This window comes from Temnothorax nylanderi, unplaced genomic scaffold, assembly GCF_030848795.1.
Source record: "Temnothorax nylanderi isolate EJ_2023f unplaced genomic scaffold, tnyl_v1.0 TNYL_tig0317_pilon, whole genome shotgun sequence".
In the NCBI taxonomy this organism is placed as follows: Eukaryota; Metazoa; Arthropoda; class Insecta; order Hymenoptera; family Formicidae; genus Temnothorax; species Temnothorax nylanderi.
In genome coordinates, this window is record NW_027249379.1 from 140,391 (window position 1) to 212,479 (window position 72,089).

Below are 72,089 nucleotides of genomic sequence, written 5' to 3' on the forward strand. Positions count from 1 at the left end.
CCCGCATTATCACGAGTCGCATCGCGTACTTAATATCTCAATCTGGACCGTTCTCTCTGCCTGCGTATCAAAGTACGCAACCATAGATCATCGAGGCGAGGGGGAGTGACGTTATGGGATATCGAAGTACCCTTTGGAACGGTTATCATCTACATCGTCAGATAGGTCACCGTGTATCCCGTTTCTATATTTTCATCCTATTTCCTTTCTCGTCCATTTCTCTCCTTTCTCTTTCTCTTTCAGCTCCGATCCCCTTTCGGTCTCGCGCTTTTCACCCCGCGCAAAACTGCTAATGAATATCGGCCCTAAATATCAGTCTACGGGGATTCGGCGAGGGGTTCGTCGATGCTCCTCGTCCGTCGGTGCATATGTCCGTATATTACGGGGGTTTACACACCCCGGTTCCCCTCGTGGTAACTCCGCCACGGCCGATCCCTCTCGCCCGTACGTGTACATGGTCACGCTCGTTTGTCCCGCGTTAATTCTTCGTCTTTCTCGGGGCTAGCTTGTAACTCTCATACAGCTCTCTCGTTCCGTTTGTCACCCCTCCCCTCGCCTCGTATTCCTACCCTCTCGATGAAAACTCACCGCGCGACACCATATGTCCGCTCCCATCAGCCCGGAGTCAAGACGCGCGGGCGCACGACATCCCCTCGCATGAAAATCTAATCGCGAATCCGGCGGAAACTCCCGGCTCCTACTGCAAATCCTTCCGGGAGTTGACGTCGACGGTTCACGAAAATTACGCGCGCGACACTGCTCGCAAGCACGAAAGGAACAGCCGTGGACACGTTCGTTCCGGTATGTCAGACATTTCGCGCAAGAGTTTTCTATTTCTCGTATAAGATACCTATGCAATAATTTTAATGTAAAATAAAACATTTCGCAATCTATATTTAATCTTTATTGTATAAATAGTTATTATTTTGAATTTTAAATATTTGACGGAATTTTTTTAAAAACGCTTTTATATCCTTAATTCTGCGAGCCATATGATTTTCTGTAATATCGAAGAGTGTGGCAAACGAAAATTTCCGCCCGGATACTGTAATCCGGATTGATGATAACATCGCAATTGTTTATGCGATACAGTGACCTAATGAGCCGATAATCGCAACGAGAGAGAGAGAGAGAGAGAGAGAGGAGAAGGGGGAGTAATATTCGGATGCATGACTCGGCGAAGCTTTGTTTCTGTCGCGAACACACAAAAGCAGCCAGAATTGTTTTCGTACGGTGAACTCAACCGCAGTCTTGCCATGATCAATGACAGGCGGAGGCTTAATCGATCCGGCACGCTATTGTTGGCCAGAATTTCTAGCGCGAAGAGATCCTTCCATCGATCTTCGCGGATTTAAATCGCGTACACCGATGACGATCACGTGGACGATTAGATAAACGATTCAGGGAAGGCTCCGTTAATGCCAGCGCGTTAGCGCGTTGTTGTTGTTGTTTATTGTCATTTCGAAATCCATCGCGATGTGTGTCGAAATCATCTTACGACGACTGCATTTTTTTATTATTCTTTATTTCAAAATTCTTTTTTAATCGTTTGTCGCAATATGGATTATTGTAGTCTGTTGTGACTATTGAGATACGTAATACAATTGATACAATATAATAGTATGATACAGTTTAACACAGACGACAGCGTTGCTTTTATATAAATGTTGGTGTAAAGATAAAAATTCAACCTTTTATTACGTATAATATACTATATACTATCAATATTTAATAAATTTAACAAGTTTTTTACTATATTTTACTTTTAACTGCTCTATATAATATATTAATCTGTTATATAATATATTCACAATCAATGAGGGCAGAAAATTATATGAAAAACATTTCGAGGTCTGAAGTGACTTTCTTGATCGAATCACCGATCTGCCGATACTCGCGCCGGGATTCTTCCTCTGTGGATCCGGATTAATCGGTTTAAATTGGAACAATTTCTGCCAATTACGTTGCCAGTTTCCAGATAGCGCATGCTTACGGTAGAACGATCGTTCGTCTACCCGCAGGGGTCCATCTGCGTCCCGGCGCCGTGTAAGAGCCGCGATCATGCCCACATGCGTGCACACTCGCGCATGGCACACGCACGGTAAATTGTACGCGTCGCTTCACGATACGTTTTTTTTTTACACGTATCGCTCTCCGCCGGGCGATAACCATCACCCACATATTCCCAATTGGTAAAGACAATCGCTAATATGTTTCTCTCCTTGATTGAGAGTGAGTCACGCTGTGTACGCCGCGCGGCGCGGCGTCTCCGTCCGCTCGACGTGAAAAAGACAGGCAGAAGGAGAGAAAGAGAGAAAGAGAGAAAGAGAGAAAGAGGAGGGACACCCGCGGCCTCTTCTCTCACATTTACCACCGGCGAAACAATTGTTCGACGGGACAATCAAGTAGTAAATTTGTGGCGCCAGCCGGCTGCCCGCCGTATATCCGGCGTTGTTGAACTAGTTTGCCAAGGTAGTAGCCAGCTCGTATACACGTGGGCTCGTATACACGTTCGTTGCAATAACACGTGGAATCGACCCACGATTAAATACAGATCGGCGAAGTGACGTTATATTTCGCGTTCCAATCAGAATACTGGTGATTTCTCATACGGCGAACAATGCTAGTTCAAGTTAGTAACGATCGAGCGAAAAATATCGTCACAACTTTTTTCTGGAAGAATAATTTTCTGGTAAAAATGAAAGATTATCTGATGCTGGAGGTTTGCACAACATAATCGTCAAAATACACTGGTACAAACTAAATATATTTAATATTTGTTGAAGTTTTAAATGTCCATTTTTTGTTCTATGACAAATATGACTATCCTTCGGCTTGTAAATTACATCTATGTATATTTACTTACGCAATCAAACATAAATATACGAACAGATTCGGGTCGACGCCGATAATGAAGCTATAAATCGAGAGATGTCAAAAACCGACAAGATATCTTAAATCTTTCTAAAAACGCTTTTTTTAGAAAATCAATATACCTAAGTTGATTACGTGTTTCGTTATTCTGAAATTAGTCTTTATTTAATATTAAAGAAATATGCACTTTATGTTTATAATAATGTTCTTTCTTTTTGCATTACCTACAATTACCGAAATTCAAACAATCTATTAAGAAGCAAAATGCATAAGTTTTTCAGATACTACAATTTACGGGCGTGTAAAAACTTCTTGATAAATAATTATGTTTAATAAACAAAAATAACAAAACTCAACCATTATCTATCACTTAATTAAAATATCTATTTTTTGCATGAAACAATCCTTACGCAGTCGATTTCATCTTCATGACCTCGTAATTTCACCGTCATACTCTTATTCTTGTATCCTCCTGCTTCCCTCGACCGTCATTTTTTTCGTTTTCTCTTTTTTTTTCGCAGGTCGGGGATGTCGTACAGCTTTTCGCACGCTCGCGTCGCGTCGCCGCAGAGACCCGTATTCGTAGAGTATGAGAGTAAGCAATTTTCTTCCGAAGATGGAGCGGCCCTGGGACATCGTCGGTGCTCCAGGGAGAACGTACGACGATGCGAGCGAGCGAGTGAGTGAGTATGATTGATGCGGTTTGTCGGTCTCGCCTGACGTCCAACATCTCGTCTCGCGTCATGCTCGTGGATACTTACGCCCCGACGACGACGACGACGACGACGACGACGACGACGACGACGACGACGAGGACGGCGACGAAGACGGCGACGAAGACGGCGACAACGACGATGATCATGACGACGACACTCGCGGTGTTACAGCCGGCTACACTCCGCGCATTCAGTCGCGGGACTGAACTTACGTTGAACCGCTGCGTCTCGATTTCTCAGCGTACGCGCGGAGAATGATACGGAGTATCATCTTCTCAAGAAACTTAGTTGAGTTTTTCTTAGCGAGAGAGAGAGAGAGAGAGAGAGAGAGAGAGAGAGAGAGAGAGAGAGTTTTTGCGAAAAGAGAAGAGGATACCGTATTACCCTGAGAATCTAATCTAACAAATGTATTGTCTATGCAGCGATATTTATCATCTTGCGATCATTTATACAAATGGCCACATTTCACAAAGAGGAAATAGTTCATACTTGACAGCTGCGCGATTTAGTAATCGTATCGCGTTTTTAAGTTCATCGAACAATTGAATGTCAGAAGCATAGCGAAATGCCGTTGAAATTACGCGCCGTTTTTTTTCGCGGCAAATTATATAACAGTATTGAAATGCGGCGAAGTTGACATCGCAATTTATTCCTTGCAATCTAAGTATTACGACTTGAGTGATTACATTGTTAACTCCTTTATTGGTCATTACACTTTCGTGGAATTAAATTACAAAAGTTGTCCCCGAGATGTAGACGTTACCAAAATTTTTGAGAAATGTTGTCAACATGTTATTATCGTGGATCAAATATGCTTCTTAGAATGCAGCTTTAATAAGCTGATGCCTGTTAAATTCTGTTATGTTTGACTTTCGCATCTGATTCGTTTCGCCGCAATACCGCGTTTGCAGAGGCGAGTAGGCATGTAGCATGATAATTAAATTGTGCCATGAATCATATTAATTTATGGATGTAACCATACTCCGGCCACTCGGAAAAGATCTACGAACATTTATTCACTTTTGTTTTAAAATTCCATACTTTCAAACTGCATTTATAACTTTAACGTTCGTTCTAATAACTGCTAAAAATAATCGGTATTAAAAATATATATTTAATTTTGCACAGATTTAATAGTTACTAAACTTATTTACACAAACATCTTGCGATAATTTCGCAATCGTTATCATGATAAATAAGCGCACGAAAAACGAACGCATAATCTCGTCTCTTATCGAGTCGAAAGAGCGCGGCTGAGAAAAATGCGATGAATTAATGCATCGATTATCAATGCAGCTGAAGGATTTTTTTTGATGCGTTTTATTTTTTATATGCGCGATTATTAAACGTAGACAGGTGACAGACACAAATAACGTCGCATATATTTCTGGTAACAAAAAGTTAAGCCTATTGCACACAGTGTGTACCTTATCGAAATATGTGCGAAGTATCGTTGCACCGAAAATTCTGGATTATCAGAAGTCACGCCAGATCGGAAAACACCGTCGTCGTTTCGGCAAGCGATTAAACGGTTAAAACTGTTTGATGCTTGATAAACTTTATTGCTGCCCGATATCGTATTGGATTTATCCCTTCAGAGCGTATCATAAAAGATTTTCAACGTTCCTATCGGGGATACGAGCGCGCTCGATTTTATGAAAGCCAAGATTAAAGTAAATTCTTGTCTGAGCTAACACACGAAAAATCTGTTATGAGATTTTTAGTTAAAAAATCTAATACATATTTCTTTAAATTTTAATATTTCCAAACACACAATTTTTCAAATTCTTCAAATTTATCGTTATACGGTCATTTATCAAATCATAAAGTCACTTATAATTTCTTGCTTTTCTACAAATATTGTTAATTTCAATCGAATCGTACATGTAATCGTACATTAATCCTATTTAAAGTTTACGTAATTTTCGATACTCGGAAATTCTAAACTACTTTCTTCAAACGGATATCATCTAAGTATACAATCCCCTTGAAAGAGCGATGGACGTGATCTAGAAACTTCTCAACCAACCACGAAGATTTCATCTCCTTCGAAATCTCATCTTGTAGGAAAAATCGAAGCTCACCCTTGCGGCCATAAAAGCCCGAGCTCCTCTTTCTCACCTTCGGCCCCGTTGCCTAAATTTTCTAAGTTCGCTCCTCGCGCCCAGCAGCATCCACCATCGTGATGGGTGTTGAAGGACGTGCGCCGCGAGCCGGCGTACGTGCATGTACGTTCAAGTGTGCGAGGGCAGCGCGCAAATATCAATCAGTGGAGTCAAGAGTGGAATCAGGGTGGCCGAGTGGTTCCACATAATGCTGCAACCAGGAGGTGAGAGAGCGTAGCGCGCAACGTGTATCTCGTATTCGCTGGCCGGTGCAGTTCAGACATACGCGCACACACACAGACGTGAATCCACCGCATACACGTATCGGAGGCACATACGCATACAGGCGCGAAACCCCATCAGCAACCCCACACGCGGTACCGGAGCAACGACGCCCGGTAGCGTTCGGAAGCGTCGTCGGCCCCACTCCCCTTCACGGAACGACGATCGTCCACGTGTTGGTTTATGCGTGCACCACCACGTACACCCGGGAACAAGCCGGTGTGTGTGTGGGTGGAGTGGAACTGAGAAGGCGTGCCCGGGAGGCGGGACCCGGGACCAAAATCTTGGTGTGCATCGGACTTCTATGTGGGTGTTCTCCCTCTCCGTACAAGCGCCGACGGTGTGTGCGTCGTTCGTGTGATTCTCTCGGTCTCGCTCCTTCGCTCACGTCCGTCGCTCTCGCGGCCGTCATCGCATGGGAGTCTCTCCACTATCAGACCCGTTAACAGCAGTCGGCGTCGAGGCACCCGCTCTAACAGCTAACGTCTCTCCACATCCCCGGGCTTGAGCCGGTGTTCCGCCGTTTCCGATCCGTGTCCTGTCCGGCCGATGGACCGCACGGAAATCAGTGTCGCTGACAACCGGAAGCCCAGTCTCTTGCGCGACACATATTCATTATCGCAAAACAGACAGAAGCTGTCCTACGGGGGTCCGTCTACGTGTTGACAAACAGCTTCGAGTGCCTTGACTGTGCCGGCGAAAGAATCCCCAGTGCTTGTGCGCTATCACGAGAGAACGATGTTGACAACTCTCGAAAGGATGAAGTCCGCGAACAGGTAGTCCTGAGAAAAGATTTCATAGAACACCCTTGGGGTACATTGCTGATTAAAAAGAGACATCTCTTTCTTAATGAGGCATCCAACAAACAGTCTCGATAATTGTTGAAAAATCGTTGTTTCTGAAGACACAAGTCGCCGAAGATTAAAAAAATCCCCCACAGACATCTTTGCCAAAACATCCTTGAAAGGACATTCTGGACATATTTTCATTGGAAATCAGGTTAGGAAGGACTGTGTATATTTATTTATTGCTGAAGAAACACTTAAAGAGATTGCAAGCGTGTTGGGAGAGGAGATGCGAATGTCGTGTGTAGTGACGCGAAAGTTGTAAAACGGTGAACGGACTCGAGGTCCAGGATGATGGAAGTGCAGCAGCAACACTCGCCTGTCGGGGTGGGTCCACTAGACTTTTCGAGACGAGGGGTTGCCGAGGCGTCAGCGTTTCGCGTTGTCAAGCCCAAACAACCGGCCTCGTCGCTCGTGCATCAGCAACCGCTGCCGCCGGAAACCAACAACAACGAGAATCTTCAGGAGAACCCGCAGATTCCCATCGACGAAGGTAAGAATTCTTGACTGGTCTGTCGAGGTTGAATTGTCACTGCAACAGTTAGTGACACAGAATATTATTTTTTAGTAATCTTAAGTATTAACCCGAATATTCTTTTAAACGTATTTTTAAAGCAAATTTTGATGATAATATTGTTATAATAAAGAATAAGTTAAACAATACCTCTTCTATTCGCATTAACAACGTATAATAAAAAAACAGCAAAATATAAAATATGCGATATTTGTACAATATATAAAAATGATTTGAGATAAAAAATTGTATACAAAGTATATAATCTTCCCTAATTTTGAGTTATAGATAAAATGTTTTGAGAAAGACCTTTGTAAATATAATATAAATTTACTATTATTTATTACATAATAATTGTTAAAAGTTTTTAATCAGAGAGAAATTGAGTATGTCTATTTAATGTGAATTCTTCAGGTATATAAAAATATACAATAGCACAATTACAAATTTCTCAAACTTCAGTATATTAAATATCTACTTTCTGTCAATTGTATTCGCGTATTTATGGACGATATGTACATTATCGCGATTGAAAACTCAATATGCCGTCAATTATTTTGACTGAGACACCCACGCGAGTCGATCAAACCCTAAATACGCACCGACGATACACTCTCCGCGGAGGAAACCCCCATATTCCAGATAATAAACATATCGCGTCCACAAGCCTTTGACATTTCCAACCGTATGCCGTTCGCTGACGTAGCTGCCCTCCGACACTCTCACCCCGTGTCCATCTCTCGCCTGTCATCATCCTGTCTATATTACCTGCCTATTACCTCTGCAACGTGACATTTACGCGGGTAGCTCCTGCAGCTCGCGTCAACACCTGAGCTTGTCCGCACCCACACGCGCGAGGATCGCGGGTGGTCCCGAAGCACAAGCGGGACACGGGATGCTCACGCACGAATACGCACACGCGCGTGCAGGTGCGTAGGGGGTTGTGCCGTCATCGTGCACAACACAGTCTGTTCAACAGGTGAGAGGGGATGGTTGGCATTAGACGGCTGCCTATATACTAATACCCCGCTACTAATCGCGGTAACAGGCTAAACGCAATAATATCGAGCTACAGGCGTTGAGCTAAGCGGTTTAAGCGATAATTGCCAGGTGATGGGCAGCTCATCGAGGGGGTTGACTCGGCTGTTCTTCGGCTGCTTGTACCCCGCCGAGATACTCAGAAGCCTTTGTTTGACAAGAGGCTTAAAAGCACGCGGACACGTCTACTTGTTACGGAATTGCCGACAGTCCGATCCTTGTTGATCGAAAGGAAAAGAAATATATTTATATCTCTTGCGACATTTAAGTACTTCTTTTTCTAACAGTAAGCTTAGAAAAATACGAAAACTTAATTATTCAAAGGGAATTCAATCTGAATCTAATGAATGTAAACGTGTTTGGATTTCTTCTCGTTTAAGTATCTCGATCTTTCGTTATCTTGCATACTGATTTTTTTTAGAATTCAATTGTGCAACGTATATTTTTATCTAATGTATACGATATTGTATCTATCTCTTTTCTCCCCTCGTTTGGAAAAATCTTGCGACCCAACGCCTTCAGGGCGAGACAATTTTCTTAGTCCTAAACAGACCGATCTCTTCTCTGAATTCTTTGAATTCTCCGGATCTGCCGATCGGCCGCGGTTGTTTTTGTCGGTGATTTCCACGGCAAATCACGTTGGCCTTACCGTTTTATAGATTTATGACGGACCGATAGCGCGAAACGTACGCGCGGGACTACGCCAGGATAAGACTCTCGCGCGAGCAAACGGCCCGATATCGCCGCGATTCTCCGCTAGCTAACAAACACGCGTTACCTGCATTGTGTGTACACACGTATCGATGTGTTACGCCAGACCGCCTTATCTCAAGCGCGCGGTACGTCCGCTATATAGGAAAATATGATTTATTTCTGATAATCCTGGCGAGAATGAGACAGCCTTTGCGGCGCGGCGCGGAGTGTCTAATCTCTTCGTGCTATCTCCAGGTTATCCCAGTCGGTCCTCTATATTGCCCGGATTACAGATTTCTCTCGCTTTTTTTGTCGATTCTCGGTATAGCCGATGTCCCGTTATCGATCGATTAATCTTTATAGCGATTACCGAAAGTTACAGAAATGATGCATCATATCGGATATAATAATAAATTTATTTTTCTGTAACTAAGAATACAGAAATAATGTATTGCCAAATTTTTATTATTAACATTTCTTTTCTTCTCTTGAATTATTAATTTCAATTATTATTTACTGAAGAACATGTTTTTATTAATTATTGATATATTTCATTTCTAACATGGTTTTTCTTAAGATCACATTAAATTTAATATAATCGTAATTTAAACACATTTAGTCTTAATTTATTTAATAAAATATATGCACATTTTTTATAGATGCAATTAAAGTGTATTTATTATTCTACCTCGAAATAGAAAGTTCTGGCAGATGTTATATTTTGTCTTATGTTAATAATCTTATTTTATATATACTTATACTGTTAATAAAATTTTATTCTGATTCATTCCTGATTAGATGTTTGTAGATTTTTGCTTTTATTCAACATAAAATCAAGAGACCGAATGACGCGTATATATATGATATCGACGTAGACAAAGCTAGATCTGATTTAGCTTGATCGAATTGAACGATTAGATAGGTTCTGGATTACGCTCGTCATCGTAAAACTCGGATTTGATATTTTTATCATACCTGTGTAAGAATAAGATGGAAGAAAACTAACATGGATTTATAACACGATCGTATGTCGGTCGAACTGCAGCTTGGTAATCGTGATTAATTTCCCATTGCCGCATAGTTGCGGACTTCTTTGTTTCTACGTTGCTGCGATATCGGAAATTGTTAATCTTTAGATTATTGAGCAATGAAATAAATACTTTTGTATGTTTTTATCTATATTTACAACTGAAGGCTTCATGACGTCATACGGATTTTATAAAATGTGTGATACACATTAAATTATCAATTTTATCAATTATAATTGTTTTATATTCAATTTTTTACTTGTTGTTGATCTGTGAAAAGATGGTTAAACAAGTTGTCATCTTTCTATAAATTCATTAATTATAGGCATTGTAATCGTGCCAATATTAATTCGATATACCGTAATTCGGTATAACTTTTGGCATTCCATGCACTGCACTGAGCGAAAGACAAGACTTTCACTTATTTGATTAATCATCGGGATGGCAAATTGGCGTGAAGTTTTCGAACTTTGATCCTCCACCGGAACGATCAAAAGAAACCAACCAGGATGGATGGCGGATGTTCGGGGATAGGAATGCAGGTTTCAGGGAGAAAGAGAGCGAGTAATGGCCGAGGCAAGGTTGATAAATAGAGGAGGGTTTCTCCTCCTTTCTAATAAAGACGCTCTTGTCGAGGGGTTGATCTTTCCTACGAACTAGGAATACTAAATTTGTCAGGACTTGAGATGTCATTGCAGCGCTGGTGGCTGGCGGGGTAACGATGTATAAACGATCGAGAAGAATGCCCGATCGTTTTGCCGTTTGCATCACTATCTTTTTATATCGGATTTCGCGTACACTGTCTTTCAACAATCGGTCAATCGTAATAGATCTAAATGGCGGATATATTTGTTCGATAATGATCGTATAATTTTTAATATTTCTTATGTACTTTAACACAAAATAAAATGAGACTATAAATTTTTTAAAAATATATTTAATATAAAAATCTTTGCTATTATAAATCAGTAAGAATTTATGTTTTGTTTTAACATATTACTATTGTATATATACCTAATTAAAATTTTAATATAATAAATATAATATATTATGTTTATTTAACGATTTTAATGTAATAATATTATTTTTTTAGGAGGATGCAATGTTCGTTTAATGTTCCCGAGACTGTGGGCACCTTTCGGGAATGCCACGGAAGTTACGAGCCTGCCACCTTTACCAAAAAGTCACTCAGGTATGTGCATAAAGAGCCAGTAATCCGTTTTGTCGACAAGTTCGTATATTCAATCGAATTATGTCACAATACAGTGAAAGAATCTCTCAATGTCGAACTTAGGTGCACCTTGACTTTTCGCACTTTGACATATCGGAGAGAGAAAAAAGTAATTCTGATATTTCGCTATCATATATTTCATATCACTTTCACATCTCGTTCAAAACTAAAAACTAATATAGAAATAAAAGTGTAGAAATAATTCTGATTTTATTCTAAAAATACTGCTTTTTATCGACAAAGAAATATTTTATCAAAATTGAAAATTTCACTGTTATGATGTGTCAGATTAAAACGTATCGAGTATTAAATCGTATATATTATTTTGCGCATGTTTACTCGTTACTGATTATTGTTGTTTGCTATACCTCACACTGTTTGCTAGAGATTTATTACAGATACTATGTATATTTTAAATATCATTTAATTCTACTTACATTAAATATTCAAAGAAACTGCGCTTGCGGCGCTTCAGATACACACAACTGTCGCTGCACATACTTCCATTCGTCATTCGTCGTTGCTTCTTACTTTCTCTTCGAAAGGTGTAGACGGGTGGGTGTAGCGCCGACCTTTCGCCCCGGTTGTGACGATGGCTTCCTCCTCGGCCCGGATGACGGCAGGTTTTTATTTGCCGATCATTAAGAACGAGACCGGTCGTCGTCGACGATTGGGATAAATGGTAGCACGCGTCATACCACGCACGGACATGGGCCTTTCTAGCTCCTGCCGGCCCAATTGGAGCGGATTAGAGGCGCTGGCACAGGGATTCGGTCCGTCGGCTCCTTTGTGCTTGTACCTACCCTGAATTAGTAACATCTTGTCATGTTAAACGCCCATGCATATTCTCTTCCTACTTCTCCCGCGCGCGCGGGCGCGGGCGTGCACGTGGCCATTCATCTGCTGCCCCGTTCATTCTCAGACATGATAAGATCAACCGCGTTACTTTTATCGTCGCGTTTACGTCGCCGCCGCCGCTCTGCCAAGATTTGCGTCGCGCAAACATGGCGCTGGTTGAGCAGTATCATATTATTATTTATATAGACTATCACTGCTATCTTTATTGTAGAAGATGCTGATTCATAGAAGCTATTTCAAGACGAGAAAGCGGAAATGTTTTGTGATTTGTCATTATTAGAATATTGTGTTGATGGAGTAAAAATCTCTTCAACGATCTCGACAATCTGTCTCGACAGTAAACAAGTATTTCAACATTTATGTGATAAACGTCAATATTGTCATCGATTTATTTAGGATTTTTAAATGAGTGATTTGAGAATACAAATATTATATATCAATAATGAAGATAAGTTTACAATTTTGAAATAGTGTACATGACATTTGAATGTTAAGAAAACAATCTTTGGAATGGAATTTATATAATACTTCACTTCCGAGTATACACAGGAAGCAAAATTTTGATTTACATCTTTGATTGATATGCGAGATATCTTTAATGAGTAAACTCGATCGGCGATTTCGGTGTATCCAAACGTTTCTTGCTGCGAATCGATAAGAGGACTCGTGACAAGGGGATGACGTTACTGAAAATGGTTGTGGACGTGGATTAATAAAGGAAGGCCAAGCCGGGGGGAACAATTAGATCGAGTTAACGGCCAACTTTAATCTTCTGTCGTCCGTCAGTCGTTTACTGCGTAGCGATCTGCCGCTATATAGAACCGTTATACACTTCAAACCCCTTCCGTGATGTCGGTTCATGGAAAGGAATACGCGTGACCTTTGCCGCGCAGTCGGCGTCAATAGAGCCGAGTGACAGGGCGATGTGGGTTTTCAAAAACGGATTTTTCATCCGGCCGTCAGTGGCTATTTAAAGTTAATCCCTCAATAATTACGAGAAATGATATCAGGGTGTACTCACGAAAAAAAAAATCGGAATTAAGGAGAAAGGATTTAAATTTGAATTGATTTAGATTGAAGATGATAGATTATGATTTATTTTACTAGTAAATGTATGTGAATTAAAAATATTTTTAATAATACACTTTTCCTTTATTTATTTAAGATTTACTTTTTATTTGGAAATATATTTAGAGATATCTGCAATTGTATAATTTTAATTTCTCCTTAAAACATCTTATTTAACTTGCTTCGTAACGATAATATAAGCAGAATTATTTTATTTTCGGTACGATAACTTGAGTAACGTAATATTTAATAAACAAGTTGACATGTTCTTACTTTGGCTCGTTTCGCTACCGGGTTTGCACGGCATGCAGCTACACTCTGGAAACTTTGTCGTTGCTCGTCCCGATAAGCAACTCCGAGCACTCTACGCGAACATGGCGGATGCGCATCAGTGGCGGAACCGTCGTAACAAAAACGATCGCGTAGTCGATTCAAGAAGTTTCATTCACCGTATCGGGGGACTGAAAACTACGCTTACAGGGCCACGTGACACGCATCTCGATGCAGTGTCAGAGATGCACGTGTGCGTAAACTGCACGTCTAGGCATGCGGAGATCCCGTCGAACCCGGACCAAAGTTTAAACCCATCTGCCGGACGGTCGCCGACCGTTTTTCTCTCGTTGCGGTTTGCACCGTCAGTTTTTAGCGCATTCCAGTCGACCCAGACGCAGCATTTGCGTAAGCAGTTCTTCCTATCGTGCCGCGGGACACATCTGTCCGAACTTCCTCCTTTTTTTTGCTCATTCTCGTCTCGCTTTTCTGGTACCTTCCTGACAATGAAGCGCGAGCGACGAAATAGAATTGTTTTCGTTCAATTGTCACAAAATTCAAGTTCCTAGTTGACTTTATTTTTCTTCAAAGTATTTATATTTAGCGTCCACAAGATTAAATTATCCACTTAAGATTAAATTCACGAAGCGTATCTCTCTGAGAACGTTTTAATTAGGAATTAACAAAAATATTTGCTATTAACATGTGTTTGAAATTTATCAGTTCACGATTTGTTAAATTTATTTCCAAAATTGAGAATCTTTTAATTTGATCAGTTCAGTAATGTTAATCAAATAATACCCAAGTAATCATGCAAATGTATAATTTCTAAATTTATTAGGATAACGTGTTGCTTGGAATATATGTCGTCGTAGTCGTCGTAGAAGCAGGAAAAAAATTCGGATGTAATATTAGCAATTTCATTAGCTCCTTTTTGCGTTTTTCCTTTGTGCTTTTGACCGGTGTGCAATAAAGTACCTATCTGTCTCCTCGGACAGATCCCCGCAGGCGCGCGCGAGGCGCGTTTCTCATTACATTAGGCCACTCTGACTCGAGTCGTATTTTGATTCGATTGCAAAGCCACCAGGAGACATGATAATAATCGACCCCAACGACGGGGCTCGCGGAGAGCTTTAAATGCGATTAGCCGACACCGCGGTGCATCATACAGGCCCGGCACGTGACCGCGTGTCGCGCGCACGGATTATAAATATAATATACCGGGTGTGTGCGAGAGGCGCAATATGAGTGGTCCGAAATTGCCGGGCGATCGAAAGGGGGGCTGCAAGATAGATTCGAGGTCCGCCCTTCTTTCTCGCGTGGCGAGACGCGGTGCACACGTATACGCGTGCCCGATTTCCGATTCATCCGATGCCGTAAATCACGACGGTCGAAGCGAACTCTGATTATTAGACAAGCCGCGCATAGTTTCTGGACATAATTCAACCTCAAATTGTAACGGTTTTGACGTTAGAATCTCTCCGCATTGTCTTTTTCTATTTGAAGCAAGGATTTTGCAAGCAAAATCCATTTCTTCTTTGTTAGTTTTAGAAAACATATTTGAAATTATTTATGATTTTGTTACTGCAATCTATTTTTAATTGTTAGAAATTTACCAACATTGATTGTAACTATTTAATTTACAGTGCAACGATGATATTTTTCGAGGATATTTGAAATATATAAATGATTACCCAAAACAATGCAATAAATGAATTTGCCCATCTCCGCGTTAATCATATCTTGAAATCAAATCTAGATTTTTCCGAAAATACTCGTTAAATGATAATAACGAAATAAATACATGCTTCACGTTTAATCGAACAAATACATCAAAAATATTCACGATTGAATCATATTTCGTTTGAGGCAGTCAACAGATAAAATGACGCGACGTACAAATCAAAGCTGCGTCGGAAATCATCGATTTGATAATCAGAGAATACAGTAAATTCCGATTGACAAGTGATACCGAAATTGCGATCCGATATGTAATTTGCAACTGTCATCGTGAAAATATTAATTTAATATTTCAATAATGATAAAAGTTTAATCTCCTCGTTGTATATTAACCAGCCATGGGATATTAGAGCCGTAATTACGTGACATATTATCTAATAGAAATAAATAGATAATCACATTAATTATTAACAAAAGGACATTAACGCATAATAGATTTTTGTACTACTTCACAACTATAATATTACACAAAGGTGCAGTTAGAATATTGAAATTTCTATTAGCCATCAAATATTTTCTTATCACACACAAGGATGATTCCTTTTCACGCCGTCACACGAGAGTTAATCACGACTTATGGCACTGCGTCGGATGAAATATTCCGAAAGGGTGGCGCGAGGGATTTCATTAAGGACACTGCTTCACACGAAAACGTCGCGGAAATACATTTCGCTCTCGGCACCTCACTATTCGGCTCTCTCCTCGCGATACCTCGTTAGCGCAACATGAGACCCTGTCACGACCTCTCGTGCCCTGTCCGTCCGTTAAACACCCTCGCGCCAGCACGCTAGGAAAAAAAGGCCCAGTACGTGACTCAAATCTCATTCCGGCCGGGTCCTCTCGCCAGAAGAAACTGTATTTATACGTGGCCTTCCTTTTTCGGATTCCTCTGCACCTAGCGTACTCTCATACGTGACGTAGCCGCTGTTCCATCCAATCATTGGCCATCATGCTCTTGTGACTGGTGTATATAAACTCTGGTTTATCGATTACGAAATGTCTATCTGCTTGATGGTGCAAAATCTATGCAGGATGATCACCGCGATTTCTTTTTGCACGATCAACGGTTGAACTTGAATTTTTTGACTTATGATAAAAATCTGATTGATAAAAATCGATCATCTATCCAATTAGGAATAATCAAATGCGATATGAAATTTAATTATCATATTGAACGATATATTGCAGAACGGCTATCTTTCGGAGTCGGTCGTCTGGTGGGTTCGCCGGCCACGAGGAGTCCCTCGCCGTCTCAGTCTCCTTGCCCGGACTCCCCTCCGCCCGAGGGCCGGGATGCCGAAGTGGACGTCGACGTCGGTGAGGAAGAGGTCGACGTGGACGTCGAGGAGGTCGGCGACGAGGACGATCACGATGGCACCTCGAGCCCGCCGCGATCGTCGTCAACGCCGTCGCCGTCGCCAGTCAGCGTCGCGACGTCGCCCGTATCGCATCCGCCGAAGAAATCCGGCGACAGTTTCAGCGTCTCGGCGCTCCTCAGGCCGGACCCACCGTCCGCACACCTGCAGAACGCGTCGCCGCATCGAGAATCCGCTTCCATGGGCGCCCATCCGCCGCCGCCCGGCTCGTCGATCCTGTACCCGCCGCTGCACCTTCAGGGCGGCCTCCTGCCGCCCCATCCGCATCACCCTCTCTCGTACCTGCACCCCCAGCTGCTGCCGCATCATCTTCTGCCGCCGCACTTGCACCCGTTGTTGCGCGGCGTTCATCCGGCTCACCCGGGGCTACACTCGACCCACACGGCGCACGGGTTACACCATCCTCATCCGCTCGGCGATGTCTACAGCTGCGTCAAGTGCGACAAGATGTTCAGCACGCCGCATGGGCTCGAGGTACATATGCACGGTCGACGCGCACTTTTTTCCGGATTTAGTTGTTTTGATTCATTTCTGATTTGCTGCTGGCGCTGACGTTCTCATCCGCGTTCGTTCTGACAACTTGATCGTCACGATAATTAATTTTTATGTTGCAATAATTTTAATGAAAATAACGTCTCTTTATTGTTACATCCGCGTTAGAGTCGTAAAATAATTCTTGTATTATTTTAAATACGTGCATATTATACTAAGAGAAGTTATCTCGCACGTACTCATGAAAAAATAATTTTAAGTTTGACGCATGTAATTTTTTTTATCAATGAGACACTTATCTGTCGTGCCGCAGATTGTTTTGAATTTCGTACATCGGATTATCTTGAAATAACAAGATATTGTTTTGCGCAGGTTCACGCGAGGCGGTCACACAACGGTAAACGGCCATTCGCCTGCGAGTTGTGCAACAAAACCTTCGGCCACGAAATCAGTCTCACGCAGCACAGGGCTGTGCACTCCGCGGAGAAAGTGTTCGAGTGCAAGCAATGCGGTAAAGCCTTCAAGAGATCCAGCACGCTCAGCACTCACCTTCTAATACACTCGGACACGAGACCGTATCCTTGCCAATTCTGCGGCAAGCGATTCCACCAAAAGAGCGACATGAAAAAGCACACTTATATACACACCGGTAAGTAATCTACAAATAATCGATTTCTCATTTAACGATTTCTTCCGATAACAAACCACATCTGTCTCATGTAGCTGTAGAAAATATTTAAACTGAAAATTAGTGCATTGATATCTATTATATAAATCATTAGCTATTATACCGGTAAAATATATTTTATGGAAGTATTGCGTTACTGTCGACTTTGATTTTATAAACGATTTCAACGTAAATTTATGAATTTCTATTAAGGCTATAATAATTTCATTTACTAGAGTTCCGCATACACAAATATGATCATAAACTATATTTCTAATCTGGTATTCTTACATCGCTTTGTTCAATCGGACGAAAATGCTAAAATTACTCTCGAATTGAATTCACTTGGAACGCTATTATCCCATCTTTGGACAGCTCGCTAACTTTCGCGTATGTTATACGAAAATCGCGCTCGTGATTCCGATGGGTATCGTTATCGAGGGGGACGTAAGGGATCAATTAGTCCGGCAAGTTCGTGCGATAAATAATGCAGCAAACCGTCTGGACCGAGTCCTTGTGAGAGGATCCAGTTGAATATAGCACATGTGGCCAATGCATTTCAGGGATGCCGAGTCCCACATTGCGAGTTTCGCTCGGTAATAATCGTAATGTCTCTTTCGGGGGTCACCCCCCGTCTCTTCTGTATTTAACGTTCACGTTCCTTGCTCCCACGATTTCGGGGTGGTATCATGGCCTCCCTAATCTTGGAATGGAACTTTGCCGTGACGTAACGTGGAGTCTGTGCAAGACACACAAGCGGGTAATCTTATTTTACGAAGTGGATATTTCTACTGCTGATTGTATCTAGAATGACAAAAGTATTCGTTCGATTTAAATTAAAGCAGCAAAAATCGTGCTACTAATTATATTTTTCTCGGGCATTTATAATAATTTCTATATTTGAGAGAACTACTATTTTTGAGAATTAGATTATTTATATTTAGAATCACATTGAGGGAAGGAAGAGAGTGATCTTGTTAAAATGTCATTTGCATCCAAAGAGCACTTCAAATTATTATCAATGACATAGACGCAATCCTCGTAGCAGCCTTTGTCTTTTTTTTTTGGTATCTTTGTATGCGTGTTTATCTTCGACATACGCATCAATGTCGGACGCGTCGAAGTCCTACGTGCGACTGGGGAGACCGGAGCAAAAAAGTTGAGGGAGTCGCAAAGCGGTGGTGGCGGCAGGACACTTGACACTTCGGTGTCTCCCGGTTGATGGAACGGAGTCTTGAAGGAGTAGGTTTCTCGGGGATGGAGAGAGAGAGAGAAACAGAGAGCGAACGAAGGAGAGAAGGCCGCCTGCTGGAGGGCTCCTGCCTCAGTCGAGGCTCTGGGTTTTGTATCGTCTCCATAGCAACCCCTCCCGATGTCTTATCAAATTATCACCTTGTCCTCCCCCACGCCGCTCCATCCTGCCGTCATTCCAATGCCCTCCGCCTCTCATTCTACGCCCCCCCCCCCCCGAAACCCGGCCGAAGGACTCAACGTAGCGGGATACAAAGCGATGGTCACTTCCGGAGGACTTTTCTCAACAACCTGCGGGATCATCCACGAATCCTCGTGTTGCCGCGCGGTTGTGTCCACCTATACGCACCGCTGCGTCCCGTGCGGAGGGTCGCCATGAAACATTTAATTTATTATTTAGGAGAAATGAAAAATTCAGAGGCGCCGTGAGAGCGCCGACCAATGACGTTCACGGTCGCGGCAATTGCGCCGTGAAACGGAGGATAAGTCCGAGTCCTTTCTCCGTAGGAATCTTTCGCTCTCGGGGGACAGCTCTTTCTTCGACGGTAAAAGGGGACCTGCTTCACGTTCTTCTTTTTTAACCTTCTTTATTCAATAAAGATACTTTCGATACGCTCTACGTGATTTGAAAGTTCAGAACCAATTTTTTAATCGAATTTTTACGTGACGCATGTGTTACCTAAGATATTGGATAAATTATTCTTTATTTTAATATTTGTTTATACTATATTTGAAATATTTAATTTTCCGAAGGGCATTATTTTGTCATAAAATTTATTAGAAAATAAAATATAAATCTAGCTCGTTTGTTTCGTTGTTTCTCTGATAAGATACACGCTTCTAGTAGCTCGTACACACGCTTACTAGATTGATTTGACTGTTTTCGCTTTGATGCGATCTCTCCATCTCTCTCTCCATCTCTCTCTCTCTCTCTCTCTCTCTCTCTCTCTCTCTCTCTCTCTTTTTTTTTATCATACGCACGAACAAATCTCGTTGCTCCCACGACCTCGAGCAGCGGCGCGCCGGCTGCGTGCGTACGTGCGTCAGGCAGCAACGAGGGTGTTCTGGGACTCCGCTGCTAATGATAATCAGCCCTCTTTCTCTTTCCAACCTCCCCTTCCCCCCTTCGGCCGCCTACGTACCCCATGTACCGAGGCACGGGCCATGTGCAATAAGGGTGCGGCACCGTCGGATTCCCCGGGGAACGGCGTGGCGTAACGTAAAATCATTATTAGGTAGGTAGGTAGGTGGTTGCTGGTGCACACGAGGGGTGGAAAGAGAAACGGGTGGTTCGGGCGAACGGGGGTCGAAGCGCCGCCGCTCACGGGGGTTGAGAATAAGAGCTCTGCAAATATTGTTCGTGCGCGAGCCGGCAACTCGGAATAGGCTACGAGGGACCGGAGCGTTACTTCGCGTTACCTTCGCAGTTAGGCGAACGTTTTCGGGGGGAGTAGCGGTGGGACGTGACGGAGGGGGAAGGGCGGGGGGGGGGGGTGCGACGAGTCAAGTGCACGGTCGTTGCAAGGGGTTGACGAGCGAAGTGACAGACTGGCAAGTGGCCACGAGTCTCTCTTCGATGAGAAAACACTGGCAGAATGTCTTTGGGAAGGGCGGCGAATATTTTCAGGACTGCGCGGGTTGGTTTGGCAGGTCGCGAGTTTTGATAGCATCAGCTGCGTGCGATGTTGTCCGGTCTGATGAGTACAATGACGATTCGTGATAGTTCATGAAACACGTTACGTCCGAATTGATTGCTGCTGTTGAATTTCTTTTAAAAAATAATGCATGTCTTTCCGAAATAATTTTAAATAAATTAATTTCCAGTACAGACAATAATCATAAAAAATCCAGTGCGTTTGGTATTTAATTAATCGGTTAACCGTGCGTGTTTCTTAAAGCTATGTTATTCTCAGCATTTCAAATGTAAAATTAACGATCCCCGGCGGCTCTCGGCGCCGACGTGTGATTGCAGAAGAACATTATCGAAATCATCGACCCTCTGTCATCAGGATGATCAACTCGCAGTGTGTATCTGGTCTTATCTACACACGCGTGATCGTACCCTGTTTTCACAATAAACACAACCTGTCCGCTGTTGGTATAAAGTAAAGTCGATGGGCCGAGCAGCAAAGGGAAAAAAGGGAAGAATGAGTGCATTCTGTGTACTTTTTTCATCTTTTCATTGAATGTTTTTATTTCGGCCGAATGTTCGGCGACACATTTGAGACGTCTGTCGCGAATGGGCGATTTTTTTCCGACGATTAATTGTTCTCAATACGATCGCTTGCATTTCGCATTATTCATCTAGAATTTCACGCAACCGATTATTGTTAGGTAATTTGAAGAAACGTACTTTTGGTCATATTTCATTCGGTAATATTTTTTAAAATGAAATTTCAATAGATAATGAAGTTCGTTTAGCGTCATACGCCTTCAGAGAAACATACATACATCTAATATGCGTCATACACATCAAACAATATCCGTATTCGTTATCCGCGGAGGAAATTAAAGCCTCGTAAAAGACTCCGTAATACGATATCCATTAGAACAGTCGCAATAACTGGGATGATTAATTGAAATCGTCGAGGTCATCCATTACTTTACCATGCCTGGTTACATGTAAACATAGCGTTGAAATCCTGGCTTTTATGCATTATGCATCTACGTACTAACGATTGCAATCTTTGGCTAATGACCGAACTCGCTCGGGAAAGTTAAATCTACACGTGACTCCGAAGCGCGCATTACTTCTCTAATATTCTATTATCATTGCAAACTCCATGATTTCATCACATCTGCCTTCTGTGATATATTAATTTTGCTTGGCTTCGCTCGCGAAAGCTTTCAAATTAACTGTCTCAATACTTAGTTTTACACGTTTATTATTATCCTTCCCGGAAACGTCGTCGCGCGTGATTATTTGTGCAGAATTGTTCTGTGGAAGAGAAACACTCGGGAAATATTGCTGGATTAAAATAGCCACGTATTTTTAAACAAACACGTATGCGCACACCGGCACCGTGTGTTCGTAACACGATTAATAATTACCCCAGACTCAGGCACGAGCGCGCCCTGTCCTCGCCCCCCTCTCGAATTATGAATTCAGTTGCGGCTGTATGCGGATACCTGGTCGAACGGCGTTTCCCTCGGGCTCGCCTCGAGGGTGCGGTTATCGTATACTCGCGGAGATACAACCTGTACGAGCACCTTTGCGGCCGCGTACACGGCGTATGCCTGCGGACTCCATCCCCCCGACTACGACACGTTCCCCCTTCCCTCTCTTTCTCGTTCTCCTTTCTCCTTTCCGAGCAGACAGACGGGGGCTATTAGAGGTTTCCGGCTGACTTGGCGCCCTAAGCATCGGGGCGCCGCAACATCCCTCTAAGCTGTTTAAACTTTGCGACATGGTCGGAGGACCGTCTGCCCCTTTCCTCTCAGCGCCCCGTTGCGCGAGGGGCCTCGGCCCGGCCCCTGCTCGTCCCTCTTCCGTCTTTACGGCTCGTTAGCGACGACGACGTACCGCCCTGTCCCAGAATATTCGGACCACACGCGGTAAAAAGCGTGTTTACACGGCATGTAGGAGCCGACACGTAAAAGCGGCTGTGTAGTCAGTGTAGTTGTGTTAATCGCGCGATTGTATCGTTGTTTGCGATTCTTAAAGAATGTCTTCCGGATTGGGGTGCGGGTTAATTGGATACTATTACGTAGGACAATGTTCGGGCCTCTTATATCGCTAGGTGTGGTCGCCTTTTTTGATTTGGAGGGACGGGGCACGTTTTTGAAACAAAAATTACCGAGTAATAAAGTCTCATAGGCGTGTGAAAGTTAAATAGTTAACTCCAAAGAGATTAAATAATTAGCTTGATTAATGGACTAAACATATCCGCGATATTTTGGTTGTACTTACACTATTAAAATTCGATTAGTGAAATAATGATAATAATCTTGAACGATGATAACCCGCTATCTTTGATCACAGCGTGCTCGCGAGTACGCTATCCCTAGAGACCGGCGTAAGATTTACCAATGACAAGGACCCCGTCATCAGGAACGATAAGAGCGCGCCCCTTGGATGAGGTGCTGACGTCGGCGAGCGGAGGAGCGCTATATTTAATGTCGCGCCGGTGAGAGAACGAGCGGCGGGCGCGGCGCGCAAGCAACCGATACCACATTAAACATGCAAATTCGCCGGTATAACGTTCCACGGGACCGAGGCGTCATCCATATAGCGCTCGTCGAGTGGCGCGGCGCGCGATGTTCATAGTGGAACGGCATGATTAAATTTCCAGGGATATCGACATGCCGGGAGCACGTCAACCCCCCCGCCGCCCCCTTGTCCCCCTAGTCCGCTCTTGCTATCCTGCCTCTCGTTCGCCACTTCCGTGCTCCACCTCACCCCCCTTTTACCATCCGGTATATATCTCGCCGCTCTAGCACCGTCCGCACCCTCTCTCCCCCCGACTCCCGCGACTCTAACCCCCTCGAAACCCCGTCGCCACCCCCTTTTTCACTCCTCGGCCTATCCGCGTAACCACCCACTCGAACAACCCCGGCGCCCGGTGCGCGGGTGGTTGAAATTAACTGCACCCGGAGCGCGCAGCAGCATCGGCGCGTCTGTGCACCCCCAACTTTGTCTCTCTCTCTCTCTCTCTCTCTCTCTCTCTCTCTCTCTCTCTCTCTCTCTCTCTCTCTCTCTCTCTCTCTCTCTCTCTCTCTCTCTCTCTCTCTCTCTCTCTCTCTCTCTCTCTCTCTCTCTCTTTCTCTCTCTTTCTCTCTCGGCTCATCACTGACACTTGAGGCCGCATGCATACGAGCCGGGATGGGTTTGATATACCGTGTACAGAGAGGGGAAAGGGGCGAGTGTGATGTTCACCGGCGATCAGGGAGACTCGGTCGTTAGTTATTGTTATTTATTGTGAGGGCTGTTGTCGCGAGCTGGTTGCGGCAATGGACGCAGTCGATGCAATCAATTTGTTTTAACGTTATCCCGGATATATCGGCTGCATTGTATTTTAGAGTTATGTGAATTTAGCCGCGTCATTGGCATCAAAGTGGCGTTTGTGGTCTCGCGCTGTAGGAGTGTCCGAATGGAAATGATGGGAGAACCGGATTAAAATTGAACAATTATAAGGATGCTGATTAGTATCGATTAGTTAAATCGATATCGATTTAAGTATATATATGTGGATTTACTGTTCCAGAAAAACTGGAACTGTGTTTTAAGACCGAAAATTCAAGTACTGAAAATTCAAACCGATATATTATTAGCGACACGAACATCCTTTCACGGCTCTAAGCTCCTTGTTATTTAGATGATTTCTAAAATTGAACATTTCGGAAATATTTAAAGAAAAAAACTAAGACAAAACGTGGGCTTTTGTTGTTTTAAAATTACTAGACGCTTTTTATTTTTCGAGCTCAGCTTTAATCCTTCCGACGAATTTCAAACGTTGTTGCGCCAACTAGTACTTCCTCTGACATCGCTATCAGTTTATAGCAGTTGAAACAATTGCTTTCGTATCAATGGGTCATTTATTAATAACCACGTAGAGACGAAGAGGAGGAGCGCACTAAGGATAAAGACGAAGCCATTTCGAAACACAATTGGCAATTAAGCTGCGCGCAACATGAGCGATGTAGTAAGAGGAGTCTTAGCGCGGATGGCATAGATCGGATTTGTCACGATTCCTAATGTTGATCGACGCGCTAATAATTTAATAGCCATACATCCGCCATGATCGTACGGGATTATTACCGCGGATCCCTGCGGTATACCCGAAAGCACTAAGGAGCTAACGGACTTAGTCCTTGGTATCATGTTTCCTTCTTCCTTCCCTTGATTCCCGGTCCCCGATCGTCTCTGCCAAAATTATTGTTCGATACAGAAAGCTATTCGCCACCCGATTTGTGATTAAATTATGTAATAACAAAATTCACCACTTTTAATTACATATATTATATTTTAATTAATTTATCTAAATATGCGTCGTGCTTCCATAAAACGGATTAGTCTTATTTTTATTTATTATGGGTATCAATTATGTGAATATTGTTCAATATCAAATATCTAATCGCAACTAATTCTGATGAGTTTAGCTTACTCGTTCGAAAGACACTTGAAATACAAAAGCAATTCAATCCAAAAGTATATACGGACAAATCCATTGGTAGGTCATACCCATATTATTTATTTCACGGGTGTAAATGGATAGCGGTAATCATTTTTCCGAGAGAGGGTTGCCAAACGTTATGGAAGCACATGCTTAAACGTCTCGCGTTTTACATTTGCTGGATATATTGTCCACATAGACATATTGCCTTAGGAGGCAAGCGGGATACGGGAAATTTCCAAATTGCAATTATATTTTTTAATTATTGACCATATATAGAGAAAATTTTGTCGAAAGTATTGTGATACTCCCGAAGTTCTTTTACCTTTTTTTTAGATATTATAAATTAATCCGGAAAACTAGATTTATTATATGTAGGTGCGTACTCAGAGATTTTTTATTTATAAATCGGTGCACACGTTGGGATTGGTTGTAATCGACATCTTTTTGCGATCGATCGTTTCACCTATCTTTCCACTGAGGGATTCCCGTGTTTCGCCGGGATGGGGCGTAAAATCATGGCTGACGTGGGCGTAAACTGGTAAACACAAACGTGACTCAGTGCGAAATTGGAGACTAGTAACGGCCGCTTGTAAATCGGTATATCCGTATACAGCGAACAAGGGCGTATTGGTGTTTGCGTTTTTTATTTTGTACTTCACGTGACGACAAAATATATCCCAAATTGGGAGCTCGCCAAAAATAGATTTTTCTAGTTTCGTTTTCCGCTAGATATAGCTTCATCAAAAAAATGTATACTACTATGTCGGCCAGTGGCATACATCGATTTAATTCGATGACAAAATAACAATGAAATAAGAGAACAATATTTGATATCTCATTAATAGTTAAAAAATGACTATAACTTTTTCTATAGTTTATTTTATACATAATTTTTAAATAAAAGTATTACACCTTATTAATATAACTTCCGTAATTCTTATTAATTAGAAATTTTATTTTCTTTGTTAGACTCTTCGCATATTTTCGTATTTCGTGTTTTAGACATTTCATACTTTAAGCGTGTAAAGAATCAGATATTTTAAAAAAGAATTTGCTTTCTCTAAGTGTGACATAAGGAAGCTGGACACAATACGCTTTAACAAAATATCAGGAATACAGTAATTTCCATCGGTTCTCCAATCATATCTCTTCAATATTTTTTACTCACCGGTGAGACGAACGCTGTGCCGCAGAAGCAACGGTCTGATTGATATCCTCAGGTAATCCTTGCGCGAGCTTTGAAGATACGGAAGAAAATCCATGCTGTCCTCGATATGAAATATGAGATGTGGCGCTCTTCTTCGATTCCACCCTCCTCCCGTCTCGCGCGAGGATTTCAGTTAGAGGGCAGAGACGCCCCAAGAGGCTCGGAACGTGGTCGAAGAAGACGAGAAGAAATCAATGCCTCGGCCAGCGTCCGGTTCACCTTCTACATACCAGTATCTTCCTCCTTCCCCTATTCCTCTTGCCATCGTTCTTTTCCTGTTTTTCTTTTTCTACTTCAAGTTTCATCTTTTCCGTTTGCTTCTTATCACTCCTGTGCGGACCGCGTTCACTCTTCTTTTTTTAAATATAAAAACATACCAAAATTAAAATGTTGAAATCACAATGTTGGGCTAACTAACCAATATTTGAAGATTTATTTTTATTGTAACTAATCTCCGATATTGGGGACATAATATTTCGAAAAAGTACATACATGAGATTCTGCTTAAATTTAATGAATTTTTTAAAGATTTAAAGATGTATCTAATATAAAAATATCTTGTTTTTTTATGATTTTATCATTATTATTATACTGATTAAAGGTTGAAAATTAAGGAAAAATGCTGGAATATATCCTATGTAATTTATTTTATTAAAACACAGCTTCTCTAGACGATTTATAATAAAAACATAAATATCAATGCATGGAGAATGGCTAATTGAATCAATAACTTTTAACGAATGTACAAAACGCTTAAATGTATAAATTCAGGTTCCTGAATTGAGATATCCTTGAGTAAGCAAAATTGTTACAATGGCACCTTTGTCGAGCACAAGTCGAACACAAAATGCTCGGTTTCTTGTTGAGTCCTCGCGAGGATGCGCGAAGGATACATTCAAACTTGCGGCACTCGCGCAAAGGACGCACGAGCGATGGGACGGGAGAATTAGCGGGAGACGGAGTACCCTCTCGCGCACAAGATTTCCGGGAGTTTAATATAGTTTTAGGGGCGTCGGTCGACAGCCCTGAGGGGTGTAATGGTGTCTTAAACCTCAGGGGTTCTCAGCCTCGAATCTCCCCCGTCTTCAGAGCCAACCGACTTCGTCCGTTTCTCCTACGCTGTGTTAAAAATTCGCGAGCGTCGAATCTCAACTGCCGCCGCCGGTTAAATCTTTGATCTCGCCACTTCTCGAAGCCGCGGAAGGTACCTATACATGCGATGCTGCGGTGCACTGAATGCACCCCGTGTGCATTTAGATCGAAACCCCGGTGCTTCGCCCGCATAAGGGATAAGGACGGATAAGGCGCGCTCCGACGGTGCTTGATTTTTACGAGCACGTAAATTCCGAGAGACGCTCGACTTTTTTTCCCTCCCCGTCAGTTTACCTCCTCTTCGAAAATTCCTCTGTTCTCAATGAATCCGCTTCTATAATTTATGGTTTTTAATCGTTGAGATTGTATCACGTATACTAGGAATCGCGAGAGCTAAATTATCGCAATTTACAGAAATTTCTTAGCAAATATTACATTAAAAAAAGAACTGATAATGTAGTAAATAATTATACGTATCCTATAATTTTAGCTCTAAATTAAATTGTTTCATTTTTCAGTTTATTTGGTTTTTCGATAAAGTTTTTTTCTATATGATTTAAATAAACGCAATATCATATTATTTCTTTTCTTGTTAACGAATAAACTCGAGTAATTTTGTTATAAGATTTTGTTATAAAATTTGCAATAATATTCTAAAATCGATTACGAATGTATTAAAACTGAAGTCCTTTTATGTCATTTGAAGAATTGAATAGCATTTTGATATTTCTTTCACGAACACATAAGATCACGTACGTTCTGCATGTGCCATATTTCATATTCTTTATTTTTCTCCTTTCGAAAATTCTTTCGCTCATAGTTGGAATTTTCCGTTCATACTCGTAGTATTATTGATCATCGATCACCGTTCCGGTCACGTTCTTGAAGCTGCATTGTCTTGCTTTTGCAAGAGAATATTGATATCCATAAGTAACGTAAACAAATAATTTATACAAGGTTTAATAGAAATTTTTACCGAGAATAGATCGATCGCCTCGATTAGTCAATATAATCAGTAAATATGCTATCCACACAGCGAGGAATCGCAACCTTTATTATTGCAATGCGGATAACACTTCGTCCTGATAACTCATTGCTTTCAACGAATTTATTAACGCGGTTATTTTGACACAGACAATTCCACCGAAGGAATAAACTCGACGGATCCAAGTGAGTTCCGACGGCTCTTGATTTTTATGAGCGCGTAAATTTCCGGCAGCTCCTTTTCTTTCTGCCCTGTCTTTCTCTTTTTTACTTTGTTTCCGAGAAACGAGAATCCCAGTAGACCTGACGTTCCATTTCTACACATTATTCTCCCCCCTCCCTTCTCCGCCCCTTCTTACTCCCGTCCCCTTAATCCTTCGTTTTCTCAAGAAAATGATATTTTAAAGTGCCATCCTCTCTCTCCCGCATATGAACCGCTGAATTTAATATCCTCGGCCGTTAAAAAATGCCGCGGTTCGCGCTAGCTACATCAACAACATAAGAAAATAAAAATAGTGACATTATCTCTAGATAGTAAATTGCGTAGAGTGTACTGAATAAAACATGACTATCGTGAGGTTAATATATATTATATAATAACTTAGTTACAGGGTAAATAATATAAAGAACTACGTTATAAATAAATATATACCGCATTTCTCAAAGTCTGAAATTCAAAGTTTGGAATTTCATCGTACTGACATATAATCTTTGGAATCGATATCTTTTTAGAAAGAGAAAGAGAGAGAGGGAGGAGGGAGATTCAAGAAAATTACTTTTGTCAGTCCTGAATATCTAAGATAGAATTTTATTTTTTATTTAGTTTATATCAGTCTAAGTATGCAGAAAATTTTGAGGTCCATTTACTAGTCAGTCAAATGAGAAGGGTTTGTAGTCCCGAGCGCGAGGAATTTTGGATTTTCGGATGGCCGTTTGCCCGGCAGAAACGATATTCCGTAACCATGGCAAAGTCGTTGCGATATAGACGCGAAACGGGCAACCTCGGTTGCGAGCGCTCGGACGGGCTCTTGATTTTACGAGCTCATAAATTTCAAACGGCCGCCCTGCACTTCCACCCCCGTTTCCCTGGCTTCCATCGGTGCTTAACTCCGCGAAAATTCTATCCGTTTCGTCTCACCCTCTCACGGGGTTCACGTAGAACTCCGAGGAATTTCATCGAGCGGCAGACTCGTCGGATTCCTACGGTACACCCTCCGCAAAAGCGCGTCCTTAACTCTGAATCCGCGCGTGAATCTTGATCCGAAGGGCAGCGCAACTATGCGACTGATGTTCGCATAAAATGACTGCGTAATGCCTCGTGCGCGATACGTAAACCTTGATAAGGTGGAAGAATAATGCGTCCGATAATACGGGTCGAAACCCACAGAAAACTATTGCCCAACGACATGTCGTTTAATAAATATGTATTTAATTACCATATTTTCTGCAACATCTCTTTTATATTTGATTCTAAAATTAAAGCTTAACAATATAGAATCATTTATTTTGAAAAAAAAAATACAAATTAAATATCAGGAAGTGTTAATAGAGAACATCTAGAACAGAGAAACGTTATTAAGCTCAAAGTGCTAATTTGCTAATTTCAGCGCAGCAAAGTACAAATGTCAGACTTATCAGGTATCAAACTGTAAGACATCGCATCGAGCAAGGTAACTAATATGCGCATTCTAAATTAAACCTCCCCGGGTCGATGTTCGCGGGGCACTTCGCATTGAATTCTCGAATTTCGGGAGAGATACCGCACTCCCGTGAATATGGGTCATCACGTTCAACCCCGAGAAATCCCTGGGAAGAGGTAGCCGATATTTTTTCCCGAAAATCAAGATCGCGCCGCGGCCGGGGTATAATCGTGGAGGGCGATCGACGGGCCACGTCGTATCGGCGGGGGCGAGATTGAAGGCTCGGCTAACGAGTTGTTTATGGATCCACCCTCCGCCCGTGTAGGTAGCCGTGTGCCGATGCCGAGAGGGCGAGAGCGTGTACGGTACGTGTATACCGGTTGCTCGGTCAGACGTACGGACGTACGGGGGAGTCCATTAACGGGCCCTCTGTTGCCCACCAGCGGCGTATAGTTCGCATCGTCGTCGTGCCGCCGCGCCGCCACCCTCTCAGCAGGCAGCAGGCTTTCTCTCTCACCCTCAGTCAGCAGCAGCCGGGTTATCCCGCCGGTAGTCATGGTAACACGTGGGTTGGAGCCGCCCCCGGCCGCCAATCAGAGCTCGCGGCCAGGATGAGAGAAACGAGCGGCGACCCTTCGTACCGGGGGGTTCTCTCCTCGCCCCTTAGACAACGAACCCCTACAGCCCGCGCACATAGACACCCCTTTCCACTATTCGCCTCTTCTCTCGGTCCGTCTCTCTCTCTGCCTTTTCTCGCCGCCGGGGTGGCTGAGATTCTCGCTTGGGAGGAAATCTTAACCGGGCGTGCCCCGCATCGCTGATGCCACCTACACCCGTCTTGCGAGGTGGCTAGTCTTCCATACCCTTCGTCTTCCTCCCTCCCCTCCCCCCGTCCCCGTGATCTTCTTCGCCTTGAGGAGAGTCTTGACCGAGGCGGGATAGAGCTGGCGGCACTTCGGTACTTTGGGATTAACGTGCATGCTCGCTGGAATGCGACAGGCGAAAGAGAGAAGCTGGATTGCGCTGTTCGATTTTTCCGATTCCCCTTTTTAAGTTCATTGTATACTTGACGACGAACTATCTTTGTAGATAGTTCGGCTGGAACGACACGCTGCATTCATAAATAAGGATTTCACTAGCGAAAGAACTATTAGATATTTCGTTTGATTAAAAAACTATGAAACACTGCCGCAAAATAAATTTTTTTAAGTTCAAACTTTCCGACATACTCCTCCCGATTTCCGATTATCGTACGGTACGGAAACTTTCGACGATAGCAAAAAATTTATAATTGAATAATTTTTTATCTCCTAGTTAATAGTACGTCCGGAAGTCGATCGATTGGAAAGCTTAATTAACCGGAAGCCTAGTTCCTTCTAAACACTTTGCGTCTCCTTTCTGTTGCAGGCGAGAAACCTCATAAATGTCAAGTATGCGGCAAGGCGTTCTCGCAGAGCAGCAACCTGATCACGCACTCGAGAAAGCACACGGGTTTCAAGCCGTTCGCCTGCGAGCTCTGCGGCCGAGCTTTCCAGCGCAAGGTCGATCTGAGGAGGCACCGCGAGACCCAGCACGCCGATATCAACGCGTCGCATCGACCGCCGATTGGTTCGATTCCTGGACAGAACACCCTACCCAGTGGAAATCCGCCGATTATGCAGTGAGATCGCGACGAGGATGCGGTTGATAATCTGACGCCGGGAATGACTGATACGAAACGACGATTGGAGATCGTCGCGATGAGCGATTCTTTTCCGCGAATCAGGCGGTTCGGCCGGGATGAGGATGCAACTACGAGAAATGAAATCATGAACGACGATCTCCGTGATCGTCGATGATGGCGCAGACTAGAGCGATAAATTAATCTCATAAATGGAATCGCCAGTGAGGCGATTGCAGATTGCATCATGGTGGATTGCAGGCTGGAAGATATTAACCTTTTGCCGTTTTTTGCATTGTTTTCTAGTTTTAATATACCTCTCAATTAACAGGAAAAATTAACGTCATTTGAGACACTTATGTGTAATTTACAATATATAATTTGCAATATTAATACGAAAAAAAAGAATTGCATTATATATAGTCTTTAAGGGGAAAAATTGATTCAAACTAAAAATATATTATTTAAAAAATTATCAAAAGGCAAAATGTTAATATCAGTCAACTGTGCATTATATTGAAGATACAAAATTTCATGTAAATTCAGATCGCATAACGGATGCGAATTTAACCGGAACAGTGCAATTCGAGGGTAAACTCTCGGGATGAAATAAAATTTGCCGGAAAGGGGGTACCGTAGCATTTTTTTTTCTATCGTGAGATTTTATTGATCTTTTGATATTAATGCGAGGAGACTGTATAAGTTGATATTTATTCGACCATTTGTTTCACGTGCGTCGATTGATCTAACGCAAATATTCAAGGACTCTCAACTTGCAGAATATACTCAGGATAAATGGAGAAAGTGAATTGGTGAATCGTCACGACTAGACATTCCATGAAAAAAAAGCGTTGTACCCGTTTCGTTCCTAAGTGAAGTGTGTGCCGGGGTTTGGTTCCTTCAGCGATTTTTATTCGGACGGAGAAAACCTTTTGCGGTGAGACATGATAATTTATGAATTACATAACGATACGTAAGCGTGAAAGTGAATGGACTGACGAACTGTTTTTGTTACAAATGGTGATTAACACTTTCTACTTTAATCGTCTAGCTACCTGCAAATCGATTACCTGTTACTGTAACTTCTCTTATCGCATAGATATTCTCACGATACGCAGCGCGACCGTCGAGCTAATCGGACATTTTTTACAAGATCATAAACTGTATAAAGATGCCATATATTTGTGTTAACAATTGCATTCACTATTAGTAGCAGTAGTAGTAATGATGGCGGGCGGGACTAAGTTAGTCCCTAACGTCATCTAGATCTAAAAAGTTCCTCTCTTGCTCTGGTTTCCGAGACTGAACCGTCAACCCCAGCCCAGTGTTCTGCACCAGACCTATGAGATATCGCTCATCTTTCTTTCCTTCAGATCCCTAGAATTCTGGATCTGTAGCTTTGAAGCATTCACTATTAAAAAATAAGTTTTTTTTTATTGAAAATCTACCTAAATAACATTATGTCATTTTTAATATAAAAGAAATTAATGATACATAATTTAAGACGTATACATTTTTCTCATATTACATTAAAATGTTTTGTTTTAAATGTAAATAATGTCCGAATAGCACGAGATCGTCGAATGCCGTATAACGTGTCAAAGTACGGCGAGAACGTACTTGTATTTTGCATATCTCCCGCACCTGTCGTTGAAAAAAAAGAGCATCAAGACCACCAACCCCTAAAGTTGCAACTGTGACCAAAAATTGTAAATAGCACGTAGATTGTATCACGGCTAGTCTAAGCGTATAAATATATACATATAAATGAATCGAAGCTATAAATATTATAAATAGAGAGGGCACATAATGTGTGTGTGTGTGTGCGGCGCAGAGTCGTTCCGACTAATGGCGGCTCGCTCGCCGTTGCCTCATCAAGAAGTTATTATATTCTTCCCTTTTTCTCGCTATCAAAATTTTTATTGTTGTATCATTATATCATTATGTAATTATTGTAATTAGAGACTCGCTATTAATATTATTGTCATTATTATTATTAACAATAAACGCTGTTACCATTTGTAAACTCTTCTGTCTAACAATTTCTTCCCTCCTTTAACCGCTCAATATATTTTTGTTGAAAGAGATGTGCTTTTTATTATTTATTTCATTGCAATGTATAGCTATGGTTATAAAGTTGGCATAGAAATTAATTTTTTAAATAATATATTAACGTTATAAATACTAGAGATAAGTAATTCCGCCGGCGGTGGAATTGAAAAAGTAACCGAAAATAAACGCATTGCCGAATACGTTTACGGTACGTGTTTTAATTTAGACGGCCTTCTCCGCTTTCCGTCCAAGTCGATAGCTCGATTAATCAAGGTCGCTGAATCTGGCACTGCCGGATCACAATCTTCCCAGCTTCACTCGCTGTAATTCAGGGTTAAACGGCCGTGCCAATTAAGCAGACTACCCTGAAGAACCCCTTAACAGCCCAATATGTTTTCTGCTGAAGAGAGAGTTTCCCCGAACTTCCCCCTCTCCTCTCCCTCCCGCTCTCGCGCTCATTATTTCGTGCAAGGGGGTGTACGAGCGCGATGCTGAGGCGGACGTGAGATTTTCCGTAAGCTCGTTTACAGCTTCCATCGTCTGCCACCAATCGTGCGGGACGTCTCGCGGAGATAAAGGATAAGGGCCGGCAAAAGAGAGGAAGGAAAAGACTGGGAAACGTCGAAAAATTTATCTGCGAGAGAGATAGGGCAAGGAGGAAGATAAATAGAGAAGCGAGACAGAGACCGTGGAGGGACATTACAGCACAGACTGCACGACACCATGACGCAGCCACGGGAGCAGATTGGACAGTTATTGCATTCTGGGTAAGATTAATTGATATGGGGACCAGTGGGTGGGCCGAAGGGCGCGCGCGGCTACGTCGGCGCGCTTAAACCTTGTCTCAGGCTGTATGGGCTTGGGGGATGAGAGAGCGGTGATTAACCGATTGCACCGTGAACCGAGTGGAACCGAAAACCATCCCTCCCGCGTACTTCCTAATAGCCATTGAGTAATAGAGAGCCGTTCATTATTAAATAGTATCGGGCCGCGCGAGGACGTACGTGAGACATCGTCATATGGATCCAAGCGCTTGCTAAGTATGCTTTAATGCATACTTGTAGAGAGTTATAAGCTAAGCAATACATTTTTAAATATCCATTTATACTCTGCAAAAATTTTAATCGGTTATACATCATACGCCTGATATCCAAAAATTATGTATGAATGAACGAAATGTCAACTTCTTTCAAGTTAATAAGAGGAATCAATAAATTGGATTTGAGTGACAAAATCGTCCGTAACGATCTGCGCGCGGCGTTGAAAATTGTCCGAACAATTTTGCGAAGTACCGTTTTACGATCGTAATACTTCGTGTTATTGGTAACGCCCCGTGTCGCGGAGATACCAATCGCGAATATTCCTGGCTATCGCAATTTCTGTGACACCACTTTGGCGCGCGCGCGGGGTGGCTGGTGTGCAAGTTCCCGTATTGCCTATGTATTTCCTCCTTATCGTATCCTCGCGGAGAACAGCCGTCCAGGAGACTGTATCATCTCGTGCAGCTGCCGCGCCGGCTATGGAACGTTCGAATACGTTTTAGGGGACAACTCCATATACCCGCCGCGTATGCGGATACACCTTATGACTATTAAGGTATTCACGGCCCCTCGGAGGACGCCCCAGTTTGAAATATGGCGACTCGGGTCACCGCCAGCATATACCGCCAGTCAGAGACGCCGCTATCTCGCATCGTCGCGTTCTTCCCCTCTTCTTCGTTTTCAATCCCCTCCCTTCTCTCTCTTTCTCTACCACGGTTCCGTTTTTCCTTTTTCGTATATTCCTTTCCTCGTGTCCTTGTACACGTCTCTAACGTACACGCTCGGCGAAGTGTCGCAGGGTGGAGAAGGCCGCGCATCCCCCTTATACCGCGGTTTTCCATATTATTTACAACCCCCGTCCTGCGCGTTGCCCCCGCAATAACTCGGTCTGGATCCGCGAACGTGCGAGCGTGTCGCCAAATTGGTGGAAACCGTACGAGGACGTCGTAACCTGTCCTGCCCTGTGACAACTCTGAGTGATGTAGTGGCACAAGGATCCGACGTACGGATGTGTCCGTTAGAGAACGATGGAAAATATGATTCCACGACAATTCCTTAGGGTTGATTTTGACGGTATTGTTATAGCTCGAATTGACACGCTTGTAATCGGCTATCAATGAAAAATACTGCCGAAGTTAGTTATTTTTATTATATAGTTATTATCGTACTGTTATTTATAAAAATTAATATTTATTATAAAACTTTTATGACAATTTAGAATAATATCATAATTTTATATATTGAAAAAAAGAAATATATTGATTTAGTATTATATCATTCTATGTGAGTGCGACTGATATGCAGGCAATGTTGAAATGATAACTGACAAATGGACACATAAACGTCGTAAACAGTTTTAAACAATACAAATTTCCAATTGTCTCTTAAATTATATATGTATATATATATATATATTTCTTTAATTTTATGTATTAAAAAATTAATCGATTTTAAAAATATTTAAAACCGATATTAAATAACTTTATTTAAATTATACGTCACTTCACGTTTATTTAATTAAGGACAAGGCTATCTTATTTAATTAAGGCTCACACGCATCAATAAATCAATTTAACCATCTGCAAACAATATGCTCTATCGATTTGCACAACGATACATACGTGATTACTTTCAATTTGGCTAAACAATTCTCTCAAATCGCTTTAGAAAATGATAACTGAGCCAATTTGCCTATTTGTTCTCATGATTGTCACATAACAGAAAAGCGATACGCATCCATCAATATTATCGCATTCTCTCAACGCACTTGTGCATAAAATATTTTCCTACTTAGAAATATTATTCCTATTTTTATTATTTTCCTGTTTTTTTACTATTCACAAAATACTATACATTGCATATTTTTGCCATATATCGCGCTGCTATTTTTTTCCTTATTCTTTATTCTTTTGCGTGTTGAGTTTCCAAGCCAACAAGTGACTGGATACAGCGAAATCTCATTTCGCGCAAATGCGTCCCGGACGCCGCGTGGATTTACACGTCAGTTGTATTTGCGCGAGTCCAACCGGATTAAAAAACGTCGATGTCCAATTATCGTCGGACACACCGCGCGGCTAATGGAATTTTTGAGAGGGAGATTAGGGAACACACTCTCGCGCGCGCCGCACGGTTCATGCAATTTTCGTGCGTTGCGTGCCGCGAGCTAATTCGTTCCACGCGCGGATCGTGACGGAGATATGTTCCTTCCGTTGACGGAAAACCGTACAGGAACGGAGCGCAATTTCGCTCACGATCACTTACAGTTAGAGCCACATAGAGTCAGATAGTAACTAATTTGCGCGTGCACGCTTCCTCGTCAATTCGATTGATGTAGCATCCGGCCGAATCGCTCGCGACTTCTTCGGAAATTATCAGACATCTTCGAACGCGTTTTGGATGTTACATATGTATCGCTGCTAAACGACGATCCCTCTTTCTTCTCTATCACTTTCTCTTCTTTTCTTGTTTTTATAAACAGTCCGACATACGATCGATCAGACGACAGACTGTCACGGATGCAGCCATTTATCAGTAGGCTTCTCTAATAACGAGGCGACTCTCTCTTTCTTCCGTGTGCCGCGCCATGTGACTTTAAACAAATAGCTCGACATGGAAAGCGGAAAGAGGAAAACAAATGGTCGCTTACGCCTGCGAGGAAGAAAAGGGCACGTCGCGCGTTCCGGCGATCAATCAAGCGTCTCCGGCCGGACTTAATACAGTCAGAGATCGATTGAATTCTGACTTGCATGGATCCGCATAACGTTTTCGTGAATTTTCATAGAGGATTTCATAGAGAATTCTCTCTCATGATGTCGTGAAATATTAAAAAGAAATTTGAAATTCATTGTACTTCATTAAAATCATCTGTATTTTGTCATCAAAATAAAACATTTGTAATTAAAATTAGATTGGAATAAATTCAAATTAATATCAAGGTTAAAGTCCGAATTAGGTCGATGTAGATTAAAATTAAGAGAGTTTAAGTAAGATATCGTTTTTGAGAAAAAAAAATCGATTTTAATCGAAAAATTTGGAAGCAAGAGAAACGGGCAACAATACACAGTAAAAAATAAAATGTTAATTGTAACATTTTTCAAATGTCCCAGAAAGTCCACTCTAAATTTTATGTTAAAATAACTCATTCATCGTGTGTTACTTGTTGACAAATTAGAAATGTTAATTTATTGACACTATATTTTACATTTATATGTGTTCTTTTAACTTTAAGTATAATGTAAAAATAACTTGTACAAAATGTCGATATAACATTTTGCTCCGTCTGATTTAATGTAACTCTTACGAAATGTATATTATACATTTTATTTTGAGTTATATTAACACATATTTTAGTAAATTTGATTATTTTATATGTCAAAGTTTACGATTATTTGAAGATTTACTTTAACTTTTGTTTATGTTAAAATAACTTTAAGACGTGTTGATTTTTTGAAATAATTATGTTAAAAGAACTCAAAATAATATTCAATTTCTAAATGACATACATAAAGTGTTAGTTATCACGTTGACATAAATATAACACATGAAAATGTTACGAAAATAATAACATAGCTGTTGTATGTTAATTTTACATTGAAATAATAGTCAAATCTTGGTAACACAAGAAAATTTTAACATTTGGACGCACGATTTTTTACTGTGTAGCCTGCATGTGCGACAATGCCGTTTCCAATAGACTGTAAAGTCTTTTAGTAAGTCTTCAAGACTAAACGAGAGCTCACGAATAGGCTTGGCGATCCGCACGAAGGTGATGACGACGCTCCCATGGGCGTCCGATTCATTACCCATCCTGAATAAATGATCGTCCACGGTCGCGGGTGGCTATCCACGGGAATGTTGGCCTGAGAATACTTCGGAAAAGTGATTATTCGTCGATGCTATGTCGTCCTCGGCGAAATCGACCCCCAAGGACATGCATCGTGCCTCGCTGAAGCAACCGTGGCATCGTGTATCTCCTTCGGCTGCATCATTGATGAGCAGGATCAACGAATTCTCCCCCATCTCTTCTCCGTATCTTAGCTCTCGATTCTTCACTACGATGTTTTATGCGACGACAGCGTTGCATTGACACGAACATTATGAGACGGATTGAATAATCGTTCAATGCATAAATCAACGAAAATGACATATTTTTATAATAAACATTTAGCTCAGCTTTTTTTAGTTTAAAAAAAAGATGATTTTAAGTGTTTTTAATTTTGCACTCAGAAAAATAGAAATAATATCTCTAAATTATTATATACCTTCATTTATAGCAATATAAGTTATTATCATTATTATTATACAATAACAATTTTCCATTTTATATTAATTCTGTTTTAATTTTCGTCAATTTTATATATGTCTCTCTAATTTATATTCATCATTATATTTAAAGATGTTATTCTGGATTATAAGGATTCACCTCTCGGGTCTAACCGAGTAAACAATTATTCGGAATCTTACATCCTTCGATCGTAATTTTTTCTTCGACCTATTCGCATTTATCGCTCCCGCGCGTAACATCTCGCCGAGTTGCAAATGGAAATATAATCATCCCTCCTCCACTTCGCGGTACCGTGCATAATTTCGCGATCGACCTCGCCGATGCCGATGTCGCGCGGACCAGTATCGCCGCCTGGACCACGTAGCAGCCGTAACTCAGTTTCCAAACGGATCGTCTCCTAGGAATACTTTATGCGTACTACACGTCATTCTAACCGCCTAGTCCGGAAAGATGGAGGTCGTCGTGGATGGGGGTACCGGGTGGTATAGGGACCGCGGAAGACACGGAGATCCTTAAATATTCTACGCGTCGTGCTCGGGACTAGTGCATCGGTCTTAAGATGGCGGCGCGGGAGGAGGGCTCGCGGGATAGGACTGCGCCGATACCCTTTCGCCGGGAGAGGAAAACGTTGGTGGTAGGAGGTCCTTGGGTAATCATATAAGGATAGCTAGAGTCGCGCGAGGAAGATCGGGTATCAACTTTTGATCCTCCGATATCTCCGGCAGGCTCCTGGCGGGCCCTTACCAGCCCGGAGGAGTGTGTCTGTATTCAAACGGCTCTAACTCGATATAAGCGGCGCTCCCAGAGGCATCTTTCTGCCGCGAGGAGGACGGGGAGGATAAGTTGGAGGACACCAGACCCTCCCTACCCTTGTCGCTCACGCCCAACCCCTTGGATCTTCGGAAATAAGAGTATCCCGGTGTAGCCGGTGCCTCCAATCGAATTTACATCCCGACTGCTTCACTCCCATTCTCGAAGACGCGGGGGTGGATCCTCGACTTCGCCAAAGTGCTATCTCCTATGATCCCCGGCATCGATGGAGTCTTGTAGCGATCACCGGAATGGCACCGTGGTCCACTACCAGCATTTTGAGGCATATGCAATGAGATATCGAATGCGGACGGATATCTTTTGACGAACAGTTTCTCGGAGAATAACTGATACGTTGCTATGAAAATAGAAATTTACTAGTTTCAGAACAGAAGGTCTGTTTGACGCACAATAAAACAAATATAGATAAGAATATAATTAGATAAGAAAATAATAATTAGTTAACCCTTAAATGCCACCCGGGGTCCAGCGGACCCCAGACCCTTTAGAATGATATATTTTCAAATGTTCCCGCCAAAAATGGAGCTCATATTTATTTATTTTTTATTTTTTATTTTTTTGATTTTGGAGCCAATATTTTAACTGTTGGCGATCTTAATTTGTTATACTATGTTGAAATTAAAATTTTAACAATATAAGCATTTTATTCTCTTTTCTAAGCCTTGAACAACATTGAAAATAATTTTCATAACTAAATATCAAAAAATCAATAAGTAAGGAGACATTTTTCATGCTGGGGTCTTTTAGACCCCATGTGTCATTTACGAGATTCTTGAGAGGTGTGGCATTTAAGGGTTAAAAGTGTAACTGTTTATGTTAAAATTAAGAGATAGTAAAAGTTAGTTTTGAACATTTTAACTGTTGTACTTTTACTTTATAACTGTTGCAATAAATAGATAAATTAAGAAATTGATGATTGATCCTTGAGTTATTGGATTATTAAATCTTGTTAAATATTAAACTGTTTATTAAATATAATTTAAATACCAGTACCAATTATTACATTTTTAGATATGTAATAATATTAACATTATTAGTAGGGGAGACCGGGGCAAACTCGACACGATTTTTTCAAAGGTAATTTTCAACAATTAATTAAAATTTTCAAGCAAACTCAATGGTACACATTTAAAGAGTGTTCCTTCAGGTACAAAATTGCTTAAGGAAGTTTTGCTGTACGTCGCTTAGTTTTGCCCCTAGAAAAGGAAAAGTGACGCGAAGACAAATTTTTAAATTGAAAAATTCCGGGGCAAACTCGACACTTTGCCTGATCGATACAATTTGATCTGGAACTTATTTTTTATTGTCTAAAACTAAAAATACATTGTTTATCGTGTATTTAGAAAGTACAAAAATTCGGAATTAAGTAAAACATTAATTGAAAATAATGAGAACAAAAATTGTTGAACTTTTAATTATTTTCATCTAAAAACTCATGTCTGAAAAACAATTTATGCAAGTAAATTCGCGATCGGACGTGCGCACACATTTGTCATGAGCCATATGACTGCATGACAAGCATCGTTTGTTATTGGGAGCCGATGAAACGGCGTGGTGTCGGTCTTTGCCCCGAACGTCGTTTTTCACTTTTGTCACTCCAAAAACATAAAAAATTTTGAAAATACGCAAAAACTATTACCGGATTCGTATAGAGCATCAAATTTCCCATCAAAATCACTTACATATAGGTTCGCAAGAATAAAACTCGATGAAAGAGTAGAAATTTTTGAGAGATCAGAAAAATTACTTTTCACCATCAAAAACGCTTATGTCGCGCTAAAAATTACACTGCAACTCAGAATGTCACCAAATTTCATTGATAATACTGGCACATAAAGACGCATTTACAGTAGAAAAGGCAAGTTTCTACGATAGATTTAAATTGGCAAAAAACCTAATGTCAAGTTTGCCCCGGTGTCGAGTTTGCCCCGGTCTCCCCTATCTATTAATAATATTATTTATAATAATATTAATATTAATTTCTATTTTAGAACAAAATTTATTTGTAATTGGCCCTTTCCTCTCTTTTTAAATGTGACGATAATAATTTCTCAGTTGAAATTTGTGCAAAATAAAAAATTTTAATTTTATTAGTAAATTATTAATTGTAAATAAATCTTTACTTGTTTGTTTATTTTATTTGGTCTAATATCTAATTCAATGTAATTTATAATAATGAAAATATCTATCTTATCGTAGACGATAAGGGAGCAAACTACATTGATAGCAGACGGATATTATGATTTCTATATCACCAACTAAATAATAGTAGTAATTATCGTCAAATAATAAAATAGAAACACGCGTCACAATTATTTGTAATACAAAAAGTTTTACATTAACATCTGTAATGTTAGAGAATATAAAATCAAAATTTGGATATCTTCGACTTTCTATTGATTTGGAAGTTTCGTATTAAAATAAATACAGAGCAGTCAAATTTTCTATTTAAAGATATACATTTTTAAAAATAATTTATTTTTGTAAAACAGAAACATTTATTATAGATAAACATATATTTCTAAAGCAATTAAAATATTTAAACTTTTAAAACAAAGTTAAAATATTTAAAACAGAAAAGGGGAACGTATGTAGCATCATATATGGTGTTAGAAGACAGGTGTAAAAGTTTCGAGGATGCGCAGTCGTCATTTTCTTTGACCAATCAGAACTTTATCCAAGATGCCAAAAGCAATATGGCTCCCCTGCTAAACATGATCGATTGAATCTGATTAAAAATTTTGAATCCGCATGAATCTGGATTCTTGATCCGGAAATCACGGATTTATAACGATTACACCGACTGAAAACGATTGAAACGGATTGGTATTCAAGGATGTAATTTCAATCGAATTCTATCGATTTGAATCGTTATAATTTCGTAACAATTACACCGATCGAAACCGATTAAAACGGATTCGTAATCAATTAACGATGTAATTTCAATCGGTTCCTATCAGTTTGAATTGTTATGATTTCATAACGATTATACCGATTGGAAATGATTGAAACGGATTCGTACTCAAGGATGTAATTTCACTCGTTTTCTATCGGTTTGAATCGGTTTTAGTCAATTGTTTAAATCGTTATGATTTCGTGAACCCCGAAATCACGAAATTATAATGATTTAAACGGATTGACTGACCGATTCAAACTGACAGAATCCGTGAATTCCGGATATATAAACAGGATTATTTACTACTTTATTATAATTCCACATTCTTTGTACTACAAATTTATTACAATGTGCAGTATTTATTTAAATAAAAACATTTTACAGTTTTGCAAATATAGAACTCATGACTTTACCAAAAGGAAATCCTGTAGTAAGAACTCTATTACGTAAAAATTATGTGTTATATACAATTTTAATGATTAAAGCGGATTTAATCCGATTCACATAGCTACTTTCATTCTTCTTCTTCTTTAAGTGCCCTGTCCTCCTAGAACATCGGCGATCAAAAGCATGAGCTGAACCTTATCAACCGCTTTTCTGAATAAAGACGTTGTACTCTGTCCGAACCATTGCCGCAAGTTTTTGAGCCACGATGTTTTGCGTCGACCCGGACCACGTTTTCCCTCAATCTCCCCCTGTATAATGTTCTGCAATAGTGAATATTTCCTATTTCTCATAACGTGTCCGAAATACTCCAGCTTCTTCCTCTTGATGTTTTCCAAAACTTCTGTTTGTTTATACAATCGTTGTAATACCGTTTGGTTAGTCATTACCCGATGGCTACTTTCATTACCCGATTTAAATGGATTAAGCGCAGATACGATTGAAACCAATTGAGTCGGATTCAGATGAATCCGGAAATATCGCATTAAATCCGATTCCGGTGTTGTATTAAAATTTCACGATTGATGCGGATTCAATACGATTCATGTGGTCACCTTATTTACCCGATTAAAATGGATTGGCATTAACACAATTGAAACCGATTTAGTCGGATTCAGATGAATCTGGAAATATCGCATTAAATCCGATTCCGGTGTTGTATTAAAATTTTACGATTGATGCGGATTCAATACGATTCATGTGGTCACTTTATTCACCCGATTAAAATGGATTGGCATTAATACGATTGAAACCGATAACGGCGGATTCAGATCAATCCGGAAATGCCGAGTTAAAAACGATTCCGATTGATTTGTTATTAGAACCGATTCACTTCCAATCGGGCATCCGATTAACCGGATTGAAAACGCATTCATTCCGATTCAATTTCACCAAATTTAATATGGAACCAATCGGATTCAATCAGTCATTTTCAGCAGGGTCCTCCCATATATTATTGTGAAGTATAGTTAGGCTGCGTTCGGAAACGTCACCCGGGTACACATGGGTATACTCTCTTCTCCTTCTAAGCTAAGATAGAAAGAGAAAGGAGTATACTTATGTGCACTCGGGTGACGTGTCCGAACGCAGCCCTAAAGGTTATATTGTGTTTAGATATTAGATATTCTATTTTTGCGGAGAAGCTATGCCAACGTGCTGTGTAAAAAATTGTAAGAATCGTACGAATCATAATGGGACGAAAGGAATTAAGGAGGTTCGATCATTATACTTGTGAGTCAAAAATGCGACTGAAATAAATGTCATTACAGCGATCCCGAATTATATGCAATATTAATATAATGAATTGTGGATGCTACTTACGTGCTATATTCTTCGTCAATTATTAATGTATAGAATATTAATAAATATATGTCGGGGTATGAGAGCGTCAACGACTCGGGAATCGCTTATTCTACGCTGGGACCTCAATCCTTGATGTTTCATCTATCAAATGTTAGTTTTTCAAAGTCCTAAGGTGGCTAAGTATGTACTAAACCAGTGATAATCTACCTCGGAGAGACTTTCTCCATAAGGGTATAGGCTAAAAGTGGTCAACTTCTGAATAATATTACAAAAAAACTATACGGTCAATATTGCTCAAGTTTTGCAATTATTTGTGTAAAGTGTTTATGTAAATCATATAAAAAAATTAAGGCTCTACGATGGCTTTCGAGTATAGAAAGCTTATTGTCACAAAGTGACAGGTTCTAACCTATAATGTTGGCTAAATAAGCAATTCCCGATTCCCGAGTCGTTGACGCTCTCATACCCCAGTATATGTTTGTTAATATTCTATACACTAATAATTGACGAAGAATATAGCACGTTAAGTAGCATCCACAATTCATTATACTAATATTGCATATAATTCGGGATCGCTGTAATGACATTTATTTCAATCGCATTTTTGACTCACAAGTAATGATCGAACCTCCTTAAGTATTTTACTTTTCCTAAAGAAACATCTATTTGTCAGCAATGGCTTAATGCCTGCCAAAGAAAAGAAACGAATATGAAAGTTGATTCGGGTAAGTTATTGACGGTGAAAGGACATTCACCGCGAAAACTTACTAACTGCTCGTCTATTGTTACATTTTTACTCGGCGAATAATAATTTGTACAATTCGATATAAATGAATCCCAAAAATCACGAATTAGTGCGAACTTATCATGTCGGCAACGTTGTTCGCGTGTATTTTTATCATCGAACGCTAAAAATGTTATTAAATTCTTAAAACGTAATTTTGACATGATAAAGGAAAAGATAGATGATGATTCCCATAGTTGTTTAATATTACTTTTTTTTCTCGACTATTTTTTTCTAATCCGTTAAAGTATAAAATTCCTATAAGGGCTTTTAATTCTTCGAAATTAATATATTCTAAAGAACATAAATCTGTATTATTTTCTTTAATCTCAGCATTAGTATATTCGACAATATTACGTAGCATTTCGTCAGTAAAAAGGAGAGATTATACTTTTATTGGAGTATGTTTATCCTTCGCATCGCCCAACACTTCAGGTTTATAATCCGGTATAATCCTTTATCTGCTTCTGTTTCATCTTCTTTGGGCAGCGGTGTAACGGGCCATTTAAAGTTGTCGTCACGGTTCTTCAAGGTCGATGCATGCGCTGCTTTTTCTTTCTCACTTTCAGCCCCTTGCTTTGCGCGTTTTGCGATACCATATAGTGGTTGATCGTTTGGTTCGGTATTAAAAACTAATATATCTTTAGTGTTATCCTTTGAGGAACTTGTATCATCAATCCTACGTTTTTGTTCGCGTGGCGTTTCCATTGCTGGCTAAAAGTGATTGAAGATACTAGTTCATATTACAAATATAAAATATTATTAAAAAGTAGGAACATGCAATAATATAACAAGATATAAAGTTACGTTGATGACAAAATATTGGTCTTTTGATATATATACTTACTGGATAATAATGCGACGCAGTTACTTTGATCACGTTCGTAAAATCTATAAACACTTTTAAGATGTTTTTGTTTTGCCTGCTGAGGTCGATTTGGCATTGTCGTTATAACTGCCACTTCGGGAGAGTCAAAACTTTATTCCCTCCCCACCACATGTCAAAGAAATAATTATTATTACCTGAGTACCAATACTACCAACCGATGAAAGTTTCTGTTCGAATCTCCCGGATCCAAGAATATTGTTAATCTATTCCACAAAATGGCATTGTCTTTTTGTTTTAATCTCCATCTAGAAATATTGTAAAGTTATATTATAATATTTAATACACATATATTGTATATATAATCTGTATATTATATTTTTAAATTTGTTATTAGTGTTGCAGCAACAAAGAAAATTAGATAATTAAATGCAAAAACATATTTTCTTTGCACAATATCTTTACTAATTAAATATCTTTCTTATAGGGTGACTCTGGCGATCCATTGGTTCAATTAGAAAATAACACTCCCACTCAAGTCGGTATCGTTTCATGGGGAGTCTACCCGTGCGGTGTGAATCGCATGCCTTCGGTCTATACCCGTGTAGCTTCCTACATCACTTGGATTAAGTCGAAAACGTCGCTTTAACCCTTAAATGCCACACCTCTCAAGAATCTCGTAAATGACACATGGGGTCTAAAAGACCCCAGCATGAAAAATGTCTCCTTACTTATTGATTTTTTGATATTTAGTTATGAAAATTATTTTCAATGTTGTTCAAGGCTTAGAAAAGAGAATAAAATGCTTATATTGTTAAAATTTCAATTTCAACATAGTATAAAAAATTAAGATCGCCAACAGTTAAAATATTGGCTCCAAAATCAAAAAAATAAAAAATAAATAAATAAATATGAGCTCCATTTTTGGCGGGAACATTTGAAAATATATCATTCTAAGGGGTCTGGGGTCCGCTGGACCCCGGGTGGCATTTAAGGGTTAATTAATATTAATTAATATTAATAAATATTATTAATCCAGTATCTGTTACTGATTAATGTAATAATTAATATTGTATTTTGAAACAAAATTCTATTGATATTTTATTACAATATTTCTAATTTATAAATTAAATAAAGATCGCGCGCGTGCTAACAACTATATATTAAAATTAGCTAATAAATACTGAGAACAATATTGTTACATTTTACATAATGTTAAACTGTTAAAAATAAACAAATTATTATACATGATTAATCACAATTTGTACATTCTTTATTTAAATCCTAAATAAAAAGGGGAAACAATTAAAAAGGTGGATAGTAACTTTTTAACCTTCTGTCTATAAATATTAAATATCAAAGCTTCGATCAAATTCTTGTTAAGAAAAAACTAATTGCATTACTTTATTATTTTAGTTTATTTTCTTACATAAGTATATTGTATAATTTAAATATCTAATTTAAATAATTTAATTCTATAACATATTTTAGTTCTTAATTCTGAGCTTGTTAACAAGATTGAAGAAAATTAATTTATATTTATACATATAAATTATATTGTACATGTGCAGTAGATAAGCGTGGAAGAAAGGATTGAGAATGCGAAGGAGGAAAGAAGTGGAGGGATATTCAGAAGATCCGATAGACAAGGAGAGGATGCAGAGAACGGGGCAGAGGATGGTGGAGGCGGATTGGGCCAAGGAAATCACGAAGGAACTGAGGGAGATCGGACTAGGAATCATGGAGGAAATAAGGCGAGAGGGAGAGGAAATCAGGGGGGAATTGAAGGAGCTAAGAACGCAGTTGGAAAGGATAGAGAAAAGGTTGGCGGAAGAGAGAGAAGAAAGCAGTGAGGAAGGATGGAGCGAAAAAGGGTGGGGAAGAGATTGGTGGGAGGGGACGACGGACGAGGAGGCAGGAAACGTCGAGGGGATAAGGAACATCCGGGATGACAAGAAACGGCCGGAGGACAGGCAGGAAGATCAAGGGACGAGGAGAGGGAAGGGATGGGCCGAACTGGAAGCGGAGAGAGGAACGAAGAGGGTGGAGGAGGAGAAAGACGACAGAGGAAAAAGCGAGAGTAGGAAGAACGAAAGAGGGGCGGAGGAAGGTGACAGGGAAAAGGAGCACGCAGCGGAGAGGAATAGGCGGTGGCGATTGGCAGAAGAGAGAGAGGAGGCGGTAAGAAGGAGAAGAGAGAGGAGAGAGAGAGAGAGAGAGAGAGGGGCGGAGCGAAAGGAAGAAAGAGAGAAAAGGGAGAAAGCTGAGAAGAAGAAAAGGATTCTTATATGGTGAAGAGTATCGGGAGAAGGACCAAAAGAAAGAAAGGAACTGGTGGAAACAATAATGGAAAGGGTGACAGGGAGAATAATACCGATAAGAAAAGCTCTAGAGACGACGGGCGCGGACGGGAAGGAAATAATATTCATGGAACTAGAAGAGAAAGAAGACAAGGATGAAATAATTGAGAAGCATGAAGAGATATGGAGAAGGTGGGAAGTGTGTAGGGGTCGACGAGGAGCTGACACTGGAGGAGAGAGTTTACAGACATAAACTGGTGGAGAAAGCAAGGGAAGAAAGACTGAAGGGAAGGTTGGTAGTATTAACGAATAGGAGATTGTGGATAGACGGAAAGAAGGTGAAATGGGAGGAGGAGGGAGGCAGATGGAGGAGGATTTGAAGGATCAGAAGTCGAATAGGAATAGCGGCATGGAAGATAAGGAAAACGTGAGCAAAGGAAATGAAGTGAAAAGAAGGTAACAAGAACATCTAGAAGAATGAGAAATAAGGAAGATTATGGTAAGGTTAGCGAGCATGGACGGAATAATAGCATTGAGAACGAACAGTTTGTTACTAGCGGAACAAGTATGTAAAGAAAATAGGATAGGGGAAAAGAAAGTTATGGAAAATAGCAAAGTAGAGAAGGAATTGTGACAAAGTTTTGCAATCAAAGTTTTCACGTTTAAAGAAAATATTGTTGGAGGCGCGGATACACAGAAGCATTAGTGAAATAGGTTGGTATTGTATTACGGACGACAGATTGTGATAGCGGAGCAAGTATGTAAATACGTTTGTACAAGTTGCTTCATTAGGGTACTATAGGTTTACTTCGTTTTAGTGTAAGACGGGAAAAGAGGGCTCACAAAACTGTATGACAGAATTTGGTCAGCGTATGAAACATGGGCGATTGCAAGTGAGCTGGAATGAAGGTATGCTGAAGTTTTGTAACTGGTATGCGTGGAGAATGGCGGAATTTAGTACATTGTAGGTGTGTGAGCTCCATAACATTAAAACATTCGGGTTGTCGCAAATGATACAGCGATCATTTAGTCACTAAACGGGCTTAGAGAATTGCAAAATTTGTATCGGGTGACAGATTGTGATAGTGGAGCAAGTGTGTAAATACGTTCTGTAAGATAAAGAAAAGAGGGTTTACATTGTATTGCGGGTGTGGGTGCGGATGTGCAGGTGTGAGTGAGAGAGAGAGAGGCAAAAGCGAAATGGAAAGCGGAAGTATGGTAAGGTTCATGAATGTATGGTGAGGGTAAACAGAGGCTGAAAATGAAATGAAACACCGATAGGAGAGAGGTAGACATGGAAGGGGAGGAGGTAGGAACAACGGAAGGGAGCCGGGAAGGAAGGAAAGGAAGGCAGATGGAGGAGGATTTAAGGAGGAATTAAGGAACCGAGAGAGATAGGGCAAGGAAGTATGGAGGAAAGAAGACGAGAAGGAAAGGAAGTCGCGGAAGAGAAGGCCGGGGGGGTATTAAGGGAAGGGGTGGGTGGGTACCAGTTGACGTGTGAGGTCGCTCAAAGGCCAGGACAAAAAGGGAAATAGTTGTAAAGGTTTGGGTACGTTCCTTAAAAACGCCTTGTAAAGCCGCGAGGCATATAAGAAGCAATAAACTAACTAACTAACTAATTATATTGTACATAGAATTTAATGATTAATTTGCTCTTATTCGTAAAACAGATATTACCGAATATAATTATTTTTAATACTTGTTAAAAACTGTTGTATATAACTGTTGTACTATTAATTGTTATAAACTTATAAATAAGATATAAAAAAAGCTAAAGGCAAAGTGCAAAGTGTAAAGTGCGGCATTTAAAGTGTTACGAGCTATTATCTCTGAAAGTATGCATTACGTTCCTATTGGAATTCTTTACGTCGCAACTCGATAGACACCGTTAATTAAGTTTATTAAATAAACATGCAAAATTTTAATCACTTCATCACTCATTATGAAAGAGTCGAATACAGATCGATCGAGATACGCACACTTCTTTCGCGACACCTTGTATAGGTGGCGTCGCTTATGTGCGATGCACGCGGGTGCATGATGCACCGGATATACGGCGATTCTTCCGTGTTTACACCAATCACATCATCCTCAGTCGTCTTCGTTGAGCCACCGAGTCAGTCTCGGGCAGATCGAATAAAACAATTCAGATTCGCCGCGAGATAAAATGGATAACGAGAATGTAAGCTGCGCCTACGACGGCGAGGAAAATGCACAACTGTCACCACTGCAGCGTCTCCCGGTGGAGTTTTGTATAAGAAAAAATGAAAAACCCGCGTGTAACGCGTGCCTGCGTACACGTGGACGAAATTCCTTTTTTTAATCGTCGCTATTATTGCATCCATTGGTCACGCATTATGGAACTTTTAAGAATGGATTCCAATCAGGATTATTTTGTTTTTTTTCTAGAAAAAAGCACAATGAAAATCTAAAAAAAGAACTAAGTAATTTCGATCAGAATTTATTCCGAAAAGTTCCGTAGTAAGAGTCGTTTGTCGAAGGGTGATGAACCAGCGACGGTCGACTCTCTCTTTCGTTCTGTCTCCATCTCTTCCGGAGCGTTTGTTTGGTTGTGCGTTTAATTTTTTTAAATATATCATTAGACTCGTGAAAATGTCAACAAATTAATAGACGGCGATACGAGTCAGGCGCGGTACGTGGTGCGCAAGTAAAGAAATTAATAGTTACAGAATTAACGAATTACAATGTTGTACATATATACATATATGCCAACTTAATAAACTGCGCGCCGATTATTTGTCGGACTACAAACACAGCTATCGTTGGAAAATTAATATTCTTCCTTCCCCGGAATTAAATCTACACGATTTAATTATTTAAAAAACTGTAAAGAAATTAATTTTTTTTATTCTGCTGTATTTCAGATATTCCTGCATATTTGTTCCTTTCTAGATGGGTCGACGTTGGTACACGGTTTGAGCTTAGTGTGCACACGATTCTACCAGATTTTAAAAGATGCAAACTCACTGTGGAAAGCACGAATTAACCATATATGGCCAGATGCTAGCTACCCGCTTTTGCCTCCCGGTTAGTTCAAATTAATAGCACCTTACGCCTTGTAGTACAGTCATTTGGTAGTTTTACCTGGAAAGTTTTCCGGGAGTTTTGAAAATGGATAATTTTATATATTTCGATGTGCTCTTTCCGAATTTCAACTTTGCCACCTCGTATCTTTGCCGCTCGCGCCGCCGTATTGGAAAAATGGCGCCTAAAAGCAGTTTTTTGACAATATCTCCTTTCCGACTCATTCCACGATAAAAACATTTATATACAAAATAAAACTAGAGAAAATTTCCTACAATTTATGTAATAACCTTTTTTTTCGTAAAATTAATAGTTTTGGCGTACGAGCGCCGCAAAGTGTAGTTCAACACGCGTTTTGGCCTAAAAACTCATTTCCACACCACCTTGAGGTAGAGTAAGCGGCGCGTTTTTTTTACCGTGGTATCCCCAGTAGGCCTAGTCCACATGCAATTCACTATTCTAAAATTTAGCGCATTCTTCTTCGCTTCGCTGTTCTTGATGGACCAGGTGTTGCGAGTTCATCGTCATTAGTACTGATCGAAACGTCACAGACCGAAATTTCTTCCACATCATCCGCGATGGGATTATCAGTTTCATCGTAATCCTCTTCGTTCTCGATTTCATCATACGTTTGCTCGAAACTTCGTCGCTATCTTGTGATGGAACTTGCGAGTTATCACAGGTACCACTACAATTCGTGCATATAACGGAGCACTTTAACCCAGCCTTTCTGCATTCACAGGCTTTCTGACATCTTTTTCAGATATATTTAAATAATTATTTTGAAGATGATTATGATGGTTCATCTGAATCAGATTCTGAACATTAAATCTCGTAATCTTTCAAATATATCTGAATATTTTTCATAAATGGTTGACGTAGTTAGTAAAAAAACAGAACAAAAATAAAAAGATGTGACTGCATATATGTGTATATACAGAAAGTATAAAAATATATATATATATATGTATGTAATAAAAAATATGTATTTAAATGTAATAAAAATATTATATACAATTTCATGATGCAAAATTCATTAAATAGAAATGTAGTGCTTGTTTTAAAACGTTTCACCTTTAATTAACCGCTCAAACACAGTTACTTTAACAGACGTTTTAAACACATTATTATAGATTTTAAAATATTTCCCGTGGTTTCCTGGGTAAATGACTATTATTTCCTTCTTATTTCAACCTTAAATAAGGTGGAAAAAAATGTTTCACAGGTTTCCCAGCGGGGCACAAAACGGCCATTTTTGGACCCCCTTCTTTTAAAGTGGTATATATGAAATAGGGGTAGAATTTTCCGGGGAGTGCCATCATGTGTATAGTTTTTCGTTACCGATTTTCTGGAAACCGATATTTCTAATTTTTCTAATTTTTCGGGAAATAATTGACCGAATCTTAAAGAATTATATATGAAACAGGGGTCGAATTTTCCGGGGAATGCTTTCACATTAATCTACCGATTTATCGATTTAGTTAAAACCGGTTCAAAAATTTTATTAATTTTTTGAGGATGGGTTTAATTGCCACGGTGTGTATTATTATTCGATAACAATTTATTTTTTTTTAAACCGGTTCAAAAATTTAATTAATTTTTCGAGGATGGGTTTAATTGCCACGATGTGTATTATTTTTCGATAACAATTTATTTTTTTATGTAGGATAAGTTGCTAGTTTCACATATTATATGTCAACAGTTACTTCAATTCGTGGCTGTCGTGAGCGATTATATGTCAATTTGAAAATCAGTCAACAGGAGTAGAACGTTATAAATATATACAAGAACGAAATGGACAGAATGGATGAAATGGAAGAAGTTAGAAATAGTAATTAAAAACATTACTTAATTATTAGATTTATAAATAAATTTTTTTATTTAACTTATGATTAGTATTATAATTACAAAATTTTAGTGTTAGAAGACGGATTTGATGAATTATTAATAAATGCAGTATTAGAATTTTAAAGAATACAAGAGGAAAATGAAGGGCGTAACTGTGATGTCGTGGAGGTTCATAAAAATAGTAAAAAGGATGATAAAGAAGAAAATTGTAATGTGGTTGTGGAGGCTAATAACAAATTAAAGCGTAGAAAGGATGAAAATCATGACGAGAATAATAAGAGGAATAAGATGAATAAATTGTAAAAAAGACAAAACGTAAAGAAAATTGTAAAGTTAAATGTCTATTATTAATAATTTTTATTTTATAATAATTGTACAATTATTTAATATAATTATATTAAATAAAAAATATATTGTGCAATTTTAAATATCATAATTTAATTAATAATAAATAAATATAATAAAATTTGAATAAAAATGAATATAAAGGATTCTTAGCAATTGCCTGATAAGCCATTGCCTGATAAAGGAATTTTTTTCGATTAAAGATATTGAAACACAAATGAAGTCGTTTGAAGAAAAACGACTCCCGGGCGAAGCCCGGGTAACCAGCTAGTCTATATATATATATATCCACTGGATATTTAATGGATATCTATTGGATATCTCCGTGGATATTTAATGGATATCTATTGGATATCCCCGTGGATATTTAATGGATATCTATTAGATCTCGTGTGGCGGACATCTGAATATTTAATGGATATCTATTAAATATCTCATGGATATCATGGATATACATTGGGAATATTTAATAGATATCTATTAAATATTAATGTCTGTGTGGGAAGTTATTGCAAATGCCGTAAAAGACTGGTTAAAATTAGCTAATAATCGGTTAAGCTATTCTATTACTAAAAAAACTACATAAATTTTTCATAATTAATTTTTATATTTCTTTTTTTTATGTATTTTTAATAATCCACTTAATAAGAAAACTAATTTTTATAATCCATATATTAAAACTATTGTGTCTTGTGTGTGTGTCAATGTCATTTTATAATATTCTCTTATAATAAATTATAAAAGAATTATAAGCTTTTATTTTCGCAGTTTTAAAATTGTTTATTTATTTATATGTATATACATACATATGAGCCATTTATTTTGAAAATACAAGTGTAAATATATTTTTTTTTCTTCTTTAATTATATTAAACACAAAAACTCGTATTTATTTCAATTTATTTGTAACCATAACAACATATTACGACAGATTTTCTTAAAATTAAACTTACACGTACCACTTTCAAAATAAAAAACTCATATATATATATATGTATATACACATATTATACATGTTATACATATATACAAATTTAATAAACACGGATTGGTATAAAAAACGTAGGGGAGAATGGGGGACTGACAGTCATCAGGCAATGCCGGTCACCTGTATTTTACATAATCCAACAGTTATATCAAAGTTTTTTTGTCTATCCGTTTACATACATGATTATCGAGTAATTTATTATGCCGTGCCTATTAAACCAACATAAATTAATAAAAATCTGGTGATTCTTATTTTACGCCCTTTTTCTTATAAGAATCGATGTACTTTTAATAAGGGTTTTGCGAAATTTTTAGTAGTTAAAATTACATCTAACCGTTATTTATGACTTTTTTGGTTCTTTAGCTTCCATTTCGCCCATATTAAAACGATGGCATCGTATAAATATATTATTATTAATATAACAAATTCACTCGGTTTTTGGGGTAACGGTAGTCGCTCTCGCACGGGGAAATTGCAGTCGTGGCGCACTTGTTAACCATCGGGCATATGCCTGCAAATGTCGAGTGACAGCGTAAACATCACGGTATATATACCTATATTTATACCACAAATTTGGTAGAATTTATCCAAACTCAGTGAAAAATGAATAATATACATGATTTACATAGAAAATATGTTCAATTTGATGGACATTTCAGTCTTGAAATAACGCCGGAATTTTAGGTTAAAATTTCAATTTTTCTGTTAATCATTAATTGTAATTATATTTTCAATTTAAGATGCCTTGTTGTAGACCAAGAAAAACCGAAAGAGGAAAATGGTCCTCAGACGAGCTCAGAGCAGCTATCGGGGCAGTAAAAGCTGGAATTCCGCTGACCGCGGTTATCCAAGAGGCGACCGTAATTACCCCACACGTCCGACAATTGCGGTCAATGCAGAGATTTTTATAATCAATGCAGGTTTAATTATTTATTAGCTTACTTGACTTTTATGCTTCTACTTTCGAAGAATGATTGATGAAGTATCCGTCAACTATTCTATTTTAGTTCTAAAGACATTTCTTTTTCAGAAAATAAGAAATAATTCTGTCTGACTGCAATTCCCCCATTCTCCCCTATCAAAACTCATAGAACCATACGTATTACACACTACGTGTAAGAAACGCATTAGATATACGTGTATAATCGGTGGACATATCCGCAACCTATCCCATTTAATATATGTATTTATAAACGTATTTATATACGTATATGAATATACGCATATGAATACGTTTACAAATACGTTTGTAAAACGTTCATAAATACGTATATTAAATGGGATAGGTTGCGGACATGTCCACCGATTATACACGTTTATCTAATACGTTTTTTATACCGTATGGTACGAATGGTTCTATGAGTTTTTATACGTTTTTTACACCAATCCGTGTTTCACGGGTATATATTGAGTATATTTATATACAATTCCATATTCAATTCCATATTCAATTCCATATTCAATTCCATATTCAATTCCATATTCAAAAAAAGTAATATTTTATAGTAATACTATGTACTTTGCTGTAATAATTTTGTAATTTTGGGAATTATTCTTTAAGGATATATTTTCAAAGTGATTCAAGGGGTTAGAACATAAATGCGTTATTATAGGTTATATCTCTATATGCGTTATAGACAATGAGCAGCGCAAAGGCGCATGCGCGCATAGACAAAGACAGAAGGGGCCCACATGCAGCGTTCTTTTTCTATTCCTATATCGCAGTCTCTTACGTATTAGCATATGACTCGCGCACTTTATTCTTATATCTCTATGTTAGTAACTGATTGCTGTAGCGTTTACCGCGCATAGAGTTCCTACAATAAGAGTTAGGACACCGTTATAGCTTTGTCTCACTCCCACTAACTTCTTGGCTGAAGCATATGGCGACCATGATAGCTTTGTCTCACTCCGACTAACTTGGCTGAAACATATGGCGGGACCAATCAAAAATCGTCACCACATTGGCTTAACTCTTAAGCGGGGAGCACACACTTCTGCATAACGCATAATGCGTAAGCATAAGAAAATTGATTGGTCCATACACATATGTGCATAAGGAAATAGACCAATCAGTTTTCTTATGCTTACGTATTATGCGATGTGCAGAAGTATGTGCTCCCCGCTTTATTATAGGAACTCTAATCGCGCATATCGTTTCTGATCCACGTGCACCGCGTGGAAAAGGAACGCTTGAGAGGGGATGTGCGTGCACGAGCGTGCACGGCTAACAGCGACATTCCCGTTCTTTCCTTTTTTCGAGTAACATCTCTCTGTAAAGTATATCTTAGTATATTATTCTGGCATTCGGGCTTACGAGTCTTTTCTTGTGGAAAATACAGAAAATTATTCCTATTCAGTTCTTTCTTTGTATCCGTCTCTGTAAATTGAGAAATTTACGTGAAGAAGACGATTACATAATACGCTTGGCTAATCGGAAGTCCACGAGGAGACGAACGGCAACCGCCATTACTGTTCTCAGTCACGAGGAGACGAACGGCAACCGCCATTACTGTTCTCAGTGACGAGGAGACGAACGGCAACCGCCATTGCATTCTCTGTTAAGAGAATTATACTAAGCAAAGGATTACGTACATTTCGCGTTACTGCGAACTCACATTGAGAAGGTAACTCTCAGATTTCTGGATTAAACCAATTATTAACTTGATAGCTACAGACATTCATTTTACGTACCTTTCGATCTTTGGTTCCAGAAATCTCGATAAAATACAGAAGAAATCGAGAAACTTCTTTGGAAGCTACTTCTTGCATTCATTGATAGTCCCTTCAGGACTCTGACGTCAGTACTTTCAATACATTGCTTTTTCTGGTTGCAACCAAAAGTATAATTAACTAAGATTAAAGCCTTTTATATTAAAGTCTTTTATATTAAATTTAGATTAATTAGCCTTCGCTATATATTTATGCGAGGCAAAGTGTGTATTATATTTCTTTTTATGCCAATATTCATATATACTGATACTTTTCTATTACTAATGGATTAATGTGTTATGGATTAATGCTTTATAAACAAGTTTTTCTCTTTTGGTTTATGAGTCGAAGACATGATAAACGATTTTAACTAATATATTATTACTTTCAGAATTTGTTACTTTCGTACAGATTAATTATTAATTTGCAAATTTACTCTTACATTTACTATATTCTATGCTTTATAACTTTCCAGGAATTACGCATTATTCTATGCTTGAATTATCTTCTGAGTTACTATTATTTCTTTTGCATGGTTTATATTTATGTATATTGAATTGAAATTACGAAATATTTGATTACATGGTCCTTTCTCTGAGAGATTAAAACTTTGATCTGCAAATAGCATATTTAACTTCTCAACTGAGAATTACATTTATGGTATACACTCAACGTTATATATATTATAACTTAAGAAGAAAGTCTCTTAAATTACAAGAAGACTTAATTACAATAATATTGTTGATTTCATTGAAAGGACTATAATTATTTCCTGTTTGTACTACTGAAATAACTCGTTATACTTAAACGTATGTAGTCACTGCAATTCTGATTGTTTGAGATATACAAATTTACACGATCTACTTTCAATATTTACGAATCAGTGTCTCCTTCTCCGCAATAGTGTCGACTAAAGCCTATTCTCGAGTTTTATACAGTAATCAAAAGATTACGACATTCTAATATAATATAAATAATGCTTTTATAAATTAACTTTTAATTTAAATTAAATTAATTTAATCTTAACGTAACTGAGTTTTTTTGTTAATGAGTAACAGTTTTTTTTGTTAATGCAACTTTTAGCATAACTAAATTAATAGGCCATTAACTTTAACTTAATCTATTGTTAGTTTAAACAAAAATTAACTTACCCAATCCTGCAAACTGCTAATAGCGAGAATAGATAGACTGTGTTTGTATGTGTATAAGATTCAGTTGGTAAAAATGAAGATAAGGGGAGGCACTTCCAATGATCTTGACTTTGACATATGTTGTCAAAGACATGACCCTGAGTAACTTTTCCTTATACCTTAATCGTCGGTCATTGCTTATTTAAAATTATGAACAAAACAAGTTTGAAAAATATATAAGTTTGTGTTAATGCTAAAGGAAGTAATTTGCTGATATCTGTATGTGTATAGACAGTACACATGTATAACAACCTTCCGTTTCTCGAACGCGGACTAGCTCGGCGGATTCCGGGGTTCGAGGGATAGGTCCAGAAACGAATAACACGGGAGATTTAACATACAATCTTAATAACAATTTATTACACCGAAATATACTTCAGTATGTAGACGGACGGACGTATTCGGGCGTCGTCGAGACAGTATAGCTTCGGGCTAGCGGTCTAAAGGCGCACGTAGCGAGTATCCCGGATAACGAATGAACATAATACACGAAGAATCTAAGTACCGAAATATAATACAAAATATAACACAAGATTGCGAAAATATAATACAGCGCGAACTGGGTGATTGCGGACGCGAATACACGGCGATCCGGTGGGGATCGGAACGCATGAGCGGCGGCAATGGCGCGGCGGAAACCGTATCGCGATGATCCCGGTTTTAGAGTACGGGCCCGATGCCCTTATGGCGTGAGGAAAAGGTCGGGATTCGGAGGCACCGGCGTCGAGATTTCTCGACTGAGGCGGAGTTCCCTCAGCCTCACTGTTTCGCCGGTGATTCGGGGATTATCGGGGGGGATTATTCGGAGTTTCGGGAAGAGTGGACGTCCGAGTGGACGTCCGAGATCACTCAACCGAGGCAACCTCGGTTGTCGACTCTGTAGGAGCGGAATGGCTTCATAGGTATCTTGAGTTCAGCGGCGGATCGGACTGGAGCTGACTCGAGAGCGAAGCGGTTCCTTTCGGATCGGTGTCGAGGTCTTATACCCTGTCGGAGGGCGAGAATCGGTGAAAGTAGCCAATCTCCGGGCGAGACGAACGCCAGGGATGAAAGCGGCGCGGATCGGAGTTACAGATCCCTGTCGGCGGCGCTCGACGCTCGGAGGAGTATCGAAGCTTCGAGCCGTTATCGTGACTCGAGCTCGACGATTCGGTGGAGACGTTTATATTTAAAAATGGGGGCGCAATGCGCCCTGATGTCATCGCCCGACTGTTGTTCGGTCGGGCGGCATCCGGTCGTTGTTCGCCGGGAAGTACGATGTACCGTTTTAGGTACACATCGTTACACATGTAAGCGGGAGTGGGTGGGGGTGAACGTTGAAAACCTTAACCGTACAATGATAGATCTCGTTTTGCCTTAAGCAAGGGTGGGGTGGTGTGGGATGGATCTCGCGCTTCATGGAAAGTACAATAATGCTGTCCAGAGTTTTTTATATCAAATCTTTCATACACATGTGATGAAAGGATTTATCCACTTAGTGTGTAAAAGTATAAAATACTGAAACACATATTAGATTTAATTGACAATAATGACAGTTACAATAAGTTGGCGCCAGTTTTTGATATTAAATTTTTTGTAGAAATGTTTATAATACAACAGAGAGTGCGTGTATTTGGCGCCATTTTTTAACTTTTTTGAAAAGAATTTTGTAATAAGTCTAATAAAGGAGCCAAAAGAGGCTATAACGTATCTCGAGGCATCAGCTATAGCTATAATATAACTTAATTGGGAAAGAAAAAGACAACATATATTGTATGTCTGCGCTTTTCTACCGCCCGAAACTGACAAAAGTGCCGAGCACATACGGTTGCTCTTTTGTGTCGCAGGGCGTTTGCACAAGAATTTAATTCATAAAGTTTTTTTTAAATAATTTATATTTAAGTATTTAAATTTATTCGTACTTTAGTTAATAACTCGACAGAGCTAATTTTATTGCCCTAATAAGATTACTTTTTTAAACTAATATTAATATAATACATGCAAAATCATCTTTACTCCCTAATAAAGATAAAAACGTGTAAAATTCATTTATTACTAAACTTTTATTAATATATCTTTATGTATCATTATTAAATCTTAAGAATCATTGTTGATTATTGTTAGATGCAGCATTTTTTTTAATATTTTGATAGTAGACGCGCTAATTATTATGTGGTTAACCCACTAACAAATAGCGTTTGTATGATATATACGCTAACGAACGAACAAAGAAGCTACTTCTGTATTTTTGATGATTTCTGTTGATTATTTCTGATTATCAGTATTGATAGCATGAAAGCAAGGAGATAAATTTATAATTAGATATAATCTTTGCAGGATAATTACAATATATAGATATATGATATATGTTATATAATATGACATTTTAACATATGCTAAAAGAAGCTCAAAGATTATTACACATAGTGTACATGACGGAAACTATATTATATGTAGATTTTCAGAACTGGCAGTAAATATCAGAACGCAGCCCATATCTTACATCTTTTTTTTCAGGAAGAGAATATGGCATCCCATTCTCAACTATATTACCAATATGTGAAAAAGAGCAGTAGCATTGCTGGAGAGTATGGCGGTACGAATACTGGAAGCATACAGTATACTTCTGAGGCGATAATTGGACCACCTAACAAGTACCCAAGCTATGGAGAATTTCCACCAGCATTTATCATGGTATGTGTATCTCCTGATGTTGTCTACCTAGTGAGAAATATATATAGTTGACCCGACGTCGAATCAATGTCGATAATCTAATGTCGAAATAAGTTGAATTGGTTGATTCGACATCGAAGTCGTATCAAATATCAACGAACTTTCAACTGTCGTTTCAACTTCGTTTGTCGAATCGACCTTCTTTCATAGTGTAAGAGAATTATGTGAGTTTTTTTATTAAACCGATTAGTGGACCGATTTGTAAGCGTTATAGTTATTCACATATTTTTATCTAGAATAGTATTAAATTAATATGACTTTTATGTCGCATTTCTATATATTAAAATGTACATCAGAGTTTAACACTTTAATTTTGGTTTAATTTATCTTTTATCTCTTTCTAGTTATCAAATTTAGAAAAAGATAAAAGGTAAGTTTAAAATTCTATATTGATAAAGAAATAGACATTATAGTAGAACATTATATTTATATATGTATATACATATATGTATATTAAATCCCGCGAAAAACAATTGTATTAAAACAATATTAGAAGCTTATATGAATTCAATAAAAATCTTATTAGGTCGAATATGCAAATCAAATACGATTTAAATACAAGTTATATTTAAATCAAATTAAAGTACCCCAACCTGATATAATCTACATATGGAATATACTGGACCTTGTTAAGATATCCAAAATCACCCAGGTATATTAAGCTATCTAAGTCAAATTATCAAAACACAAAAAATTTTACATGGAATTAATTTGCTAATTATTTTCTATTTTTTGCTTTTAAAAGTAATTTTTTTTCTCCAGCTATTAAAAAGTTACGAGAGGCTGGATAGTTTAAGATTAAGCTATCCAGCCATTGTAAAAAAACATATTCATAAGTCAATGCAAAAAGTTAATTATACCAAAATTATTTGCTATTTTTTGCTTGCAAAAATAATTTATTTGCTCACACTATTAAAAAGTTACAAAAGGCTGGATAGCTTAAGAATAAGCTGCCACGCCATTGTAAGAAACAGCATATACATAAGTCAAAGCAAAAAATAATTCCTGTAACTAATAGGAATATAGAAAAAATAAAAAACGAGATATTTTATATATATACCAGACATCACAGACATGCGCAACGCGCGCGCTATTTATTTATTACATTTTACTGTTACATTACAATATTAACCCTTTGATATAATACAAAACTGTCAAAATATGCGACATGACAGATGCTCATGAAGTAAGCGCAGTAAGAGAATCAATCAGCATCGCGAAGTATTGACAACAATACTTTGATAGATTCAAGTATCGATGACATGCCTTTTTTGAAAGGGAAATAGACTTATATAATGAGTAAAATATAAATTTTTTAAAATTATTTTGCGAGCAAGAAATTCGAGACTTGGATATCTTGAGAGCAAATAATTCAGGGAACATTATTCTGATGCTATAATAATGCGAGAAATTAATTTCTTTAACGCGCTTTACTCTTAAGCGCCGCATTTTGATCTTGATGTCTTCTTAAAAACTGGAGCAAAAAAATTACTTTTGCAAGGAAAAAATAGCAAAGAAATAGCAAATAATTTTGATATTATTAACTTTGTGCTTTGACTTATGTATATGTTTTTTTTTTACAATGGCTGGATAGCTTAAGATTAAGCTATATCCAGCCCTTCGTAACTTTTTAATAGCTGGAGCAAAAAAATTACTTTTAAAAGCAAATAATTAGCAAATAATTTCATATAAATTTTTTTGTTTTCTGATAATTTTGCTTAGATAGCTTAATATACCTAAATCAGCAGCACAAATATAATTAAGGAAATGCAGTGTTAATATGGTTTTAATATGATTTAAATTAAATATTTACATGTTAAGTCCGACAAATATGGAACAAATTTTACTGCAAATATTATTTAAACCAAAATACGTTTTAACTCGTTGTGGTCACACCTCTTTTTTGAACATTTTTTAAAGGATTTTTTTAAACATAATGCCACTCAAAAAGTTAATTTTTTATAATGAGAATACATTCTACAATGTTTAAACTTAATTCTAGAATTTTTTGCGATTTACTTAAACTGTTAGTTTTTGAATAGCATGCAGCTGTTTGAAAATTGGTTGGGGTCCTATGGACCCCTGGTGACCACAACGGGTTAATAAGAATCAAAATAGAACCAAATTTGGGTTAAAGCCATAATTGAATCGAGTAAAAGTCGCATATAGAACACATTAACTTTTTATTAAAGTCTCATATATGAATATTCTGCATCATGTATGCATGGTTCTGGATCATACATATATAATCCGCATAAGTAATGTTATTGAATGTAAATTAAAACCATATATTTTGTTGTCGACCATATTTAACCCTTCGAGGCCACACTGGGTGGCGGCCATTCAGAAAAAAATTCAGGCCCGATATTTTTAACCCTTAAATGCCACACCTCTCAAGAATCTCGTAAATGACACATGGGGTCTAAAAGACCCCAGCATGAAAAATGTCTCCTTACTTATTGATTTTTTGATATTTAGTTATGAAAATTATTTTTAATGTTGTTCAAGGCTTAGAAAAGAGAATAAAATGTTTATATTGTTAAAATTTCAATTTCAACATAGTATAAAAAATTAAGATCGCCAACAGTTAAAATATTGGCTCCAAAATCAAAAAAATAATAAATAATAAATAAATAAATATGAGCTCCATTTTTGGAGGGAACATTTGAAAATATATCATTCTAAAGGGTCTGGGGTTCGCTGGACCCCGGGTGGCATTTAAGGGTTAATATAGGCTTTATAATCAGTGTCCCTCCATCTAGGATCCCTAGTTTGAGTCTCTCTCTCAAAGACAGTAGAAAGGCTTTAAGCCATGTCAGTTATGTTTGATAAACAATTTGAAAATTATTATGAGTGGTGACCACCCAGATGTGGCCTCGGTGTATATTTCTCATCGCGACCAAAAATTACAACATTTTTGTTCATCGAGCATATTTCGGGTTCTGCACCATACACATTTTTGAACAATATCCTTAAGATGTTTCATGAATTTTTACATGCACATTAATTAAAATTATGAGACTGAATCCGTCTGGGTGTCGACCACCCAGTGTGGCCGGGGCGTATTAAAAAAAGAGGTGTGGCCTCGGAAAGTTAATCACTTTGAACGACATAATGGGAAATTTTTATATCTGTTTTAAATTGATTCCTAGGTAGCACATCCCTGGTAAAAATTACCGTTAGAAACGGATAGAACGTGCATTCTATCCGTTTCTGACTGTTTTACTATGCGTTTCTTTCCCTGCAATTACGGATAGAAGCAGATGAAAAGTGTTGCAGATTCTATAAGACTGTGTACGCAAATACGGTGAGGAAGGCTAACTGCATCTAACTGATTCCTAACGGAACGGAACTTCTATCTGAACCTATGCGCAGACGAATTATGAATCCTATTCGTTTTTATACGTAGCCAATTTTGAATGTCTATCCGCATCTGATTGCAAAACCAGGCAGGATATCTATCTGCATTTGCATGCAATTATGATTTTCCCGCTCTATCCGTTTCTAACTGCAAATGCATTTTATTCATTTCTTATTACTGCAAATACATGTACATTGTGGGAGGTTTGTAGTTATCAGATAGATTCTACCTTTAAACGCCAGGAGAAGGGATTCCTTTAGTTACGACACTGTAATTTTTCTGGTTGTCGCCTGACAGAACGCCTGCTTATATATTATGGCTGGTTGTATTTTAAATGTGAGAAACGCTTTCCATCATGCGCCGCCTAGCGGCGTCGTCGCGAAGATGCAGATGGATGCGGTATCCGCAATTACGGATAGATACCGTCAGCATTTGATGCGTACAGAATGCGGACAGAAACATACAGGATTCGTATCCGTAGTTGCAGACAAATTCCTATAGGTCGACATTGTGCGTACAGATGCAGATGGATGCGGTATCCGCAATTACGGATAGATACCGTCAGCATCTGATGCGTACAGACTGCGGATAGAAACAGACAGGATTCGTATCCGTAGTTGCAGATAAATTCCTGTAGGTCGACATTGCGTACAGATGCAGATGGATGCGGTATCCGCAATTACGGATAGATACCGTCAGCATCTGATGCGTACAGAATGCGGACAAAAACAGACAGGATTCGCATCCGTAGTTGCAGACAAATTCCTATAAGTCGACATTGCGTACAGATGCAGATGGATACGGTATCCGCAATTACGGATAGATACCGTCAGCATCTGATGCGGACAGAAACAGACAGGATTCGTATTCGTAGCTGCAGACAAATTCTTGTAGGTCGACATTGCGTACAGATGCAGATGGATGCGGTATCCGCAATTACGGATAGATACCGTCAGCATCTGATGCGTGCAGAATGCGGACAGAAACAGACAAGTTTTTCTATTGCAAAAGCTTATAGATGCTGTATGCCGATAGATTTCCATTAGATACAGTTATACGTCGTTACATTTTCTGTCTGTATTTGCAGATACAATAGTGCTGCTTACAGAAACGGATAAAGCTAGACAAGCTTGCAGTTACAGCGGATAGGATTCCGTTACATACCATCAGAAATTCTATCTGTTTCTAACTGTTTCTAACGGTAATTTTTACCAGGGATATTAGTTTTATATACGTTTTTTGAACGTATACATAGTTTCATAACCGTAAAGAACCATTAAAAAACGTTTGAACAAAAATGTTTTTAAAACCATGATTTAAGAAACGTATTTTTTACGTTTCTATAGTTAACAAAAATACCTATTTGTTAAATTTTTCCTTTCAAAATTATAATTTGCTTTATATATATGGAGGGGTTAAAGCCATAGTGGTGTAAGTCACTTTTTTTAACCTATCGAGTTAAGTTCATAGATGCAGTCTACACATGCAGATATGTTGAAAAAAGAAGAAAAAAAGTGGTCAAAAAAATTGACTTACACCACTATGGCTTTAACCCCTCCATATATACATAGAGGAAAGTGCCCTATTATGAGACAGGATCCTAATATGAGATATGTTAAGCTAAAAGGCCCTATATAGGCCCTATCTGTTGATCCCACCATGAAAAAACCCCGCCATCTCATATTAGGATCCCATCTCATAATAGGGCACTTTCCTATAAATATATAGATATATATAATAGCTTTAATAGCCTTTTTTGAAATATTTAAATTTATATTGGACTAATTATTGCACAAAATAAATCATTTTATCCATACACATATATTTACTTATTTACTTAAATTAATTTTGTTCTACCGGTCTCTATTTGTCATCGAACAAATCTGGGCTTAGAAAACTTCCAACAGTTGCAAAATAAACGTTCTGCTGAACGCGGTCATTGAAAGAACATTTATACGTGTGTTCCGTTTTGAAGAACTTCCTGAATTGGTGCACATCAGTAATGCAATTAAGTTACATAGAGTGAGACAAGTATATTTTGTTTCACTTTAACTTATTGCAGGAATGTGCACCAGTTTAGGAATTTCTTTGAAAAAGAATAGACGTCATAGATAGTATATGCATAAAGCTTCTAGAACATTCTCACACATGTCTCAAAAACGTTATAAACACGTTCAAAAGACGTTAAAAGTAGGAATTTTAAATGTTTTTATCTAAAATGTCTTTATCATTAAACAAAACGTTTCTATAATAGTTTTTTAAACGTTATTTTATCGAAAAAAAACGTTTCATGAGAAACGTTTCTAAAAATCGGTTATAAAACGTTTCGGAAAAATGCTTATTAAACATTTCTGAAACGTGTATGTGCCACCTGGGTTATAATAATATTTATATTATATGTGCATTGTCTATCTATACATATAATATTAATAATTATTTTATTATATAAATTTATTTGTTTCGATCTGACATTCGATGTCAGATCAACATTGATTCGACGTTGGGTCAACTATAATCAGTCAAGAAGTTTATCGATCAACAGTGATTCGACGTCGAAGACGTCGATCAATTCGATTTAACCAGCTTTCAACCTCTTCGACGTCAAATTAACGTTAAATCGACGTCACATTTCTGACTGGGTATTATTGTTATGTAGAAAGTAACCGTAATCTCTAACTTTATGATATAAGATTTTGATATTCAACACTTTTAGATATTTTTCTTTTTAACACAGCAAACTGATGGTTTTAATATATCATCAACGTCTCCATGGCAGAAAGAAACTCATATAGCCGCATATGTAAATAGCAAACCACAAAATGATCGCACTATGTACTGTAACTATATTGGTAGGTAACATATTTGAATTGATAAATAAAGACATTGTTCAAGAAGGTACGTTTGTGAAAAGATCATAATTAATTGTTTTATTTTAAAGATCTCGAGTTTGATGAAGCTGTATATCCACTCAGAGTCTCTATATATGAAGTATATAATCCTGGCTACGTAACTGAAATTTGGGCTCAGGATTTTGATGGACGGTGGTTTCAGTTATGGACCGCTAAACCGTGCCGGCGTCAGATTGTACCTTCGACATCGCAAATATTTTCACCGCCGTTACAGTCTTTCAACTTTAGAACCAAGATAATCAGATTAAAATTTATGAACAGCTTATGGAACTACAGCACTCAGCTAGATGCCGTCCAATTAATTGGGACAAAAAAATTGATTGTTCCGAATAATCAACAGAGTTTAATTGATCTATTAGACAACAACTGCGAACGTTCTTGTCATCAGGACATTATGTACAACTTAACATCTGATTATAAAAATGTATCCGACAAATCCAAGGAGCAATCGTATGGTCGCAATTTTGATGATTTTCCTGTAAGTTTAAAATGTTAAAAGATGTCTATTTCTCGTAATAATATTTATTATAATGTAATTTCATGAATTAAAATTTTATATTTTATCTTTTGCAGAATGAAATATTACTGAAAATATTAAAAAACTTAGATGTGACATCGTTATGCCGTATGGGCAGAGTAGATAAACGCTTCAATAACTTGACAAGGGACCCTGCTCTGTTTAAATGTTTAAAATTAAGAAATTTACGACCCATTAAATCGACCCGTATTAATACTTATAATAATATTATACCTTACTTTGAATCCAGATGTCATTTTTTAGAACAATTGGATCTAACATCAAGCGACATTTCTGTTGAAACTTTCGTAAAATTTCTTGATAATTGTGGCAGTCGTTTAACGCATTTACGATTAAGTAACTGCCCATTTGTTGATGACTCTGTCCTAGAAAAAATTTCAAAAGTATGCAAAAAATTGAAAGGTAAGTTTATAAATTAAATATGAATGTTAGGATTGCAAATAAATTGTATATAACTAATACATATATGTATATATATATTTTTTCTTTTTTAGTACTGGATCTTAGTGATCTTATGTATGATAATCACATAGATGAAGGATTTTCGCATCTAAAAAATCTAGATTGTCTAGAAGAGTTGAATCTAAATTGGACATTTGTAGAAATTCAACCTATTTGCGAAATACTGCGGAAGAATCGCGGGATACGTGACTTAAATTTGGGTGGCCCTAAGTTTTGGTGGTCTAGACCAGAAAATAAAGAAATAATTACAACAGTATTAAAAAATTCGTGCCCAAAATTAGAAAAAGTAAATTTAACCCGTTACTGCACCGGGTGCTGTTGCAACGCGGGAAACTGACCAATATGTCGAAGATGACACTTTGTTTATTATCCGATAGATTGCAATGTTTTCTTAGCTGTTAACGCGAAATTGTTTGTACAACGAGTGACACATGCATACTTTTCCAATTCTATCGTGTTAAATGTAAAGAATCTGGAAAGACTATATATTTCAAATCAAGTGATGAGTAGGCTTCTTATAATATTTTACTCTTCTTTGTTAAGATTTTTTATAATTACTTTTTATTGTGTGTGTGTGTGTGTGTGTGTGTGTGTGTATGTATAGCGGTTAGTACGTATTAAAATTATAAATAAATAAGCGCATTTTTTAAGCAATATGTGTTATTTTATTCAATTCTAATTCATATAACTTTATTCAAGCAAATTTTCTTTATTTAACGCAATATAATCGCATTTCAAGTTTTCCACGTTGAAACTAAAGATATTTTCAAATCAAGAATATTTTTTTTCTGTGCTTGCTCGGGTGAAGCCTTTCCTCTTCCTCTGTTGCCCGCGCTCGCAACTCTCTCCTCATCACTCTCCACGGGCCGCAACCAGAATCCCCCTTTGCACTCTTCTCAGAGTTTCCTTCATTAGTATATAACTCATGATTGTTCACTCGGGGACTATGCCCAAACTGGACATAGTCCTTTTCTTTAAGGTAGTTAGTCCGTAAATTGCAATTCATAAGAAAAACAAAATTATTGACCGTTTAGATTTAGAAATACAATAATAAATAGACCTCGATTTTCGCAATTATTTGACGAAGAAGCGAGTGGAGGAGAAAAATAAAAGAAGAGTTTTTTGCTTTGTATGTGAGAGGGATAGAACTGTCCAAAAGTTTCGTGTAGAAGATTTAAATAATGCCAGTTAGTATGATATATTTGGCACTACAAATGAATATATTACATATTTAACTTAAAATTATCTAAGGTCAAACAACAGTCATCTCCTTTAAACAAACAAAATGATACGGAATTTCTTTCAGAAGATTATCTTCCTGTCCTGAATTTGTTCCCTCCTATTTAGTTCTATTTTGTCCTACCTTTCTCCATTCCCCCTTCCATTTCCTTTCTGTCTATATATACCTATGCGGTAACGTTCTCTCGTAGTCGAAAAGTTTGTCACATATTTTAACCCTGATAACATGCATGTTGCATAAAACGTCGTAACGATATCTTTAAGATATAGAAGATATCTTAAGATATCTTAAGATATCTTTAAGATATCTTTAAGATATCTTATGCAACATGCATGTTATCTGGGAACTAGAAATGTTTCCTTACAATATGGCTTCAATAAGAAAAATACATACACGTGTACGTACTCAGGTTGATTTGTTACTTCGTTTTGACTCAAAATAGACTTAAAATCTTTATATTTTTTACAGTGCCGTCTACTCACAACATATATTTGCTAACTTATGCGTTAATATTGTAACTCTGCGATCGAATTGACCGACAAATGCAAATGTATTAGACACTGAAGATGGTCCCATATAGGACCGAAACGTCTGTAGATTTATTAACTATAATATGTAACTATTAACACTGACACCTTGTTATGGCTCTATGCTCTTAATATTTTAATTGTTTATTATCTAAGGTCATTTAAAAGAAATAGTCATCTAAAAATCCAAAATTATCTAAATTAAAAGTATGACTTCATAAAATTATATAAAGTTAGACAAATAATTATTAAATTAACTAACTAAAGATCTAGACTGTTATGTACGAAAATTGTATCTTAAAATTTAAGACGACGCACGCTAGGTCAGAGTTCCGAACGAACGCTCAGCTCCAAGTATGAATGTTTATAGTTTATCTTTCGGTTATCGAACGGCCGAGATGGGGCCCAAAACTACGCTTCTAGAAACTTTTAGAAAACCTCCCCCCTTAAGACGCGTAGGAAGTGGTGAGAATCTTGCTATGAATAGGGCGGAAAACGCCGCGGAGCGTCACTTCATTCTCGACTTTAATTTCGATTCTATATACTCACATCGTTTTTAACTTTGATTCTAACTCTTATTCGACTTCAGACAGTCACTTCTAATTTCCGATATTCGACTGTACGTTTAAGCCCGAACATTCGCGCTCGATTCTCTGGGACTTAATCCCTGTACTCTTATATTTTAAGACCGCGCTTCACGCATAACTTAGTTTTGTACTAAGACTTAAAGAATAAAGGTAAGATAAGTTTGAGAAAAGAATAAGCTTGAAATCTGGAAGCCCATCTCGTATTTGTTAAATCTTTAATTAATAAATTCACTCCTGATGAGATACGACTCGTAGTTTTCGCTGACAAAAAGCGTGATGGCGATCTGTCCTTTTCGCTGACGAAGAATGTGGCGAACTGGTACTTTCGCTGCTGAAAGGCGTGGCGATTACGGGGTTAATTCTTGGGAATTGCAATAATCATTAATAATTCCCGAAACTGAATTTGGCCTTTACGCTGACGAAGAGTGTGGCAGATTTTCTCTGGGCGCTGATGAAGAGTGTGGCAACCAATCAAATTCATTTTTGAGAACGCGGCTGAATGACGAAGAAGGGAGGTAGACGAGTTCAAATTAAAAGGATTAGGTTCCAGATCAAACAAGCTATTACTTCTAATCAAAATCCTCTCTCCCTCCCCCAGAAAGTGCAACATTTAGAAAACGCACCTCTATCCATTTAAATCTATTCTTGCCGACTTCGACATTGATTATATCCTAATTACAATCAGATAGATAAGAGTGATCCTTGTTACGAAACTTATATATAGACTCCGATATCTTTTTAGTCCCGAATAATAATAATAATCATCACACGACTTGTCCAAATCCTTGGTAAATTGCTTAAATGCATTGACCAAAAAACGGACGAACAACAGACAGAACGTGACAAGGCATTTGTAGATTACTTCTATACTAGAAGACGGGGATGACATTGTGAGTCGGAGTTCCTCGAATATTTCAATACTCGAGGTGGAGAAGGAGGAAGAGAGTGACCGATCGCGGACGAGGATGGTTGTGGTGGAGAGCGCGGGGGAGGGGGACCTGTTGGAGGAAATAGCGGAATACGAGGGTTCGAGGAATTGGGCTATCCGTCGGAACACGGAACTCTTCGAGTTCTTCGGGAGAAAGGGGATAAGAAGATGGACTTTGGAAAGGAGAG

At 38.7% G+C, this 72,089-nt stretch overlaps 2 protein-coding genes across 2 annotated transcripts; both read left to right on the forward strand.

Moving 5' to 3' along the window:
* The first annotated feature begins 5,545 nt into the window (after nt 1-5,545).
* On the forward strand, nt 5,546-33,773 carry LOC139781128 (uncharacterized). Its single transcript, XM_071719954.1, has 5 exons — nt 5,546-7,315; nt 11,189-11,287; nt 16,451-17,112; nt 17,503-17,779; nt 31,495-33,773. The coding sequence occupies exons 1-5, from the start codon at nt 7,114-7,116 to the stop codon at nt 31,749-31,751; spliced, it is 1,497 nt and encodes a 498-aa protein (XP_071576055.1). The 5' UTR covers nt 5,546-7,113; the 3' UTR covers nt 31,752-33,773.
* A 23,220-nt stretch (nt 33,774-56,993) lies between these two features.
* Nucleotides 56,994-69,271, forward strand: LOC139781137 (F-box/LRR-repeat protein 4-like). Its single transcript, XM_071719964.1, has 6 exons — nt 56,994-57,362; nt 61,134-61,310; nt 67,445-67,559; nt 67,649-68,097; nt 68,193-68,559; nt 68,652-69,271. Exons 2-6 carry the CDS (start codon nt 61,143-61,145, stop codon nt 68,954-68,956), a joined length of 1,404 nt encoding a protein of 467 aa, XP_071576065.1. The 5' UTR covers nt 56,994-57,362; nt 61,134-61,142; the 3' UTR covers nt 68,957-69,271.
* The last annotated feature ends 2,818 nt before the right edge of the window (nt 69,272-72,089 follow it).

Coding starts and splice junctions, on each gene's coding strand:
- LOC139781128 (XM_071719954.1), top strand. CDS start 7,114: ATGATGGAAGTGCAGCAGCAACACTCGCCTGTCGGGGTGGGTCCACTA. Junction 7,316..11,188: donor GCAGATTCCCATCGACGAAG/GTAAGAATTCTT, acceptor TTATTTTTTTAG/GAGGATGCAATGTTCGTTTA. Junction 11,288..16,450: donor TTTACCAAAAAGTCACTCAG/GTATGTGCATAA, acceptor GATATATTGCAG/AACGGCTATCTTTCGGAGTC.
- LOC139781137 (XM_071719964.1), top strand. CDS start 61,143: ATGGCATCCCATTCTCAACTATATTACCAATATGTGAAAAAGAGCAGT. Junction 67,560..67,648: donor TATGTACTGTAACTATATTG/GTAGGTAACATA, acceptor TTTATTTTAAAG/ATCTCGAGTTTGATGAAGCT. Junction 68,098..68,192: donor GCAATTTTGATGATTTTCCT/GTAAGTTTAAAA, acceptor TATCTTTTGCAG/AATGAAATATTACTGAAAAT.